The sequence below is a fragment of the Rattus norvegicus genome, chromosome 16, assembly GCF_021556685.1.
Source record: "Rattus norvegicus strain SHRSP/BbbUtx chromosome 16, alternate assembly SHRSP_T2T, whole genome shotgun sequence".
In the NCBI taxonomy this organism is placed as follows: domain Eukaryota; kingdom Metazoa; phylum Chordata; class Mammalia; order Rodentia; family Muridae; genus Rattus; species Rattus norvegicus.
Genome location: NC_141549.1, coordinates 23,907,801 through 23,979,889, shown reverse-complemented (window position 1 = coordinate 23,979,889; position 72,089 = coordinate 23,907,801). Strand labels below are relative to the sequence as shown.

At 40.8% G+C, this 72,089-nt stretch overlaps 1 protein-coding gene across 1 annotated transcript; it reads right to left on the bottom strand.

Annotated features, from left to right (window-relative positions):
- Window positions 1-56,634: 56,634 nt before the first annotated feature.
- On the bottom strand, window positions 56,635-69,493 carry LOC148000476 (uncharacterized). Its single transcript, XM_087589589.1, is given in 8 exon segments — window positions 56,635-57,456; window positions 57,559-58,235; window positions 62,965-63,093; window positions 64,134-64,176; window positions 64,669-64,702; window positions 66,863-66,924; window positions 69,052-69,088; window positions 69,469-69,493. Coding segments are annotated over 8 exon segments (1,335 nt in total). The 3' UTR covers window positions 56,635-57,128.
- Between the last annotated feature and the right edge of the window lie 2,596 nt (window positions 69,494-72,089).

The following is a 72,089-nucleotide window of genomic DNA, read 5'->3' as shown; positions in this document are numbered from 1 at the left end:
AATATGAGTAGTTTTTCAGAGTAGGATTAAAGAGAGATTGTAGGGCGCCCTCCTGTGGTGAACAACGGTACTGCGCATGCGCAGGTTTTGCACCTGGGGTCAGTTGGCCGGGACGGTACCATGCTAGTGAGGTGATTCATTCTCCGCCAATCCCTGAAGGACAATTAGCCACAGCCTGTTGTGTATATAAGGCGAGTGCTTTGCCGCTCGAGGTCCCCGTATCAGCAAAGAGGTGGTCCTGCAATAAAGGTTGTTGAGAAGAATCCGACCCTGTTGCGTCTTCCTTGCTGGCCGAGGCAGGCAAGACAATTGGTGGCCTGTGCGGTGACCCGAGGACAATCTCGTGGATTCAGAACTCTTCAATTTCAGGACGGTGACGTCGGTAAATTCCCGGATAAGGGACCATAAGGTTCTCTGGAGGTAAGCAGAGAAGATGAAAGCCTTGCTATAGAAACCGAAAGGTTTGTAAACTATGGCAATGTTGTTTCCAATGGATCCTTTGTGGATAGGGCTTGTACCTCTTTTTGTTTCCTTTTTTCTTTGTGTGGGATAGAGAAGCCACAGAGGGCAAGCTTAAGCCCTGACCAAAACCTCTTTGGCGAATGGTCCGTGCCTGCTTAGAGGATAAACGACGTGAGGAAGCCGTTAGAGCCATTAGGACAGGTCAGAGGGTCCTTGCAGAGCAACAAGAAAGTATGTCGGAGGGAGAAAAGTTCTCGAAAGAAAAAAAGAAAAGAAAAGGAGATAAAAGGAACAGAGAGAAGGTAGAGATAAAAAAAAGAGGATAATCAGAACCAGGAAACAAATAAGATATATTCTTCTTTAAAAGCCTTGACCTTAGAAATGTCAGATGATTCAGAGCTTAGTGAGGATGATGAGGCTGATCTCGAGGAAGAGGCTGCTCAGTGTGAGAGGGAGAGATATGATCCAGACTGGCCACACGCTAGTGCCACATGGCAACAAGGCGGACAATTAGACAAGAAAGCGGTTATACCAACAGCACCTCCGTATAACCCTCAATATAAAATCATGGTGAAGCCTACAAAAGCTACTTCCTTTTGCCCAGAGGTGTGGAAAGAGATGGGATTAAGTTTTCCAGTGTTTCTGGATGCTAATGGGCATTGATATCATGAATGTGTTGACTTTAAGACTATAAAGAAATTGGCAGAATCGGTCAGAACCTATGGGGTGAGTGCAGCTTTTGTTGTGGCTCAAGTTGAGGCTATTGCTAGGTATTGCCTCACCTCTTGGGATTGGGGGAGTCTGGCTAAAGCCTGACTCTCCTCAGGTCAATACTTAGATTGGAAATCTTATCTTTTTGAATATGCTAATACTCAGGCCACCATTAATCTAGCCTCAGGAGTAGACCCTCAGAGACATTGGGATGCTGACATTGCTATTGGGTCTAGGGAGATTCACTCTGCACCAGACTGGTTATCCAGAACAAGTCTATAGTCAAATTAATGAAATAACCATCAAGGCATGGAAAGCACTGCCTAATAGGGGTGCAGTCTTCGGGAACCTTACCAAGGTTCTGCAAGGACCCACAGAGCTGTTTTCAGACTTTGTAGCCTGCATGGTAGAGGCTGCTACCAAGATCTTCGGAGACCCTGATACAGCCATGCCTCTCATTAAGCAGCTAGTGTATGAGCAATGTACAAAAGAATGTAGGACTGCTATAAACCCATACTAACACAAAGGTTTAGAAATTTGGATGAAAGTCTGCAGGGAACTGGGAGGACCATTGACTAATGCTGGCCTAGCGGCAGCTGTGATACAGTTAGGAAAAACTGCCACCACGGATACCTGTTTCAAATGTGGCCATAAAGGGCATTATCGAAGACAGTGTCCTGAAAGGAATAAGGGGAGAATTAGTGATAGACCTAAGCAGCCTGGACTATGTCCACAGTGTAAGAAGGGAAGTCATTGAGCAAATGAGTGTAGATCTGTGAAGGACTTGGATGGCCAACCCCTAGCGACAGGATGTGGTGGTGCACGGCCAAAAAACAGACAACGGGGCCCACGTCCCCAGGGCCCTCAAATATATGGGGCTCTGCAGGGCGACAGACAGGGACAGGACAATCAGAGGCCTTGGCCTTTCCTTCGCCACCCAAAGGACCGAGGAGAGCCACTAAAGGCTCCACAGGACTGGACATTCACTCCACCACCAGACTCGTACTAACCCCCCAAATGGGAGTGCAGCCTGTAGACACAGATTTTAGAGGACCCCTCCCTAAAGATACAGTTGGGCTATTGTTGGGATGCTCCTCCTCTGCCCTGAAGGGTTTACAGATTGTGCCCGGAGTAATTGACCCTGATTATTTAGGCACAGTAAAAGTCCTGGTAGCCTCCCCCTAGGGAATTACTGCAATTTCCCCTGGAGACAGAATCGCTCAAATGCTGCTTCCGCCTAGCTTGCATAAGTGCTTTCCTGCTGAAAATAGAATCAGAGGGGACAGGGGCTTAGGATCTACAGGCTCCCGATTTGCCTTTATCTCATTGGAACTGGGTGATCATCCAATGTTAACATTGACTGTAGAGAGACAATCATTCCTTGGCCTGTTGGACACTGGAGCAGATCATAGTATTATCTCTGCTCATGACTGGCCACCTAGGTGGCCTATGCAAACATCATCTCAGGCCCTACGTGGTCTAGGGTATGAAATGGCTCCTTTTATAAGCTCCAAAGAATTGACATGGAAGGATACAGAAGGGAGATCAGGAAAGATTACTCCCTATGTTATAGACATTCCCGTGACACTGTGGGGCAGAGATGTTTTGATAAGTCTAGACATGAGACTGACTAATGCTTACTCCCTGCAAGTTAAGGATATAATGGTGAAAATGGGCTACATGCCTAGAAAAGGTCTGGGAAAAAATTACAAGGACGAGTTGACCCAGTACTGTCAAAACAAAAACAAAACAGGACGGGTCTGGGTTTTTCCTAGGGGCCATTGAGGGAGGAATACCCATTACGTGGAAAACAGAGGAGCCTGTATGTGTTCCTCAATGGCCTCTATCCTCTGAAAAATTAATTGCTGCTGCCGAATTAGTATTTGAACAATTGCAATTAGGACATATTAAACCATCCAGATCACCTTGGAATACACCCATATTTGTTATTAAGAAAAAGTCAGGAAAATGGCGATTATTGCAGGATTTAAGAGCTATCAATTCTCAGATGCAAACAATGGGTCCCATACAGAGAGGTTTGCCATTACTCTCCAGCATCCCTGCCGATTGGCCTATTATTATTATTGATATTAAAGATTGTTTTTTTCCATCCCTCTTGCTCCACAAGATAGCCTGCTATTTGCCTGCTGAGTCTGGAAAAGGGCTGCTGATTCCACAGATAGGCAACAGCTTTAAGAACAGCTCCCACTCCATGTTTGGGGCCCATAATGAAGACTGAGCTACATATCTGCAGCATATGTGTGGGGGCCTAGGACTACTTCATGTATGATCTTAGGTAGGTAGTTCAGTCTCTGAGAGGTTCAGTTTACTTGATTCCTGGTATTCCTGTGTAGTTGCTATCCTCTTCTGGCCCTCAGTCATTCTGCCAAGTGTCCCATAAGAGCCTCTGAACACAATATTTGGCTGTAGGTTTCTAAATCTGCTTCAGTCAGTGCTTGGTGGAACCTATCAGAGGAAAGTTAAGCTATTCTCCTGTCTCCAAGCATAACAAATTATCGTTAATGGTGTCAGAGACTTGTACTTGCCTGTGAGATGGGTCTAAAGTTGGGCCTCTTGTTGGATGCCCATTCTCTCAGTCTCTGTTCCATCTTGTCCCTGCCTTTCTTGAGGGAAGGATAAATTTGGGGTCACAAATTTGTGTCCTCTTGTGTGTTGGTGTCCTTATTCTTCTACTGGAGTTTCTACCTGACTATAGAAGTCAGCTTCTTCATCTTCCATATCCCCACTGCTATGAGTATCAGGTAATGTCACCACTGTTTGTCCTGAGAACTTTTCCACCCCAGGTGTCTGATACATCCTCAGGAGGACCTCATTCAGCAAACACACACACACACAGACACACACACACAGGCGCACACACACGCACACACACAGGCGCACACACAGAGACATACAAACAGATACACACAAGCACACACACAGAGACATATAAACAGATACACACACAAACACACCATGTCTGCTGTAGATTTCCATTTATTCTCTGGGCTCTGTGACCCTGTTTTATGTTTCACCTCATATGTGATACTGAATCCCTTCCCCATTCCTTTTTCTATACTTCTCTTACACAGTGCCCTCCCTCCATCTTTCTCCTATTACTCTTTTACTCCCCCTCCTTGTGAAAAGCATGCATTCTCTCTTGAGCCTTCCTTGTTGTTTAGCATCTCTGGGTCTATAGAATGCACTGAGAGTGTTTTGTATTTTATTGCTAATATCCACTTATAAATAAGTACATACACTGCATGTCTTTTTAGGTGTGGTTACCTAATTGAGGATGACATCAATTTCCATCCATTAGTTTTTCATACCTGAATAGTATTCTACTGTGTAGATATAACGCATTTTCTTTATCTATTGTTTGTTTGAGGAGCATCTGGGTTATCTCCAGTATCTGGCTATTATGAAGAAAGCTGCTATGAACATAGTTGAGCAAGTGTCTCTGTTGTGTACTAGGTTATCTTTTGGGAATGTACCCTAGGTATTTTTTTTACTAATTATTTATTTATTTATTTTTTGGTTCTTTTTTTTCGGAGCTGGGGACCGAACCCAGGGCCTTGCGCTTCCTAGGCAAGCGCTCTACCACTGAGCTAAATCCCCAGCCCCACTAATTATTTATTTTTTATCATTCCATATTTATTCACCTCTTGGTCCTCAACCTCCCAGTGTTCCATATTGCATACCTCCCTCCCCTTGCAATCACCCTCCCTTAACTTCTCTACAAGAACATTCCCATTCCATGCACTCCACCCCACCCGTAAAGTTCCTGGGAATTCTAGTCTTTGAGGATTAGGTGCATCCTCTCTGACTGAACACAGACCTGGGAGTCCTCTGCTGTATGTGTGTTGGAGGCCTCATCTCAGCTGCTGTATACTACCTGGTTGGTGATCCAGTGTCTAAGCAATCTCAGGGGGGCTAGGTAATTGAGACTGCTGGTCCTCCTCCAGGCTTACCCACCTCCTTCGCTTCCTCCAGCTTTTCTCCAATTCAACCAGAGGAGTCAGCAGCTTCTGTTCACTGGTTGGGTGCATATAACTGCATCTGACTCTTTCAGCTGCTTGTTGGGTCTTTTGAGGAGCAACCATGATACATCCCTTTTTGTGAAAGCTCCATAGCTTCAGTAATGGTTTCAGGTCTTGGCGCCTCCCCTTGAGCTGGATCTCACTTTGGGCCTTTTGCTTGACCTCCTTTTCCTCAGCTCCTCTCCATTTCCATTCCTGCATTTCCTTCAGACAGGAAGAAATATGGGTCAGAGCTTTGGCTGTGGGATAGCTACTCCATCCCTCACTTGATTCCCTGTCTTCCTGGGGAAAAGACAGGTGGACTCAAAAAGTTCAGTCTTTTCACAGTAGGGCCTTTCATCTAGGGTACCCCATTTGAGACCAGAGAGTCGTTCACTTCCCAGGTCTCTGGTATATTCTAGAGGGTCTTCTCAACCTCTGTCCTCCCAAGTTCATCTGTTTCAATGTTTTCTGCTGTACCTCAGGGCTTCAGATCATGATACCAGATCATGGCCCTCCCAACCTCATTCCCTCCCAGTACCTCCCTCCCTCCCCCTTGTGATTGCTTTCTGTTCCCTCCAAAGTGGAACTGAGGCTTCCTCACTTGAGCCCTTAGTTTGTTGACCTTTTTGAGTCATGTGGACTCTATGGGTATTCTGTACTTTTTTATTTTGGCTAATATCCACTTATTAGTGAGGACATATTGTGCATGTCCTTTTGGGTCTGAGTTACTTCACTCAGGATGACATTTTCTAGTTCCATCCACGTGCCCGAAAAATGCAGAATGTCCTCATTTTTAATAGCTGGTTAGTATTCCATTGTGTAAATGAACCACATTTTCTTTATCTATTCTTCTCTCTTGGAACATCTGCGTTGTTTCCAGGTTTCAGCCATCACAAGTGAAGCAATTATGCACATAGTGGAATATGTGTCCCTGTGGCAGGCTGGAGAATCTTGGGTATATTCCCAAGAGTAGTATTTCTGCATCTTTAGGTATGTCTATTTCCAATTTACTGAGCAACCTCCAAATTGATTTCCAGAGTGGTTGTACCAGTGTGCAATCCCACCAGGAATAAAGGAGAGTTCCTCTTTCACCACATCCTCACAAACATCTGTTGTTAATTGAGGTTTAGATCTTAGATATGCTGACTATTGTAAGGTGGAATCTCAGGGTCACTTTGATTTGCATTTCTCTGATCAATAATGAATTTGAACATTATTTAGGTGTTTCTCAGCCATTCGAGGTGGTACAAATTTTCCTTTTAGCACTGCTTTCATTGTGTGCCATAGGTTTGGGTATGATGTGTTCATATTTTCATTAAATTCCAGAAAGTGGTGGTTTTTTCATCCCAGACCAAATGATCATTAAGTAGAGAGTTGTTCATTTTCCACATGTATGTGGGTTTTCTCTTGCCTTTGCTCTTATTAAAGACCAGCCTCAGGCTATTGTGGCCTGAAAGGGTGCATGGGATTATTTCAATCTTCTTGTATTGTTAAGAACAGTTTTGTATCCAATTATATGTTTCATTTTGGAGAAGATACCATGAGGTACTGAAAAGAAGGTGTATTCTTTCTTTAGGGTGAAATGTTCTGGATATATCTGTTAAATACTTTTGGTTCATAACCTCTATTAGTTTCACTGTGTCTCTGCTTAGTTTCTCTACCAAAGACCTCTCCATTGATGAGACAGGGGTGTTGAAGTCTACCACGATTATTGTGTGGGTTTCAATGTGTCTTTTGAGCTTTACTAAAGGTTTGTTTTTTGTTTTGTTTTGTTTTGTTTTGTTTTGTTTTGTTTTTGTAAACCCAGCAGGTTAACATTTATTTGAAACTGCTATGAGTGTTTTACATTTTCTTAGTAGTTCAACATAGTAAAGACAATGTGGAAAACAGAATACATGGTTTTGTTTGTTTGTTTGTTTTCATCTTTATTAAAATGGGTATTTTTTTATTTATATTTTAAATGTTATTCCCTTTCCCGGTTTCCATGCCAACATCACCATAACCCCTCCCCTTCCCATTCTATATGGATGTTCCCCTCCCAACCCTCCCCCAACTATACCCTTCTTAGGCATATACCCAAAAATGTTCCCACATATAACAATGACACATGCTGCACTATGTTCATAGCAGCCTTATACATAATAGCCAGAAACTGGAAAGAACCCAGATGCCCTTCAACAGAGGAATGGATACAGAAAATGTGGTACATCTACACAATGGAATATTACTCAGCTATCAAAAACAATGACTTTATGAAATTCGTAGGCAAATGGATGGAATTGGAAAATATCATCCTGAGTGAGGTAACCCAATCACAGAAAAACACACATGGTATGCACTCATTGAAAAGTGGCTATTAGCCCTAATGTTTGAATTGCCCTAGATGCACAGAACACATGAAACTCAAGAGGGGTGACCAAAATGCAAATGCTTCACTCCTTCTTTAAAAGGGGAACAAGAATACCCTTGGCAAGGAATAGGGAGGCAAAGTTTAAAACAGAGGCAGAAGGAACACCCATTCAGAGCCTGCCCCACATGTGGCCCATACACATACAGCCAACCATTTAGATAAGATGGATGAAGGAAAGAAGTGCAGGCCGACAGGAACAGGATGTAGATCTTTCCTGAGAGACACAGCCAGAATACAGCAAATACATAGGCGAATGCCAGCAGCAAACCACTGAACTGAGAACAGGACCTCCGTTGAAGGAATCAGAGAAAGGACTGGAAGAGCTTGAAGGGGCTCGAGACCCCATATGAGCAATAATGTCAACCAATCAGAGCTTCCAGGGAGTAAGCCACTACCCAAAGACTATACATTGACTGACCCTGGGCTCCAACCTCATAGGTAGCAATGAATATCCTAGTTAGATCACCAGTGGAAGGGGACTCCCTTGGTCCTGTCAAGACTGAACCCCCAGTGAACGTGATTCTTGGGGGGAGGGTAGTAATGGGGGGAGGATGGGGAGGGGAACTCCCATATAGAAGAGGAGGGGGACAGGTTATGGGTCCAGAAACCGGAAAGGGAATAACAATCAAAATGTAAATAAGAAATACTCAAGTTAGTAAAGATAAAAAGTAAAAATCAAAATTGAACAGTGGGAAAAAAACAATAACTTTATGAAAATCATAGGCAAATGGATGGAACTGGAAAATATCATCCTGAGTAAGGTTTTTATTTTTAATGGGAATGCCCTTGCATTCAGGTCATAGATATTCAGAATTCTTAATTTTCTCTTGGGGGATTTTCCCTTTAATGAAATATGAGTGTCTTTGTTCATCATACTTATAACTTTCAGTTGAAAGTCTATTTTATTGTATTTTAGGATGGCAACTCCAGGTTGTTTTTTGAGCCCATTCCCTCGGTAGAACTGTTGCCATCCTTTTATTCTGAAATAGTGTCTGTCTACGTTAATGAGGTGTGCTTCTTATATGCAGCAAAATGCGTGATATTGTTTGTGTAGCCCATCACACAGCTTATGTTGTTTTATAGGGGAGTTGAGTTCATTAATATTGAGAGACATTAAAACCAGATGACTGTTGGTTCCTGTTATATTTGCTATTGTAAGTATTTTTTATGTGTTTGGGGTTTTCTCCTTTAGGCTTTACTGTGAGATGTTTAATATGTTGTCTTTTCTTTGTTATAGGTATCTTCCTTATATTAAACTTTTCCTTACAGGATTCTCTGTTGTCCTGGATTAGTAGATAGATACTGTTTGAATTTAGTTCTCTCCTGGAATATTCTAGTTTCTCCACCTATATTGATTAAGAGTTTTGCTGGGTACAGTAGCCTGGGCTGGCATTTGTGTTCTCTTAGAGTCTGCATGACCTCTAACCAGGCTCTTCAGGCTTTCATAGTCTCTGTTGAGAAGTCTGGTGTAATTCTGACAGGTCTGCCTTTTTATGTTATGTGGCCCTTTTCCCTTGCAGCTTTTAATATTCTTTCTCTGTTCTTTGCATTTAGTGTGTTGAGGATTATGTGACAAGAAGAATTTATGTGAAGAGAGGGAGGTAAGACCGGTCGAATAAGTGTCGTCCCATCGCCGTGGGGAAGGTACTTTCTAAGGAGGCTTGTTTCATAGGAGAGATCAAGCACTCACTCAGGGAGAGAGGATTAAGAGTGAAGAAAAAGTAATTAATCAAATTCTTTTTTTTTTAATTAACTTGAGTATTTCTTGTATACATTTCCAGTGTTATTCCCTTTCCCGGTTTCCGGGCAAACATCCCCCTCCCACTCCCCTTCTTTATGGGCAATCCCCTCCCCATCCTCCCCACCTTGTCGCCCTCCCCCCAACAATATAGTTCACTGGGGGTTCAGTCTTAGCAGGACCTAAGGCTTCCCCTTCCACTGGTGCTCTTACTAGGATATTTATTGCTACCTATGAGGTCAGAGTCCAGGGTCAGTCCATGTATAGTCTTTAGGTAGTGGCTTAGTCCCTGGAAGCTCTGGTTGCTTGGCATTGTTGTACATATGGGGTCTCGAGCCCCTTCAAGCTCTTCCAGTTCTTTCTCTGATTCCTTCAACGGGGGTCCTATTCTCAATTCAGTGGTTTGCTGCTGGCATGCGCCTTTGTGTTTGCTGTATTCTGGCTGTGTCTCTCACGAGAGATCTACATCCGACTCCTGTCGGCCTGCACTTCTTTACTTCATCCATCTTGTCTAACTAGATGGCTGTATATGTGTGGGCCACATGTGGGGCAGGCTCTGAATGGGTGTTCCTTTTGTCTCTGTTTTAAACTTTGCCTCTCTATTCCCTGCCAAGGATATTCTTGTTCCCCTTTTAAAGAAGGAGTGAAGCATTCACATTTTGATCATCCGTCTTGAGTTTCATTTGTTCTAGGCATCTAGGGTAATTCAAGCATTTGGTCTAATAGCCACTTATCAATGAGTGCATGCCATGTGTGTTTTTCTGTGATTGTGTTACCTCACTCAGGATGATATTTTCCAATTCCATCCATTTGCCTACGAATGTCATAAAGTCATTGTTTTTGATAGGTGAGTAATATTCCATTGTGTAGATGTACCACATTTTCTGTATCCATTCCTCTGTTGAAGGGCATCTGGGTTCTTTCCAGCTTCTGGCTATTATACATAAGGCTACGATGAACATAGTGGAGCACATGTCTTTTTTATATGTTGGGGCATCTTGTGGGTATATGCCCAAGAGAGGTATAGCTGGATCCTCAGGCAGTTCAATGTCCAATTTTCTGAGGAACCTCCAAACTGATTTCCAGAATGGTTGTACCAGTCTGCAATCCCACCAACAATGGAGGAGTGTTCCCCCTCCACATCCTCGCCAGCATTTCCTGTCACCTGAGTTTTTGATATTAGCCATTCTGACTAGTGTGAGGTGAAATCACAGGGTTGTTTTGATTTGCATTTTCCTTATGACTAAAGATGTTGAACATTTCTTTAGTTGTTTCTCAGCCATTCGGCATTCCTCAGCTGTGAATTCTTTGTTTAGCTCTGAACCCCATTTTTTAATAGGGTTATTTGTCTCCCTGCAGTCTAACTTCTTGAGTTCTTTGTCTATTTTGGATATAAGGCCTCTATCTGTTGTAGGATTGGTAAAGATCTTTTCCCAATCTCTTGGTTGCCATTTTGCCCTAACCACAGTGTCCTTTGCCTTACAGAAGCTTTGCAGTTTTATGAGATCCCATTTGTCCATTCTTGATCTTAGAGCATAAGCCATTGGTGTTTTGTTCAGGAAATTTTTTCCAGTGCCCATGTGTTCCAGATGCTTCCCTAGTTTTTCTTCTATTAGTTTGAGTGTGTCTGGTTTGATGTGGAGGTCCTTGATCCACTTGGACTTAAACTTTGTACATGGTGATAAGCATGGATCGATCTGCATTCTCCTACATGTTGACCTCCAGTTGAACCACCACCATTTGCTGAAAATGCTATCTTTTTTCCATTGGATGGTTTTGGCTCCTTTGTCAAAAATCAAGTGCCCATAGGTGTGTGGGTTCATTTCTGGGTCTTCAATTCTGTTCCATTGGTCTATCTGTCTGTCTCTGTACCAATACCATGCAGTTTTTAATCACTATTTCTCTGTAATACTGCTTGAGTTCAGGGATAGTGATTCCCCCTGATGTCCTTTTATTGTTGAGGATAGTTTTAGCTATCCTGGGTTTTTTGTTATTCCAGATGAATTTGTAAATTGTTCTGTCTAACTCTTTGAAGAATTGGATTGGTATTTTGATGGGGATTGCATTGAATCTGTAGATCGCTTTTGGTAAAATGGCCATTTTCACTATACTAATCCTGCCAATCCATGAGCATGGGAGATCTTTCCATCTTCTGAGGTCTTCTTCAATTTCTTTCTTCAGTGTCTTGAAGTTCTTATTGTACAAATCTTTTCCTTGCTTGGTTAAAGTCACACCGAGGTACTTTATATTATTTGGGTCTATTATGAAGGGTGTCATTTCCCTAATTTCTTTCTCGTCTTGTTTCTCTTTTGTGTAGAGGAAGGCTACTGATTTATTTGAGTTAATTTTATACCCAGCCACATTGCTGAAGTTGTTTATCAGCTTTAGTAGTTCTCTGGTGGAATTTTGGGATCACTTAAATATACTATCATATCATCTGCAAATAGTGATATTTTGACTTCTTCTTTTCCCATCTGTATCCACTTGACCTCCTTTTGTTGTCTGATTGCTCTGGCTAGAACTTCAAGAACTATATTGAATAAGTAGGGAGAGAATGGCAGCCTTGTCTAGTCCCTGATTTTAGTGGGATTGCTTTAAATTTCTCTCCATTTAATTTAATGTTAACAACTGGTTTGCTGTATATGGCTTTTACTATTTTTAGGTATAGGCCTTGAATTCCTATTCTTTCCCAGACTTTTATCCTGAAGGGGTGTTGAATTTTGTCAAATGCTTTCTCAGCATCTAATGAAATGATCATGTTGTTTTGTTCTTTCAGTTTGTTTATATAATGGATCACATTGATGGTTTTCCGTATATTAAACCATCCCTGCATGCCTGGGATGAAGCCTACTTGATCATGGTGGATTATTGTTTTGATGTGCTCTTGGATTCCGTTTGCCAGAATTTTATTGAGTATTTTTGTGTCTATATTCATAAGGGAAATTGGTCTGAAGTTCTCTTTCTTTGTTGGGTCTTTGTGTGGTTTAGGTGTAAGAGTAATTGTGGCTTCAAAGAAGGAATTTGGTAGTGCTCCATCTGTTTCAATTTTGTGGAATAGTTTGGATAATATTGGTACGAGGTCTTCTATGAAGGTCTGATAGAATTCTGGACTAAACCCATCTGGACCTGGTCTCTTTTTCGTTGGGAGACCTTTAATGACTGCTTCTAGTTTCTTAGGAGTTATGGGGTTGTTTAACTGCTTTATCTGTTCCTGATTTAACTTTGGTACCTGGTATATGTCTAGGAAATTGTCCATTTCCTGCAGATTTTCAAGTTTTGTTGAATATAGGCTTTTTTAGTAAGATCTGATGATTTTTTGAATTTCCTCTGAATCTGTAGTTATGTCTCCCTTTTCATTTCTGATTTTGTTAATTTGGATACACTCTCTGTGTCCTCTCATTAGTCTGGCTAAGGGTTTATCTATCTTGTTGGTTTTCTCAAAGAACCAACTTCTGGTTCTGTTGATTCTTTCTATGGTCCTTTTTGTTTCTACCTGGTTGATTTCAGCTCTCAGTTTGATTATTTCCTGGCTTCTACTCCTCCTGGGTGTGTTTGCTTCTTTTTGTTCTAGACCTTTTAGGTGTGCTGTCAAGCTGCTGACATATACTCTTTCCTGTTTCTTTCTGCAGGCACTCAGCGTTATGAGTTTTCCTCTTAGCACAGCTTTCATTGTGTCCCATAAGTTTGGGTATGTTGTACCTTCATTTTCAGTAAATTCTCAGAAGTCTTTAATTTCTTTCTTTATTTCTTCCTTTACCAGGTTATCATTGAGTAGAGCATTGTTCAATTTTCACGTATATGTGGGCATTCTTCCCTTATTTTTATTGAAGACCAGTTTTAGGCCATGGTGGTCCGATAGCACGCATGGGATTATTTCTATCTTTCTGTACCTGTTGAGTCCCGTTTTTTGACCAATTGTATGGTCAATTTTGGAGAAAGTACCATGAGGGGCTGAGAAGAAGGTATATCCTTTTGCTTTAGGGTAGAATGTTCTATAAATATCTGTTAAGTCCATTTGGCTCATGACTTCTCTTAGTCTTTCTACGTCTCTGTTTAATTTCTGTTTCCATGATCTGTCCATTGATGACAGTGGGGTGTCCTACTATTATTGTGTGAGGTGCAATGTGTGTTTTGAGCTTTAGTAATGTTTCTTTTACGTATGTAGGTGCCCTGGTATTTGGGGCATAGATATTTAGGATTGATAGTTCATCTTGGTGGATTTTTCCTTTGATGAATATGAAGTGTCCTTCCTTATCTTTTTTGATGAATTTTAGTTGAAAATTGATTTTATTTGATATTAGAATGGCTACTCCAGCTTGCTTCTTCTGACCATTTGCTTAGAAAGTTGTTTTCCAGCCTTTCACTCTGAGGTAGTGTCTGTCTTTGTCTCTGAGGTGTGTTTCCTGTAGGCAGCAGAATGCAGGGTCCTCATTGCATATCCAGTTTATTAATCTATGTCTTTTTATTGGGGATTTGAGGCCATTTATGTTGAGAGATATTAAGGAATAGTGATTATTGCTTCCTGTTATATTCATATTTGGATGTGAGGTTATGTTTGTGTGCTTTTCTTCTCTTTGTTTTCTTGCCAAGACTATTAGTTTCTTGCTTCTTCTAGGGTATAGCTTGCTTCCTTATGTTGGGCTTTACCATTTATTATCCTTTGTAGTGCTGGATTTGTAGAAAGATATTGTGTAAATTTGGTTTTGTCATGGATTATCTTGGTTTCTCCATCTATGTTAATTGAGAGTTTTGCAGGATACAGTAACCTGAGCTGGCATTTGTGTTCTCTTAGGGTCTGTATGACATCTGTCCAGGATCTTCTGGCTTTCATAGTTTCTGGCGGAAAGTCTGGTGTAATTCTGATAGGTCTGCCTTTATATGTTACTTGACCTTTTCCCCTTACTGCTTTTAATATTCTTTCTTTATTTTGTGCATTTGGTGTTTTGACTATTATGTGACGGGAGGTGTTTCGTTTCTGGTCCAATCTATTTGGAGTTCTGTAGGCTTCTTGTGTGCCTAAAGGTATCGCTTTATTTAGGTTAGGGAAGTTTTTGTCTATGATTTTGTTGAAGATATTTACTGGTCCTTTGAGCTGGCAGTCTTCACTCTCTGCTACACCTATTATCCTTAGGTGTGATCTTCTCATTGAGTCCTGGATTTCCTGTATGTTTTGTGACCAGTAGCTTTTTCCACTTTACATTATCTTTGACAGTTGAGTCAATGATTTCTATGGAATCTTCTGCTCCTGAGATTCTCTCTTCCATCTCTTGTATTCTGTTGGTGAAGCTTGTATCTACAGCTCCTTGTCTCTTCTTTTGGTTTTCTATATCCAGGGTTGTTTCCATGTGTTCTTTCTTGATTGCTTCTATTTCCATTTTTAATTCCTTCAACTGTTTGTGTTTTCCTGGAATTCTTTCAGGGATTTTTGTGACTCCTCTCTATGGGCTTCTACTTGTTTATTTATGATTTCCTAGAATTCTTTCAGGGATTTTTGTGACTCCTCTCTATGGGCTTCTACTTGTTTATTTATGATTTCCTGGAATTCTTTCAGGGATTTTTGCGATTCCTGTCTGTAGGCTTCTACTTGTTCTCTAAGGGAGTTCTTCACGTCTTTCTTGAAGTCCTCCAGCATCATGATCAAATATGATTTTGAAACTAGATCTTGCTTTTCTGGTGTGTTTGGATAATCCATGTTTATTTTGGTGGGAGAATTGGGCTCCGATGATGCCATGTAGTCTTGGTTTCTGTTGCTTGGGTTCCTGCGCTTGCCTCTCGCCATCAGATTATCTCTAGTGTTACTTTGTTCTGCTATTTTTGACAGTGGCTGGACTGTCCTATAAGCCTGTGTGTCAGGAGTGCTGTAGACCTCTTTTCCTGTTTTCTTTCAGCCAGTTATGGGGACAGAGTGTTCTGCTTTCAGGCGTGTAGTTTTACCTATCTACAGGCCTTCAACTGTTCCTGTGGGCCTGTGTCTGGAGTTCAACAGGCAGGTCACTTGCAGCAGAAAAGTTGGTCTTACCTGTGGTCCCGAGGCTCAAGTTTGCTTGTGGGGTGCTGCCTACGAGCTCTCCGCGGTGGCAGCAACCAGGAACATCTGCGCCGCCGTTTCCGGGAGCCTCAGTGCACCAGGGCTCCTGATGGCATTTGGTGTTTTCCTCTGGCGCCAGAGATGTGTGCAGAGTGCAGTCTCTTCTGATTTCCCAGGCTTGTCTGCCTCTCTGAAGGTTTAGCTCTCCCTCCCACGGGATTTGGGTGCAGAGAACTGTTTATCCGCTCTGTCCTAAATTCTTTTGTTTTATTGATGAAAAATGTCCCTGGTTAATTTTAAGCAGTGTGGGGCTGAGGGTGACAAGTGTGCAGGCCTGCTAACAAGCAAGCTGCAGGCTGTGCGTGGGCAACAGCACAGCTCAGGCCAAGTCAGCATAAGAAGAGTTTCAAGGTGAGGAAGCCAGCGCAGAAACAGGGATATATTGGGGTAAGATGGGCTAGAAAAGGCCTCGATGATTTGGACTAGCTTGAGTAAAACTTGTAATAAAAAAGGGACAAGGTAATGGTAAATTGTTTTTATGTATGCGTTCTTTTAGAGTTATGTTTTAGTCTTTGGACCTGATTAGAGATAGTTTACACCCTAGACATGAGAGAGAATGGGTTTGGGAAAAAGAGTCCTCCCAGACTCTCCATGGATGCTTTGGAGAAAGAGAAAAACTTACAGAGCTCTCCTAGTAACAGAAGAAAGGCAGGAGATGTCCTGCCTCTCTGCTGGCTCCTATTGGAGAAATGCTTCTTTCTGGTTCTGGGTTCCATAGGTAGGATATCTGAGTCCCTTCGGTGGGACACCATCTAGTTTTTCCCCTCTATGTCTATTGTCTGGTGCACCAAGCTGTCCATGTCTGTCAGTTTATGTCTGTGGTTTTTGTTTCTTGTTGTTTAAATGTTTTATGTTTCATGTTCAAAAGAAAAAATGGTAAAAACTTTATCTGCCTGTCATTCACACCTTGATTTGGTTTTAACTCGTTTCAAAAAAAGGGAACAAATGAATAAAAAACAGTTTCAATGGGCCTTTGGAGCCCTGTACCTGTAGCTAGGAGCCTAGGTCAGCTGGAGAAGCTGCCTGGGGGCAGAGCGTCTACAGGAGCTGATCTTAAAGGCGCCAACAGCCCCTCAGCTTCTATGGTATGGGAGCTGATGGCTGTTTCTCTTAGAAAAATCCCTGACTTATTATTAGACTTAGCAGGTGACAAGGTGCTTCTCTTAAAATCACAGCTAGAAAAGTAAAAATGGTGCTTGGTCTAAATATTAAAGACATGTGAAGCCACTTCAATCTTGTTTCTGACTGGTTTTAAATGTATAAATATGCTCTACATGCCTTGGTCATAGATTATTGACTTTTAGGTTATTGGAGATGGTTATAAAATTATAACGTTGGTAACAGAAAGTTGACATAAAACTGGTAATTTGGATACAGTTATTCTAGACAACATGTGGCATGAGCCAACCTAGGGAAACAGGTCTAAATTGAGATAATATTTTTATGGAACTCTTATCCTAGAAACCAGGCTTCTAAAAGAATTTAGGGCAATGTCTCTTTGTTGAGGTATTGGAGACCACACCATCGTGCGTTCATATGTAGGAATTGGCAGTCAAACTTTGTAGCATGAGGGATAGACTCTGTGTCTTGGAGACTAGATCGTTTGTTGGAGGTTGAGTTTTGCTTTCCAAAGTTGTGGTTTGCCCTGAAGTTACCTGTATTTTGATGCTAATTCTACTGCCCCAAGGGAAGCTTCCTAGTCTTACTCAGAACTTAGATGACTTCCAAAGTTGTGCTTGTGCTCTGGTGTTACAAGGAGAACTTAAGGATTGTGATTTAGGATTGCCAGTGTTACATTGACTAACTCAAACTTATTTATAATTTAAAAAAATGGCTAATACCCTTATTATGTAATTTCATCACTTCTTCAATGTAAGAAGTTAAAACTTTAAATCTTTCAGTGTATCTGGAAATTTTTACTACAAACCTTTGCTCTCAAAATGAGCTTTAACATTTGGGGAATAGCTGTTACACTACTCAAGAACATTTAAGAACTCAAACTGGATTGCCTAGACTCCTTAACAAGGGAGGACAATGATACCAGGCAGATTATAGGCCTTACATAGGAACAATTATTCAAAAAATATTATTCTTTATTATCCAAAACAATAATGCTAGAGACAGTAATTTGATATACAAGTCTATTTATAAATACAAGTGCTCAGTGTCCTCAATTTAATCCTAGAGGACTTGTCTTAATAAATAATATATTAACAATGTCTTAATAAATAAACAGGGGGAATTATATCCCTGTATGCTATGCAATTATTTAAAAATACTCCTTTTATATTAATTATAAATTTGGATGCCAAGGAACACTCTGAGTTTATGGCACCCTACAACTAGGCATACTTCTGCCTAGGTGAAATAGAAAGATCCACATATTGGCATGAACATGTCCAGGTATTTTTATGTGGAAGAGGGAATCTTTGTGTTTTTTTCTACAGGATGCTACAGAAGTGTGCCAGCTGCCTGCGTGTCTGGTGAGACATGCTGATCCTGGGAGCATGAAGATTCAGCTCTCCTGGTTCGGGACCGTGGAGTCATTCCTGAGCCCTTGAAAGAAGATGGAGACTTTTTAGGATTTACCCTCACCGAGGTATCTGGGGTGGAAAGTTATATTTTGGGAGAACATATGTTCCATCCTCACCAGCTGTTAGAAATATACAACCATACCTTGGTTGTTAATAAACATCATGAGTACCTGCTCGCCCCAAACCATACTTATCTGGCATGTTCATCAGGGCTGACTACCTATGTAATAATATCTGAGTTCCTGCAGCAGCACGATTATTGTGTATGAGTACAATTACTCCCCAGAATCAGCATACATGAGCCAGAGACTTTTCTTAAATCCTAGGAAAAGGGCTTTCCCCACAAAGTAAAAAGAGAACCAGTAACTGCCATCACTCTCGCGGTTCTCCTAGGACTAGGGGCTGCGGGTGCAGGCACTGGCATCACTTCCCTAGTTACCTCCCATCAATACTATAACCAGCTTAGTGAAGCCATAGATAAGGATATTGCTGAATTAAGAGATGGATTAGCTAACTTAAAAGATTCAGTTGCCTCGTTGTCTGAAGTAGTCTTACAAAATAGAAGAGGCCTAGACTTAATCTTCCTACAACAAGGAGGACTTTGTGCAGCCTTAAAATAGGAATGCTGTGCTTATGTAGATAAGACTGGACTTGTAGTAGACAGTCTAAAAAAGGTGAGAGTTAGCCTAGAAATTATGAAGGAGAGAGAGAGCAACAAGAGTCTTGCTACAAAAACTGGTTTTCTACATCCCCATGGCTCTCTACCCTGTTGCCCTCAATTTTGGGACCCCTTGTGGGCCTACTTTTGTAGATTTCCTTTGGTCCTTGGGCCTTTCAGCGACTTATATGCTTTATTAAATCACAAATAGATTCTGCTTTGCCTAGAAATTCTGATTCAGTACCTTATCATTGCTTGGAGACCAGAATAGCTGAGGAGAACCAGAGAGACAATGAACAAGATGAGGTGCCTACAACATATCAGGAGAGGCTCGATTTCCACAATCTCTTATATTATTGCCATCTGGCCCCTATTCTTTCGCCCCTGGGCTCAAATAAGAGGAATGAGTAGATGACCCAATGTAGCCATCATCAACGACGGGCAACTTCCTCTGACCCTTGACCAATCTAAGACATGGAGCCTTGAGGGCAACAAGGTGATCCTATGACAGATAAGGCTGGGGTTCGAGAGGTAGATCCTAAGACAGAGGTGGCTACACCCTTTTTAAACGTATGGGTTGGTCAAATGCTCCTCGGCCCAGTTTCTCCCCCAATAAACACACACGTATAGCCCAGTACGGTGTGTTACAGCATAAGTTCATTCCTAGCCATTGGGGTGCAGTCCTAACTGCAAGAGTGGCTCGCCATGGCCGAGCTGGACACTCTGTGAGGCATGTCTAATCTCTCTTAGGCCACTACTTCCAGCTAATGGTCTTTCATAAAGAAAAATGGGGGAAATGTAGGGAGCCATATTGGATTTGGGCCTGGCCACTTTTTGACTCCATGGCGCAAAGTGGCTAGGTGACTCTGGGCTGTTTGGCCACAGATATTCACCCCTAAGATGACTGCCATGAAGTCTTGAGATTGTTGGACAAAAGCCTCTCCCATGAATTTACAGCACAGGAAGATAACATTCAAGGGATGCCTCAGCTTGAGCAGATACCAGTTATCTCCTGAGTCAACACCCGGTGTCTCCACCGCATGACCTCATCGTCTACCGCCTGACCTCTTTGCCTCCTGCTATCACTGACTATATCCTCATCCCTCCATCCTTTGTGTTTCACAAACGACAGTCCCCCTACCTGAAAGCCTTAAAAGCTGGAACGTTCACCCCAATAAATGAGACCTTGACAATAGAATCTTGCTTGGTCTCCTTCTCCTCTCGCCCCCCATAGGCCTATGAGTAAGCATACATATAAGACTACAACCAGCTGAGTCATTTGTTGATGTTGTTGCTGTTGTTATTGTTGTTATTGATTGTGTGTATATAATTTCAGGTGTGATCACAATGCATTAAATTGCCAATTAGGGGGTTTATTCTTCCAGTAGGCTGATTCTCTGACTTGCAAATGAATGAAAGGACAGTAGGGGAATAACCCTTCTAATGACCTAGCAGCTTTGGAGAGGAAATATATATATATATATATATATATATATATATATATATATATATATATATATATATATATATATATAAAAAACCTTGGGATGGAAAACACATGAGCAGCTGAGAACACTGTAGATTTTTTGAGAGCATCCAGGTTTCATTTCCAGCAACATAAGAGTAGCTCACATCTACCTCTAATTCCAGTTTTAGAGGTTCAGAGAAAAGCTGTTCACCTCCCTAGTCAGGCAAAAATTTACCAGGCAGGAATGGGGAAAAGTCACATAAACAGGAAAAAAAAAACCCATATACATGAAATACAAGTGAAATTCTATTTTGGTGCCCATAATCATTTTCAGTAACGAACATTGCCAAGAACAGTAGCACAAATGTTAATGCAAGCACTTGGAGGCTAAGACAGTCTGATTTCCATGAGTTACAGTGCATTTTAATCTACTTAGTCACTCACATTATCAGACTAACCTCACGAATACCCCCGATTTTTTTAAAGTAAATGTAATTTTCATTTGATTCATTGGTTGACAGTAGATGTCACAAGAACTTTGACTTTGATTTACTTCGTATACTATAATCATAATACATATTGAATCTTTAACAAATTCTCATATACATTTAATCTCAGTGCCTGTGAATTATCATTGCTAGCTTTCCAATCTTCTATAAAAGAGAGAGCTAATGAATAAATTAACATTGCTAACTCTGTTAAGGAGTAGATGAGAATGTTCCTTATGTGGTTGTTCATGGCAGTCTACACTCGTCATCTTCGGATCTCTTCTACCCTCAAGGTCATGGTATTCATGCTACCTGCTCTAGAGCTACAGTTAAAACACACCCCTTCCTGGTTTCCTGTACCTGGATGGAGAGACATCAGTATTCTGATCTTCCACAGAACACTTTCATACAGTTACCCTTCTACTGCTGTGATAAAACATAACATGGCCAAGGCAGGTTTTTTTTTTTTAAAGATTTATTCATTTATTATATATAAGTACACTGTAGCTGTCTTCAGACACACCAGAAGAGGGCATCGGATCCCATTACAGATGGCTGTGAGCCACCATGTGGTTGCTGGGATTTGAACTCAGGACCTCTGGAAGAGCAGTCAGTGCTCTTAACCGCTGAGCCATCTCTCCAGCCCGGCCAAGGCAGGTTTTAAAAGAAAGCAGTAAATTGGGCTTACAAATCCACAGTTAGAGATGGTGCTGGCACAATAAACACAGGGCAGCAGGAAGCACTGAGAGCTTACATCTGGAACCTCAGGTTGAAAGTAGAAAATACACTGGGCATGGCTATAGGAATCCACATCCAAGACTATTAACATGATGCCCCTCCTTTAAAAGGCCACACCTCTCATCTCTCGCAAAGAGTTAAGGCAGCTGGTTAACAATTATTCAAACAGAAAAGAGTATGGGAGCCATTTTCATTTAACCAACACAGTTTTCTGAAATTCTTAGTTAGTGCCAACTTAAATGGCACTGATATGTTTTCAACATACAGTGCCATAAAATATTAACTGCATTCTCTATGACCGTTATATTTTTGTTCTATTGTATGCAATTACCTTCTATTTAACCTAAGGAAAATAGTTTAAGCATCCTATCTATAGCCACCCTGCACTTCTGAAACTACTTTAGAAGTTTTACAACAGGCTCAAGTTTTTCCTTGCTTCATTTCCATATATGCTTTTGAATCATAATCAATAATGTCTCCAGTCCCATTTATATAAAGTTGTTACCTGCTCCTAGTTCATTATCTTTACCTAAAACTGTATGTCATCAACTTAATATATCTTCTCATCTCTTTGTGGGTGACTGACTTTCTGTCTCCATGGCCTAACAAGTCCCTTCTAACAGTTGCCACATTCACAGGCAAAGCACAAGGAAAGGAAGGAAAAGCACAAGAAAGCAGTAAGGAAATATATTTTAGTCACTCAAAGACTTAGCCTTGTATGCCAGGATTCACTATGCAAACTATGTTTCAAAAGGGGATGTTGGAGATGTCCCATGAATTAATGTCCTGGTTATCTTTACTCTGTAAACCAAACACAGAAAAGAGTTTCATCCTCATTCCCATTGAGCTGATTAAGTAACCTGACCCAACGTGAAATACATGGGAAAACAGTCATTTGTATCAAAGTTCTAAATGACAGCTCATCATATACAAGGCTACAAATGCTGAAAAATAGAGTCTAATCACATCTCATTCATAGTCAAATCCAAAAAATATTAAACACATACTTGCTTTCCTCTTTCCTGCTTTCTTCACTCATTGACAAGTCATGGCTCAGCCTATTGTCCAGACATATCCAGAGTGGGCTTGGTATTTCATATCAATGAACTGTCACACAGTTTAACACCCATATGCAAACAGGACAACCTGGTCAACTGTCAGACATTTTCCAAGTATATTTGCTTGTGTCAAGTTGACAGTTGAAATTCCACAACTTTTAACTTGAATAACACCCTTCACAAGCTTGCCTGTCCATCCCTATTAACCAAGGAGTCCTGTTTTTCCTAACAAAAAACACTTCTAAATTCTTAAATCCCATGGATTAAATAGGGTTCTAGAGTCCCAGAACTTATGAGTAATCTCTATATAGTAAGAGACTTTGTTTATGACTTATAGTCTGTACTCCAAGTCCCAACAATGGTCAGAAGCAGCTGTGAATAAAAGTCCAAAGATCTAGCTTTGGCTCAGTCCCACAAGGCAGTAGAGAGAAAAAGAGAGATTCTTCCTTCTTCCATTGCCCTTATGTAGGTCTCCAGCAGAAGGTGTGTCCCAGATTAAAGGTGTGTACCACCATGCCTAGATCTGGGACTTGCTTTGCTCCAGGTGACCTTGAACTCAGAGATCTCCTTGCCTTGGTCTCCTGGGATTCATAGCCACTGTGCCTCAAGATCTCATATCCCAAGATCCATGTCAGAAAACTTGTATCTCCCATCTTCAAGATCAGGATCAGAGGTGAACCCTCCAATGCTGTATTGTAATTTACTCAAGATATATTCAAGTTGACAACCTGGAATAGCCATGATACCCATAGTCTTTAAAAATACCAACATTTAAAAAAAACTGAAACCCTAAGTTCCCTGTGTAGATTCCTTGAAATTAACAACAACAAATGATTAGTATCCCAATATTTCAAAGTGGAAAAAGGAGAGTAGTGTAATCAATTCTACTTAAAGAGAGCAAAACCGAATAGCTTCTGTTACCACAATGTGCAAATTCGATGAAACATAATGATACTCTGGACTCAAAAAGACGTGGGAAACTCCGTGTTTCAAGCTTGGCCTGTAATACTCACAGCCTCCCTCACATGCCAAATCCATTCCATACCTGCTCTTCTCCTATGTTCTAGATTATATCATATCTTCAGGTGTCCACTGCAAATAGTGTCCTCTCCAGGGCTCTCTAATGAGACTTCACATATGCCTGAAGGACATTGGCTCTCTTTCATATTCTCAAATATTAGTACCACACAGATGATAATTACTCTTCCTTACTTAACTCATGAAATGGCCTCGTTTCTTTAGATCACACAGTTGCATGAGCTTTTGAGGTAAAACAGAAGATGTCAATTGTGGACTGATACACCAAGTTATTTTTCAGTGACACTGTCCTGTGATAGAAGACCAAGAGACCAAAAGATCAGGCAGATAGTGTTGTTTGGTATTACAATGTCTTATACAAGCTATGTCTTATGCCAAGAGTGATGACTCATAAGTAGAATATTTATTTTTAATAAAAGGATGGGATGAGGTAAGCAGAAATTACCATACAATGCGATGCAGACACCAGGAAGCTAATGAAGCAAGATTGCACAAAGCAACAAAGGATACTTCTGGATCATTATAGACATAGTACCCAGCAGCCTTGGGGCTGGTGACTATAACCTAGTATGAGAAGAAACAGTAGGTTCTTCTGATCCTAAGCCAATGATCCACAAAATTGTTGGCCTTGTTCTACAGGCACTGCTAAGCATGCTCCTTGTTATAGAGAAGGAACTTAGTATTTCGCATATAATATACATAAGAGCCTCAGAAAAGGGATGCAAAGACATGCACACACAAATGTTAATGGAACTAACATGTATGTTGATGAAACAACTTTTCTTCTCCATACATTGTAGCCTCAGGGAAAAGCCTGGGAGGACCCCAGACCTCAAGACAAATCTGTAGTGCTGCTCTCTTTCATACTTCCTCCACAGCACCAACAGATTTAGCACACATGAATTGAGTGAAAATACTACAGAAGCCCAGAACAGATAGATGTGTCTGCCCCTTTCCAAACCGTAGAGCCTACATGTTTCCCTGAATATCTGCCATCACCAGGGACACAGGGATGATCCCTATCCCAGTACACATGCCAGCTGGGATCACCACAGAGCCCAGCACAGGAGACTACTCACCTCTTTGATCAAGTCCCGTCTTCTTTCTGATCTACACTTCCAACCAGAGCAGATTAGACTGCCTGACCTGCTACCACACCCTACATCCTGAGCACCTCCCAGGAGATCTGCCACAAGCTTTTCAGGAGGTCTCCCTTAACCAGGGACACAGGTGAATGGCTCCAATGAGAGACAAACAATCCAGTTAACATTACAGTTAATGAGATAATAAGAGAAAAGCACAAGAATATAAGCAAGAGAAGCCAAGGTAATATGGCACCATGAGAAAACAGTTCTGCTACAACAGCAGGCCCTGGATACCCTAACACACCTGGAAACTAGATTCTGACCTGACATTCCAACTCATAAAGATGAAAGAAGCCTTTAAAAAGGATATAAATAATTCCCTTAAAGAAATACAGGAAAACACAGGCAAACATGTAGAATCCATTAGAGAGAAAACAAGTCAATTCCTTAAAGATATACAGGAAAACATGACCAAGCAGGTAAAGGAATTGAACAAAAATGTTCAAGACACAAAAAATTGAAACAGAAAAAGGAAATCACAAATGGAGGCAACAACCTTGAAGATGGCAACCCTAGGAAACAGTTCAGGAACTACATCACCAGCAGAAGACAAGGGAGGGAAGAGAGAATCACAAGTATAGTATATGAAGATATTACCACATTGGTCAGAAAATACAATATACAAAACGTCCTCATCCAAAACATCCAGAAAATGTGGGATACAATGAGAAGAACAAACCTAAGAATAATAGGAATAGAAGAGGGCAAAGAGTCCCAGGTCAGAGAGCCAGAGAATGTCTTCAACAACATTTAAGAAGAAACTTTCCTAATCTGAAGGAGGAGATGGCAAAAACATACAAGAAGCCTACAGAACACCAAAAACTTTGGACTAGGAAATAAAATCCTCTTGTCACACAAAAATCAGAACACAAAATGCACAGAACTAAGAAAGAATATTAGAAGCTGTAAAGAGAAAAGGTCAAGTAACATATGAAGGTAGAACTGTGAGAATTACACCACACTCCTCAAAAGAGACACTAAACCGTGAAAATCCAGGACACATGTCATGCAGTCCATAGGAGACCAGAAGTGCCAGCCCAGGCTCCAATACCCAGCACAAATCTCAATCATCATAGATGTAGAAACAAAGATATTTCATGATCAAACCAAATTTAAACAGTATTTTTCTAATATAAAGCACTACAAAGGACACTAGACCCAATACTCCTACACTAGGTATGTAACTACACAAAAGAAAACAAGAAATTAATCAACTCACAATAAACCTAACATAAGACACACACACACACACACACACACACACACACACACACACACACACACTACCATGTCCAACCAAAAAACAATAACAATCTTTGCTCTTTAATATTTATAAAAATCAGTGGACTCAAATTCAAAATAAAGACACAAGCTAACAGACTGGATTTGCAAACAGGATTCAGCTTTTCTCTGCATGCAAGAATAATACCTCACTGACAAATACAGAAAGAATTCTGAGTAAAGGTCTAGAAAAAAGTTTTCCAAGCAAATGATCCCAAGAAACAAGCTGTAGTAGCCATTCTAATACCCAATAAAATAGACTTTCAACCAAAAATAACCAACGGAGATGGGGAAGGACACTTCATATTCATCAAAGGAAAAGTCCACCAATATGAACTCTCAATTTTGAATATCTAAGTCCCAATGAAAGGACACCAGCATTCTTAAAAAAAAAGCAAAAACATTATTAAAGCTCAAAAAACATATTGAAACTTACACAGTAATAGTGGCAGACTTCAATGGCCCACTCTCACCCATGAACAAGTTATTGAAACAGAAACTAAACAGACACACAGAAAAGCTAGCAGAAGTTATGAACTAAAAGGATTTAACAGATATCCACAAAACATGTCACCATAATACAAAAGAACAAAATTTCTCAGGATCTCATGAAATCTTCTCCAAAATTGACCAGTTAATTGGACACAAAACAAGCATCAACAGATACAAGAAGATTGAAATAATCTCATACATTCTATTGGATCACCAGGGTCTAATAATGAACATCCATACCGAAAAAGAAAAAGAAAAAGAAAGAAAGAAAGAAAGAAAGAAAGAAAGAAAGGAAGAAAGAAAGAAGGAAGGAAAGAAAGAAAGAAAGAAAGAAAGAGAGAAAGAGAGAAAGAGAGAGAGAAAGAGAGAAAGAAAGCAAGCAACAGAAAGCACACAGATACTTGGAAACAAAAGAAATGTCTAATCAATGACAACTTGATCAGGGAGGAAATAAAGAAAAAAATAAAAAATTCCCAGAATTCAATGAAAATAAAAGCACAGCATATTCAAAATCAGAGGACACAATGAAAGTAATGTTAAGAGGAAAGTTCATACCACTAAACGACTTTACAAAGAAATTGGAGAGATCTTATACTGAAAACTTAACAGAAAACCTGAAAGCTATAGAAGCAAAAGAAGCAAACATCCCTAAGAGGAATAGACAGCCAGAAATTGTCAAGCACATGACTAAAATCAACCATTTACAAAGAGAACAATACAAAGAATCAAAAAAACCAACAGCTGATTCTTAAAGAAAATTAACAAGGCAGATAAACTGTTAACCAATCTAACTAAAAATTATGGATACAGTATCCAAATTAAACTATTATTTAGCACCATAATATGGAATAAATGAGGAAACATGAATAAATAACCCACACAAACGTCGTTTTATATCGATATGAAAACCATTCTCTTTGTACAATAACCAAAACACCACTCTGTCAGTCAGAGCAATCTAACATAAAGGCCCAATTTTCCCACACCTCGCTACAGAACAGTTAAGAACAGGAAAAGTGTACCCTACAGTACAAGGACAGTCTGATCAGTGAAGAACAAAGTTACTACAGAGGAAATATTCATACGGCTTTCCTATTTCTATTAGGATACTGCATTCTGTATACCCACTTCATGATTCAAAAACCATAAATAGCTAAAACAGACAGTGAAATGCTAACTGACTCATATAACAACTGACCTGATAGAGATTATTTACATTATCAGTTTCAAAGTTGTAAAGTTTATAATATTTGATTGTGACAACATATTCAGTCCTTTAAAAACTTACTACTTTCCCTCTACTTTAACTACAACTATGATTTTATTTCTTCCAAGTATTACTCTGAACACCCTTAGTAGTCTGCTAATATGATGCCTGTTGTTTTAACATGACACCTAATTATGAAAAGATAATCCAACTGTTAATACATTGAATTAAAAAATATTTTGCTTTGAAATGCCGAAAGAAAATCATCACAATAAATGAAATCTCAGCATATCCATTAATATGAATATTTTTCTGGAAAAGAGTAAATGAATTATCTTAAGAATGTTAAAAATGTTTTATCTGTAACAGAGGAAACTATTCAGGAAATGTTAAAATAAAGAAAAGTGTCACTTCACAGCATGCCTGGCATGGGCTCAATTCTTAGTGGGTTGCATCCTTGACAAACACAGTGAATGGCCACACTCAGTAGACTCTACTCAAGGCAGTCTCCTCAAAGTTCTCCTCACACTTAACTTTCAATGAATCCGTACATAATCATTAAACTGAAGGAGCCTCCCTTCACAAACGAGTAAGCCAGTCTGTCAGGAGATGTTAAATGCTATTCCGAAGGAAGAGTGTCAACAGGGAGGGTATTATAGAACTGATGTAATTCCAGTTATTAAGCCAAATGTAGGTAATTACTGCTTTTTCTTTCTCATTTTATGCTCTTCAACTTGAAGCTCCATTTATATCTTAAAACACTGGTATTTTTAAGAGAGCAAAGTGCATAGCGGAGGAAAAGAGGAAATAAGAAGGAGGCTGCAGAGAGCGGGAGGAATGGGCAGGCTTCTCAGGGCCATGGGACAGGTTTTTTCCCATCTTCATTAACTTGGGTATTCCTTATTTACATTTCAATTGTTATTCCCCTTTCCGGTTTCCAGGCCAACATCCCCCTAAACCCTCCCCTTCTATGTGGGTGTTCCCCTCCCCATCCTCCCCCCATTACTGCCCTCCCCTGCAACAATCCATTCACTGGGGGTTCAGTCTTGGCAGGACCAAGGGCTTCCCCTTCCACTGGTGCCCTTCCTAGGCTATTCATTGCTACCTATGAGGTCAGAGTCCAGGATCAGTCCATGTATAGTCTTTAGGTAGTGGCTTAGTCCCTGGAAGCTCTGGTTGCTTGGCATTGTTGTTCATATGGGGTCTCGAGCCCCTTCAGCTCTTTCAGTCCTTTCTCTGATTCCTTTAACGGGGGTCCCGTTCTCCGTTCAGTGGTTTGCTGCTGACATTCGCCTATGTATTTGCTGTATTCTGGCTGTGTCTCTCAGCAGACATCTACATCTGGTTCCTGTCAGCCTGCACCTCTTTGCTTCATCCATCTTATCTAGTTTGGTGGCTGTATATGTATGGGCCACATGTGGGGCAGGCTCTAAATGGGCGTTCCTTCAGCCTCTGTTCTAAACTTAGCCTCCCTATTCCCTGCCAAGGGTATTCTTATTCCCCTTTGAAAGAAGGAGTGAAGCATTTGCATTTTCTTCATCCTTCTTGAGTTTCATGTGTACTGTGTATCTGGAATAATTCGAGCATTTGGGCTAATAGTCACTTATCAATGAGTGCATACCATGTGTGTTTTTCTGTGATTGGGTTACCTCACTCAGGATATTTTCATCCAGTTACCTATGAATTTCATGAAGTCATTGTTTTCGTAGCTGAGTAGTATTCCATTGTGTAGATTTACCACATTTTCTGTATCCATTCCTCTGTTGAAGGGCATCTAGGTTCTTTCCAGCTTCTGGGTATTATAAATAAGGCAAGGCAGCTTATCCTTATTAAAGAGAAGAAAGCTTTCTTCTTACATCTGGGTTTAATTCATTTAGCATTAAAAGGGTTGAACCTTTTCCTTTCTTTATGCAATAAAGATTGGAGCTCATTAAAAAAAAAAAAACACTGGTATTTTAAACCATGTTTAAAATATGCCATCTGATAGCATGAAAGGTAAATTAAGCTTTTGAAAAACCTTTGAACAACTTATTCTGACGTAAACTGAGTACTGTAACTTAAGGCCCAGTATGGTATTGACCAACTTAAAAAATGAATAAATGAAAAGAAAAAATTAATTTTAAATAGGAGCTAACAAAATCAGGAGCTAATAAAATGGCTGGCCACACTGATTAGGCACTCACTGTAAAACACAGCAGAATTGATATTTTCTGCTCATCACCACAGCACTGTAGTTTCACTAGCGTAATCAAATATTCATTTTTACATAGAAAACAACCCACTTCAGTGTCTAGTAATTCCTTTTAATGCAACTACCTTTCAAAATGTTGCTGGGACAGGTGTTCAGTCGGTGCGTGAGAGCTCTCAGTAAATCCTGTGGATTTACCTGCTTGAGTCTTTCATCAGTGAGTTTGTCCTGGTTGCCTACTTGGACTTTCTGCAGTAAAGAGCAGTGAGGCATGACCACTATGAGAGAGGTGTCAGGAAGCTGCTTACACCTATATGTTGTATACCTAAGAAGTCCAGGACACTTAAATGCTAGAACACACATCAGACATACTGAGACAACCAGAAATGCTGATCTCAAATATATTCTGAATTCTGGAAGCAATTTTTTTCCAATAATCATCAGTAATCTGCTGATGACTAGTAAGATCCAGCAGCTTCCAAACCTGGAAATCTAAACAAGTCAGCCCAGGACTTGCAAACCAATGATGCAGAAAGGTAATATTATTCAGGGACAAATTCAAAACTATCTTATGGACTGTGGCAGTTGGGTGATAGCTGGGATTTGGGGGAGGCTCTCTGTGACAGAAACAGGAGTTTTTAGGGATGGGCTCCTGAGAGTAAGTTTGGCTACTTTAAGGCTGCTCCTGGGCAGATGAGGGCAGGTGCACCTGGCTCTGACTGCATGCCCCCTCAGCCCCTCCCCCACAATTGCCTCAATCCTTGCACACTCTGTGGCTGGAGAGGCTGGTGCCAGGTAGAGAGGCAGTAAGGGCTGCACAGGGCCTCATAGCAGCTGGTGTTGGGCAGCCACGGAAGTGAGGCACCTCTCTTGCCCCTGCTGCCCTGGCACTTCAGAGGGTCTTTTCCAGCTCTCTGCTTCATACTACCTCAACTGCATTGAAGTTTTTCCTCTAAAGGCTTGCGTCTCAGACATTTTCAGAGCAGTTGGTCACTTGGTCCACCATTTCAGACTGTTCAAATCATCTGTTCAAATCAAAGCTTCATTTATACCTGCACTTTCTCAGCACACAAACCCTGGACAATACATGCTACAGCTATCCAGTTTCCTTTTTTATTAATCATTTTATTCACTTGCATTCCAAATGATATCTCCTTTCCGGATTACCCCACACAAACCCCCCATCCCATCTCCTTCTCCCCCCTCCTATTTACCTCTATGAGGGGGCTCCTCCACACACTCAACCACTCACTCTTCACTTCCCTACTCTAGCATCTCCCTATTTTGGGGCATCAAGCCTCCAGAGGACCAAGGGCCTCCCCTTCAAATGAGGCCAGGTAAGGCCATCCTCTGGTATATATGTATGTGGAGCCATGGATTCCCTTCATGTATACTCTTTGGTTGGTGGTCTAGTCCTTGGAATCTCCTAGTGTGTAATTACTTGGTATCTTTCTTCCTATGGTGTTGCAGTTCCCTTCAGCTCCTTCAGTCCTTCCCCTAATTCTTCCATGGGGCCCCCATGTCCAGTCTGATGGTTGGCTTTGGGCACCTGAATTTGAATTGGTCAGGTTCGGGCACAGCCTGTCAGGGGAGAGTTATGCCAGGCTCCTATCAGCAAATGTTTCTTGGCATCAGCAATAGTGTCTGTGTTTGGTGTCTGCAGATGGCATGGATCCCCAGGTGGAGTGGTCCCTGGATGGTGTTTCAGTCTTTGCTCCACTCTTTGTCTATATTTCCTTTAGACATGAACAATTCTGGGTTAATATTTTGAAATGGTGGGTGGCCACATCCCTCAGCTGGGGCCATGCTATCAACAGGATATAGTCTCTACTGGTTCTCTCTCCTCTTTGTTATTTTGCCTAATGTCATTCTGATTGGGTCCTGGGAAACTCTTGCTTCCATGGCATCTGGGACTATCTAGTAGTTGTCACCAGTACCCATACCCCACTACTGCACACCTCTGTTCATTTTCCTGACCCTTAGTACATCTCCCCTTCTCCTCCCAGACCTCTTCCTGCCACCATTTTTCCCTGTGCCTGCTATCTCCCTCCCAGGTTCCTCCCTCTTCTACCTCCCATAATTATTTTGTTCCCCCCTCCAAGTAGGAATGAAACATCTACATTTTGCTCTTCATTCTTGGGCTTCATATGATCTGTGAATTATATGTGAGTATTGTGAAATTTGGGCTAATATCCACTTATCAGTGAGATAAGTGATATGTGACCATATGATCAGTGACCCTATGTGACCTTTTTGTGTCTGGGTTACCTTACACAGGAAGATCTTTTCTAGTTCCATCCATTTGTCTGCAAATTTCACATAGACATTTTTTTACAGCTGAAAATTACTTTATTATGCAAATATACCACATTTTCTGTATCCATCACTCTATTGAGGGAGATCTGGTTTGTCTGCAGCTTCTGGCTACTACAAATAAGGCTGCTGGTGAACTAATACCATCCCACAGTTCCCTGCACCCAAATCCCGTGGGAAAGAGGGCAGACCACCCAGGCGCGCAGACATCCCGAGGCCCCAGAACAGACTGCCACCTCTGAACACCTCAGCCTACATTCCTGGTCCAAGGGGAAACTACACAATGCCTCTGGACAGAGGGATATAAGAACAGACAACTGCCAGTACCTGCAGTTCTGGTCTGCGCCCTGGACGGAACTGATCCCCCAAACAGCTCCCTGAAGCCAAATCCCATGGGGGAGAGAGCTGGAATCTCAGAAGTGTGGATACTCCTGAGAAGTCAGTGGAGAATACCCTCTGCCCACAGTCCAGACCCAAGAGGGAATTGAATAGTGCCAAGTGTGCCCGCTGGGTGCAAGGACCTACATGAGCAATCAGGGGCAGGACCCTTTGATACCTGCCCATGCCTAGAGCTGGAATACAGTCTCCAGGAGTGCTGCCACAGCTGAGAGCAAGCACCTGTTCTCAGGAAAGGCTGAAAGAAAACAGGAAAACAGTTCTACAGGAGTGGGGCCACACAGGTCTCTCACAGGGACAAGACACTCCCAGATATGGCAAGACAAGCAAACACCAGAGACAACCCAATGGCTAGAGGCAAACGCAGGAACATAATAAACAGTAACCAAGACTACTTTGAATCAACAGAGCCCAGTTCTCCAACCAAAGAAAATATTGTATATCCAAACACACCAGAAAAGCAAGATTTGGATTTGAAATTACATTTTTTGATAATGATGGAGGATTTTAAGAAAGACATAAAGAACTCCCTTAGAGAAATGCAGGAATGCACAAGTAAACAAGTAGAAGCCCTTAGAGAGGAAACACAAAAATCACTGAAAGAATTACAGGAAAACACAATGAAACAAAACAGGTGAAAGAGTTGAAAATGAAAATAGAGACAATAAAGAAAGCACCAAGTGAGACAACTCTGGATAAAGAAAACCAAAGGAAGAGACAAGGAGTCGTAGACACAAGCATCACCAATAGAATGCAAGAGATAGAAGAGAGAATCTCAGGGGCAGAAGATACTGTAGAAAACATCGACACAACTGTCAAAGATAATGTAAAACGCAAAAATCTCCTAGCCCAAAACATACAGGAAATCCAGGACACAATGAGAAGATCAAACCTAAGGATAATAGGTATAGAAGAAAGTGAAGACTCACAACTTAAAGGGCCAGTAAATTATTCAACAAACTTATAGAAGAAAACTTCCCTAACCTAAAGAAAGAGATGCCCATAAACATACAAGAAGCCTACAGACCTCCAAATAGATTGGACTAAAAGAGAAATTCCTCCCGTCACATAATAGTTAAAACAGCAAATGCACAAAACAAAGAGAGAATATTAAAAGCAGTAAGGGAAAAAGGTCAAGTGACATACAAAGGCAGACCTATAAGAATTACACCAGACTTCTCACCAGAGACTAGGAAAGATATAAAATCCAGGACAGATGTCATACAGACCCTAAGAGAACACAACTGCCAGCCCTAGTTACTGTATCCAGTAAAACTTTCAATTAACATAGACGGAGAAACCAAGCTATTCCATGACTAAACCAAATTTACACAATATCTTTCTACAAATCCAGGCCTACAAAGGATAAGAGATAGAAAACTCCAAGACAGGGAGAGGAACTACACCATACAGAAAGCAAGAATATAATTTCCTTGCATTGAAACCAAAAGAGAGACAAACAAACATAATTTCACCTCTAACAATGAAAATAACAGGAAGCTACAATCACTATCCCTTAATACCTCTCAACATCAACAGACTCGATTCCCCAATAAAAAGACATAGGCTAACAGACTGAATACATAAAGAGGACCCAGCATTTTGCAACATGCAGGAAACACACGTCAGAGACAAAGACAGACACTACCTCAGAGTAAATGGCTGGAAAAAATTTTCCAAGCAAATGGCCAAAAAAACAAGCTGGAGTTGCCATTCTAATACCAAATAAAATTGAATTTCAACCAAGAGTCATTAAAAAAGATAAGGAAGGACACTTTATATTCATCAAAGAAAAAATCCACCAAGATGAACTCTCAATCCTAAATATCTATGCTCCTAATGCAAGGTCAACTACATTCATAAAAGAAACCTTACTAAAGCTCAAAGCACACATTGTAACTTACACAATAATACTAGGAGACTTCAACCCCTCACTCTCATCACTGGACAGATCATGGAAACAGAAATTAAACAGAGACATACAAAAACTAACAGAAGTTATGAACCAATTTGATTTAACAGATATTTACAGAACATTCCATCCTAAAACAAAAGGATATACTTTCTTTTCAGCACCTCATGGAACCTTCTCCAAAACTGACCATATAATCAGTCACAAAACAGGCCTCAACAGATACAGGAAGATAGAAATGATCCCATGCGTCCTATCAGATCACCATGAGCTAAGACTGGTCTTCAGTAACAACAATAATGACAGAAAGCCCACATATACATGGAAGTTGAACAATGCTCTACTCAAGGACAATGTGGTCAAGGGAGAAATAAAGAAAGAAATTAAGACTTCTTAGAATTTAATGAAAATGAAGATGAAACATTCCCTAGCTTATGGGACACAATGAAAGCGGTACTAAGAGGAAAACTCATAGCTCTGAGTACCTACAAATAGAAACAGGAGAGAGCATATGTCAGCAGCTTGACATCACATCTTAAAGCTCTAGAACAAAAGGAAATAAATAAACCCAAGAGGAGTAGAAGGCAGGAAAAAATCAAACTCAGAGCTGAAATCAACCAAGTAGAAATGGAATGGACTATACAAAGAATCAACAAAATCAGGAGCTGGTTCTTTGAGAAAATCAACAAGATAGATAAAACCTTAGCCAGACTAACCAGTAGTCACAGACAGTGTATCCAAATTAACAAAATCAGAAATGAAAAGGGAGACATAACAAAATCTGAGTAAATTTTAAAAAATCATCATATCCTACTGCAAAAGCCTATATTAAATAAAACTGGAAAATCTGGAGGAAATGGACAATTTTCTAGGCATATACCAGGTACCAAAGTTAAATCAAGAACAAATAAATCATCTAAACAACCCCGTAACTCTATAGAAATAAAAGCAGTTATTAGAAGTCTCCCAACCAAACAGAGCCCAGGTCCAGATGGGTTCAGTGCAGAATTCTATCATACCTTCATAGAAGATCTCAAACCAATACTGTCCAAACTATTCCACAAAATTAAAACAGACGGAGCACTACCGAATTCCTTCTATGAAGCCACAATTACTCTTATACCTAAACCACACAAAGACCCAACAAAGAAAGAGAACTTTAGAACAATTTCCCTTAAGAATATCAATGCAAAAATACTCAATAAAATTCTTGCAAACTGAATCTAAGAACACATCAAAACGATCATCCATCATGATCAAGTAGGCTTCATCCCAGGGATGCAGGGATGGTTTAATGTATGAAAATCCATCAATGTAATCCACTACGTAAACAACTCAAAGATAAGAAGCACATGGTCATTTCATTAGATGCTGAGAAAGCATTTGACAAAATTCCACACCCCTTCATGATAAAAGTCCTGAAAAGATCAGGAATTCAAGGCCTATATCTAAACATTCTAAAAGCAATATACAGCAAACCAGTAGCTGACATCAAACTAAATGGAGAGAAACTTGAAGCAATCCCACTAAAATCAGGGACTAGACAAGGCTGCCCACGCTCTCCCTACTTATTCAATATAGTTCTTGAAGTTCTAGCCAGAGCAATCAGACAGCGAAAGGAGGTCAAAGGGATACAAATTGGAAGGGAAGAAATCAAAATATCACTATTTGCAGATGATATGATAGTGTACTTAAGCGAACACAAACGATCCACCAGAGAACTACTTAACCTGATAAACAACTTCAGCAAAGTTCCGGGGCATAAAATTAACTCAAACAAATCAGTAGCCTTACTCTACCCAAAGGATAAACCGGCTGAGAGAGAAATTAGGGAATGACACCCTTAAAAATAGTCCCAAATAACAGAAAATATCTTGATGTGAGAGATCTGTATGACAAGAACTTCAAATCTCTGAAGAAATTGAAGAAGATCTCAGAAGATGACAAGATCTTCCATGGTCATGGATTGGCAGGATTAATATAGTAAAGATGGCCATTTTGCCAAAATCAATCTATAGGTCAATGCAATTCCCATCAAATTTCCTACTCAATTCTTTATAGAGATAGAAAGAGCAATTTGCAAATTCATTTGGAATAACAAAAAACCCAGAATAGCGAAAACTATACTCAACAGTAAAAGAAATTCTGGGGGAATCACCATCCCTGACTTCAAGCAGTATTACAGAGCAATAGTCTTCAAAACTGTATGGTATTGCTACAGAGACAGGCAGGTAGATCAGTGCAACAGAATTGAAGACCCAGCAATGAAACACATACCTATAGCCTCTTGATCTTTGACAAAGGAGCTAAAACCTTCCAATGGAAAAAAGATAACATTTTCAACAAATGGTGCTGGTTCAACTGGAGGTCAGCTATAGAAAAAGGCAAATCGATCCATGCTTATCACCCTGTACAAAGAAGTGGATCAAAGACCTCCACATCAAACCAGATACACACAAATTAAAAGAAGAAAAAGTGGGGAAGCATCTCAAACACATGGGCACTGGAGAAAATTTCCTGAACAAAACAATGTCTTATGCTCTAAGATCAAGAATCAACAAATGGGACCTCATAAGACTGCAAAGCTTTTGTAAAGCAAAAGACAATGTCATTAGGACAAAATGGCAACCAACAGATTGGGAAAAGATCTTTACCAATCCTACATCTGACAGAGAGCTAATATTAATCCAAAATATACAAAGAACTCAAGGAGATGGACTCCAGAGAGCCAAATCACCCTATCAAAAAATAGGGTACAGAGCTAAAGAAAACATTCTCAGCTGAGGATTATCAAATGGCCAAAAAGCATCTAAAGAAATGTTCAACATCCTTAGTCATCAGGTAAATGCAAATCAAAGCAGCCCTGAGATAAAAAAAGCTCAGATGACAGCAGACGCTGGTGAGGATGTGGAGAAAGAGGAACACTCCTCCATTGTTGGTGGGATTGCAAACTTCTACAACCTCTCTGGAAATCAGTCTGGAGGTTCCTCAGAAAATTGGGCATTACACTACCTCAGAACCCAGCTCTACCACCCTTGGGCATACACCCAAAGATGCTCCAACATACAATAAAGACACATGCTCCACTATGTTCATAGCAGCCTTATTTATAATAGCCAGAAGCTGGAAAAAACCCAGGTGCCCTTCAAAGGAGGAATGGATACAGAAAATGTGGTACATTTACACAATGGAGTACTACTCAGGTATCAAAAACAATGACTTCATGAGATTCATAGGCAAATGGAATGAACTAGAAAATATCATCCTGAGGGAGGTAACCCACCACAGAAAACACACATGGCACGCACTCATCGATAAGTGGATATTAGCCCAAAACCTCGAATTACCCAAGATGCAATCCACAGACCACTTGAAGCTCAAGAAAAAGATTGAATAAAATACAGATGCTTCCACTACTTATTATAATGGGATAACAGAAATATCCATAGGAAGGGATATAGAGGCAAAGTTTAGAGCAGAGACTGAAGGAACAGCCATTCAGAGCCTGGCCCACATGTGGCCCATACATATACAGCCACCAAAACTAGATTAGACTGATGAAGCTAAGAAGTGCGTCATGTCCGGAACTGGATATAGATATCTCCTGAGAGACACAACCAGAGCATGTCAAATACAGAGGTTAACACTAGCAGCAAATTACTGAACTGAGAACAGGACGCCCTTTCAGGGATTAGAGAAAGGATTGAAAGAGCTGAAGGGGCTTGCAACCCCATAAGAATAACAATGCCAAAGATTCCAGGGACTAAACCACTACCCAAAGACTATATATGGACCCAGGGCTCCAGCTGTATATGTAGCAGAGAATACACTTGTTGGTCACCAGTGGAAGGGGAAGCCCTTGATCCTACCCTGGTTGGACCCCCAGTGCAGGGGAATGTAGGGGTGGATTGTAAGGGGGTTGGATTCGGGGAGGGACACCCTTACAGGGAAGGGGGAGGGCATAGGGGTTTAAGGACAGGAAACTGGGAAAGGCAATAACATTTGAAATGTAAATAAAGAAACATATCCAATTAAAAAAAGAAGAAAAATCCCCCGTTGAAGGAATCAGAGAAAGAACTGGAAGAGCTTGAAGGGGCTTGAGACCCCAAAAGTACAACAATGCCAAGCGACCAGAGCTTCCAGGGACTAAGCTACTACCTAAATACTATACATGGACTGACCCTGGACTCTGACCTCATAGGTAGCAATGAATATCCTAGTAAGAGCACCAGTGGAAGGGGAAGCCCTGGGTCCTGCTAAGACTGAACCCCCAGTGAACTAGACTATGGGGGGAGGGCGGCAATGGGGGGAGGGTTGGGAGGGAAACACCCATAAGGAAGGGGAGGGGGGAGGGGGATGTTTGCCTGGAAACCGGGAAAGGGAATAACACTTGAAATGTATATAAGAAATACTCAAATTAATAAAAAAAATAAAAAAAAGAAGAAGAAAAATAAGTAGAGGAGGAGGAGGACAAGGAGGAGGAGGAGGAGAAGGACGAGGACAAGGAGGTGGAGGAGAAGTATGAGGACCAGGACGACGAGGAGGAGGAGGAGGAGGACCAAGAGGATGACAAGGTGGAGGAGGAGAAGGACGAGGAGGGGGAGGAGGAGGACGAGGAGGACGAGGAGGAGGAGGAGGGGGAGGAGAAGGAGGATGAGGAGGAGGATGAGGAGGAAGACGAGGACGAGGAGGACGAGGACGAGGAGGACAAGGACGAGGAGGACGAGGACGAGGAGGAGGAGGGCGAGGAGGAGGAGGAGGACGAGGACGAGGAGGAGGAGGAGGGGTGGAGGAGGACGAGGACGAGGACAAGGAGCAGCAGCAGCAACAGAAGCAGCAGCAGCAGCAGCAGCAGCAGCAGCAGCAACAGAAGCAGCACCGGAAGCCGCAGCCCAAGCTCCAACAGAAGCAGCCAAAGCCAAAGCAGCTGAAGCCAAAACAGCGGAAGCCTAAGCCACCTAATCCGCTGAAACCCCCGAAGCCACCGAAGCCGCCAAAGCCTCCAAAGCCTCCATAGCCACGGAAGCCGCCGAAGCAGCTAAAGCCGATGCTGAAACCGCCAAGCCGAAGCCTAAGCAGAAGCCAAAGAAGAAGCAGAAGGCGAAGCCGAAGCAGAAGAAGCTGGCGAAGCATAAGAAGCCAACAAAGCCAAAGAAGCCAATGAGGACAAGGAAGAAGACAGAGGAGGAGGGGGAGGGGGAGGTGAAGCAAAGGGGAGAAGGCGGGGAAGGAGGAGATGATGACAACCACAAAGATGACTAGGACGAGAAGAAGAAGAAGCCGAAGAAAAGGAAGAAGATGAAGGAGAAGAAGGTGAAGGAGAAGAAGAAGAAGGAGAAGAAGGAGAAGGAGAAGGAGAAGAAGGAGAAGGAGAAGGAGAAGAAGAAGGAGGAGAATTAGCCGGAGTAGAAGGAGAAGCAGGAATAGAAGGAGAAGCCAGAGAATCTGTATCTATATCTATATCTGATAGAGGGCTAATATGCAATATATACAAAGAAATCCAGAAGTTTAGACTGCAGAGAATCAAATAACTCTAGCACAAAATGAGGTGCAGAGCTAGACAAAGAATTCTAAGCTGAGGAATATCAAATGGCCCTGAAGCACCTAAGGAACTATTAAACATCCTTAATCATCAGCAAAAATCAAACCAAGAAAATGTTGAGATTTGACCTCACACCACTCAGAATGACTAAGAAAAAAGTCTAAAGTGACAACAAATGTTGACGAGGATGAGGAGAAAGAGAAACATTCCTCCACTGTAGGTGGGATTGCAAGCTCTTACAGTAACTCTGGAAATTAGTTTGTAAGTTCCTCAGAATTCGGACATAGTACTACCTGAGGACCTAGCTATACACCCTCCTGGGCATATACCCAAAAGGGGCGCCAACATGTGGCAAGGAAACATGCTCCATTATGTTCATAGAACCCTTATTTGTAATTGCCAGGAGCTGGAAAGAACCCAGATGTCCCGCCATCTACAGAGTACACTGACAGACCCATGTCTTAGGTGCACATGTAGCAGAGGACGGCCTTGTGGGGAACCAATGGGAGGAGAAGCCCTTGGTCTTGCCAAGGCTCTACCTCCACAGTGTAAAGGAATGCTGAGACAGGGAGGGAGGTGGGAAGGGGTGAGTGGATAGGTGGGGGAACAGCCTCCTAGAAGAGGGAAAGGGAAGATGGGATGGGCGTTCATGGGTGGGAAACCAGGAAAGGGGATAACATTTGAAATGGAAATAAAAAAAATCAAATACTCCTCCCCAAAAAAGGATGAGGGGAAGGGGTGGTTGGTAAACCTCACTTGGTAAAACTCTTGCCTTGAAAACCCAACTGCAGATGTGGGGACAAGGGGATCCCCAAAGCTACTTGCCTGCAAGTGTGAATATCAGTGCGCTCCAAGATAGTAAATCAATCACACCAGGGACGTGGGTGAGTGAGGTTTGTCTCCAGAACAGAGGGACCAGGGGTGGAACCCACAGGGCGGCCTGATGGCCTGAGTTCAGTCCTCAGAAGCCACAATGTGGCAGAACAGAACGGTCAGTTGACCCTGCCTTCTGGCCACTACACACTTAGCTCCACATGTGTGGGGCACTGGAAAGTGAGAGTTGAGCAGGTGACCCTGGTTATCTTTTTGGTATATGCCTAGGAGTGGTATACCTGGGTCTTGAGGTAAAACAATTTTTAGTTTTCTGAGAAACCTCCAAATTAATTTTCCAAATTCATTGTACAAGTTTCCACTCCAGCAACACTGGGAAACTCTTTCCTGTGCTCTACATCCTTACCAGCATGTGCTATCCCTTGAATTTTTGGACTTAGCCATTCTAACAGTGGATATGGAATCTCAGGGTCATTTTGATACTCATTTCCAAGATGGCTAAGTACTTTGAAGATTTCTTGGCCATTTGAGGTTCCGTTGTTGAGGATTCCCTGCTTATCTTTGTATGCCATTTTAAATTGATAAACCCAGGGACCAGAAATCCTGACCTGGCAGGGCTTAAGAAGTAGTTCTATCGTAATGAGCTCCAATTGCCAAAATGAAAGCCAAAGATGATTGCACTGTGACATAGGAAGAACCTATATGGGGGTTGCAGGGATGGCTCAGTATTGATAAGGGCCTGGTGCATTTGCCAAAAATCTATGTTCTATTCTCAGAACTTATCCAGTGGCTCAAGAGTACCTGACCTTATCTTCTGGATGCTCTAGATATGACATAGGTGGCAAACACAGACGCACATGACAAGCGTTTATTATTTTGATGTTTGACCTGTATAGATATTTTGTCTGCATGTATTTCTGTGCACCGAATGAATGTAGTGCCTGAAGCATTCAGAAATGGGTGCCACTGCCAGATCTCCTTCAAACTGTAGTTACAGACAGCTGATGGCCACCATGTACAGCTAGATATTAGGCTCATGTCTCCTAGAAGAGCAGTTAGCCAGTGCGTTTAACCACTGGGCCACATCTCCTAAAAATATTCTAAATGATAAAATACTATAGAATCAATTTTAAAAGTGCTCAGAAAATCTCAGAGTTGCATAAGAGTATAGGGGGTTGCGATTATTGCAACCAAAGAAACAACAAACTAGTTCTAGACTCATAAACAGGGAATTTAATGAGAGAACCACTTTCTTGATCACTAAGCATGGAAGTGTAGGAATCAAGTGGACCTCACTCTCCTACAGGATTGAGAAAGGTGACAGTCAGGGAAAGAGATTAACCTTAAGAATGCAGAAGACAGCGGAAGGGGCGGCACAGGACTTCCTGGTTGCTGCCGCTGCAGAGAGCCCGTGGGCAGCACCCCACGAGCGAACTTGAGCCTCGGGACCACAGGTAAGACCAACTTTTCTGCTGCAAGAAAGCTGCCTGGTGAGCTTGGGACACAGGGAAGCAGAATTCCTCTAGGACCGGGCACGTTCTCTGTTTACCGGAAGTCCCACACCCTCGGATCCCGGCCCGCAGCAGCTCTCTGCTCCCAGACACTGTGAGAGAGAGACCCAACCGCCTGGTCAGGTGGGCACTCCTGAGGCTGCAGAGCGGAAGAGACCACCAACACTGCTCACCCCTGCCCACATCCCTGGCCTAAGAGGAAACCTTATAAGGCCTCTGGGCTCCCGTGGGGGAGGGCCCAGGAGCGGCAGGACCCCTGCCAGAGAAACCGCCGGACCCTGAAGGAAACAGACCGGATAAACAGTTCTCTGCACCCAAATCCCGTGGGAGGGAGAGCTAAACCTTCAGAGAGGCAGACAAGCCTGGGAAACCAGAAGAGTCTGATCTCTGAACATACATCTCGGATGCCAGAGGAAAACACCAAAGGCCATCTGGAACCCTGGTGGACTGAAGCTCCCGGAAGAGGCGGCACAGGTATTCCTGGTTGCTGCCGCCGCAGAGAGCCCCTGGGCAGCACCCCACGAGCGAACTTGAGCCTCGGGACCACAGGTAAGACCAACTTTTCTGCTGCAAGAAAGCTGCCTGGTGAACTCAAGACACAGGCCCACAGGAACAGCTGAAGACCTGTAGAGAGGAAAAACTACACACCCGAAAGCAGAACACTCTGTTCCCATAACTGGCTGAAAGAAAACAGGAAAACAGGTCTACAGCACTCCTGACACACAGGCTTATAGGACAGTCTAGCCACTGTCAGAAATAGCAGAACAAAGTAACACTAGAGATAATCTGATGGCGAGAGGCAAGCGCAGGAACCCAAGCAACAGAAACCAAGACTACTTGGCATCATCGGAGCCCAATTCTCCCACCAAAACAAACATGGAATATCCAAACACACCAGAAAAGCAAGATCTAGTTTCAAAATCATATTTGATCATGATGCTGGAGGACTTCAAGAAAGATGTGAAGAACTCCCTTAGGGAAACACAGGAAAACATTAATAAACAAGTAGAAGCCTACAGAGAGGAATCGCAAAAATCCCTGAAAGAATTCCAGGAAAACACAATCAAACAGTTGAAGGAATTAAAAATGGAAATAGAAGCAATCAAGAAAGAACACATGGAAACAACCCTGGATATAGAAAACCAAAAGAAGAGACAAGGAGCTGTAGATACAAGCTTCACCAACAGAATACAAGAGATGGAAGAGAGAATCTCAGGAGCAGAAGATTCCATAGAAATCATTGACTCAACTGTCAAAGATAATGTAAAGCGGAAAAAGATACTGGTCCAAAACATACAGGAAATCCAGGACTCAATGAGAAGATCAAACCTAAGGATAATAGGTATAGAAGAGAGTGAAGACTCCCAGCTCAAAGGACCAGTAAATATCTTCAACAAAATTATAGAAGAAAACTTCCCTAATCTAAAAAAAGAGATACCCATAGGCATACAAGAAGCCTACAGAACTCCAAATAGATTGGACCAGAAAAGAAACACCTCCCGTCACATAATAGTCAAAACACCACACGCACAAAATAAAGAAAGAATATTAAAAGCAGTAAGGGAAAAAGGTCAAGTAACATATAAAGGCAGACCTATCAGAATCACACCAGACTTCTCGCCAGAAACTATGAAGGCCAGAAGATCCTGGACTGATGTCATACAGACCCTAAGAGAACACAAATGCCAGCCCAGGTTACTGTATCCTGCAAAACTCTCAATTAACATAGATGGAGAAACCAAGATATTCCATGTCAAAACAAAATTTACACAATATCTTTCTACAAATCCAGCACTACAAAGGATAATAAAGGGTAAAGCCCAACATAAGGAGGCAAGCTATAACCTAGAAAAAGCAAGAAACTAATCGTCTTGGCAACAAAACAAAGAGAATGAAAGCACACAAACATAACCTCACATCCAAATATGAATATAACGGGAAACAATAATCACTATTCCTTAATATCTCTCAACATCAATGGCCTCAACTCCCCAATAAAAAGACATAAATTAACAAACTGGATACGCAAGGAGGACTCTGCATTCTGCTGCCTACAGGAAACACACCTCAGAGACAAAGACAGACATTACCTCAGAGTGAAAGGCTGGAAAACATTTTTCCAAGCAAATGGTCAGAAGAAGCAAGCTGGAGTAGCAATACTAATATCAAATAAAATCTATTTTCAAATAAAAGTCATCAAAAAAGATAAGGAAGGACACTTCATATTCATCAAAGGAAAAATCCACCAAGATGAACTCTCAATCCTAAATATCTATGCCCCAAATACAAGGGCACCTACATACATAAAAGAAACCTTACTAAAGCTCAAAACACACATTGCACCTCACAAAATAATAGTGGGAGATTTCAACACCCCACTCTCATCAATGGACAGATCATGGAAACAGAAATTGAACAGAGATGTAGACAGACTAAGAGAAGTCATGAGCCAAATGGACGTAACGGATATTTATAGAACATTCTATCCTAAAGCAAAAGGATATACCTTCTTCTCAGCTCCTCATGGTACTTTCTCCAAAATTGACCATATAATTGGTCAAAAAACGGGCCTCAACAGGTACAGAAAAATAGAAATAATCCCATGCGTGCTATCGGACCACCGCGGCCTAAAACTGGTCTTCAATAACAATCAAGGAAGAATGTCCACATATAGTTGGAAATTGAACAATGCTCTACTCAATGATAACCTGGTCAAGGAAGAAATAAAGAAAGAAATTAAAAACTTTTTAGAATTTAATGAAAATGAAGGTACAACATACCCAAACTTATGGGACACAATGAAAGCTGTGCTAAGAGGAAAACTCATAGCGCTGAGTGCCTGCAGAAAGAAACAGGAAAGAGCATATATCAGCAGCTTGACAGCACACGTAAAAGCTCTAGAACAAAAAGAAGCAAATACACCCCGGAGGAGTAGAAGGCAGGAAATAATCAAACTCAGAGCGGAAATAAACCAAGTAGAAACAAAAAGGACCATAGAAAGAATCAACAGAACCAAAAGTTGGTTCTTTGAGAAAATCAACAAGATAGATAAACCCTTAGCCAGACTAACGAGAGGACACAAAGAGTGCGTCCAAATTAACAAAATCAGAAATGAAAAGGGAGACATAACAACAGATTCAGAGGAAATTCAAAAAATCATCAGATCTTACTATAAAAACCTATATTCAACAAAACTTGAAAATCTTCAGGAAATGGACAATTTCCTAGACAGATACCAGGTACCGAAGTTAAATCAGGAACAGATAAACCAGTTAAACAACCCCATAACTCCTAAGGAAATAGAAGCAGTCATTAAAGGTCTCCCAACCAAAAAGAGCCCAGGTCCAGACAGGTTTAGTGCAGAATTCTACCAAACCTTCATAGAAGACCTCATACCAATATTATCCAAACTATTCCACAAAATTGAAACAGATGGATCACTACCGAATACCTTCTAAAAAGCCACAATTACTCTTATACCTAAACCACACAAAGACCCAACAAAGAAAGAGAACTTCAGACCAATTTCCCTTATGAATATCGATGCAAAAATACTCAACAGAATTCTGGCAAACCGAATCCAAGAGCACATCAAAACAATCATCCACCATGACCAAGTAGGCTTCATCCCAGGCATGCAGGGATGGTTTAATATACGGAAAACCATCAACGTGATCCATTATATAAACAAACTGAAAGAACAGAACCACATGATCATTTCATTAGACGCTGAGAAAGCATTTGACAAAATTCAACACCCCTTCATGATAAAAGTCCTGGAGAGAATAGGAATTCAAGGCCCATACCTGAACATAGTAAAAGCCATATACAGCAAACCAGTTGCTAACATTAAACTAAATGGAGAGAAACTCAAAGCAATCCCACTAAAATCAGGGACTAGACAAGGCTGCCCACTCTCTCCCTACTTATTAAATATAGTTCTTGAAGTTCTAGCCAGAGCAATCAGACAACAAAAGGAGATCAAGGGGATACAGATCGGAAAAGAAGAAGTCAAAATATCACTGTTTGCAGATGATATGATAGTGTATTTAAGTGATCCCAAAAGTTCCACCAGAGAACTACTAAAGCTGATAAACAACTTCAGCAAAGTGGCTGGGTATAAAATTAACTCAAATAAATCAGTAGCCTTCCTCTACACAAAAGAGAAACAAGCCGAGAATGAAATTAGGGAAACGACACCCTTCATAATAGACCCAAATAATAGAAAGTACCTCGGTGTGACTTTAACCAAGCAAGTAAAAGATCTTTACAATAAGAACTACAAGACACTGAAGAAGGAAATTGAAGAAGACCTCAGAAGATGGAAAGATCTCCCATGCTCATGGATTGGCAGGATTAATATAGTAAAAATGGCCATTTTACCAAAAGCAATCTACAGATTCAATGCAATCCCCATCAAAATACCAATCCAATTCTTCAAAGAGTTAGACAGAACAATTTGCAAATTCATCTGGAATAACAAAAAACCCAGGATAGCTAAAGCTATCCTCAACAATAAAAGGACTTCAGGGGGAATCACCATCCCTGAACTCAAGCAGTATTACAGAGCAATAGTGATAAAAACTGCATGGTATTGGTACAGAGACAGACAGATAGACCAATGGAATAGAATTGAAGACCCAGAAATGAACCCACAGACCTATGGGCACTTGATTTTTGACAAAGGAGCCAAAACCATCAAATGGAAAAAAGATAGCATTTTCAGCAAATGGTGCTGGTTCAACTGGAGGTCAACATGTAGAAGAATGCAGATCGATCCATGCTTATCACCCTGTACAAAGCTTAAGTCCAAGTGGATCAAGGACCTCCACATCAAACCAGACACACTCAAACTAATAGAAGAAAAACTAGGGAAGCATCTGGAACACATGGGCACTCGAAAAAATTTCCTGAACAAAACACCAATGGCTTATGCTCTAAGATCAAGAATCGACAAATGGGATCTCATAAAACTACAAAGCTTCTGTAAGGCAAAGGACACGGTGGTTAGGACAAAACGGCAACCAACAGATTGGGAAAAGATCTTTACCAATCCAACAACAGATAGAGGACTTATGTCCAAAATATACAAAGAACTCAAGAAGTTAGACCGCAGGGAAACAAATAACCCTATTAAAATATGGGTTCAGAGGTAAACAAAGAATTCACAGCTGAGGAATGCCGAATGGCTGAGAAACACCTAATGAAATGTTCAACATCTTTAGTCATAAGGGAAATGCAAATCAAAACAACCCTGAGATTTCACCTCACACCAGTGAGAATGGCTAAGATCAAAAACTCAGGGGACAACAGATGCTGGCGAGGATGTGGAGGAAGAGGAACACTCCTCCATTGTTGGTGGGATTGCAAACTGGTACAACCATTCCGGAAATCAGTCTGGAGAATCCTCAGAAAATTGGACATTGAACTGCCCGAGGATCCAGCTATACCTCTCTTGGGCATATACCCAAAAGATGCCCCAACATATAAAAAAGACACGTGCTCCACTATGTTCATTGCAGCCTTATTTATAATAGCCAGAAGCTTGAAAGAACCCAGATGCCCTTCACAGAGGAATGGATACAGAAAACGTGGTACATCTACACAATGGAATATTACTCAGCTATCAAAAACAACGACTTTATGAAATTAATAGGCAAATGGTTGGAACTGGAAATCATCATCCTGAGTGAGCTAACCCAATCACAGAAAGACATACATGGTATGCACTCACTGAGAAGTGGCTATTAGACCAAATGCTTGAATTACACTAGATGCCTAGAACAAATGAAACTCAAGACGGATGATCAAAATGTGAATGCTTCACTCCTTCTTTAAAAGGGGAACAAGAATACCCTTGGCAGGGAAGAGAGAGGCAAAGATTAAAACAGAGACTGAAGGAACACCCATTCAGAGTCTGCCCCACATGTGGCCCATACATATACAGCCACCCAATTAGACAAGTTGGATGAAGCAAAGAAGTGCAGACCGACAGGAGCCGGATGTAGATCGCTCCTAAGAGACAAAGCCAGAATACAGCAAATACAGAGGCGAATGCCAGCAGCAAACCACTGAACTGAGAATAGGACCCCCGTTGAAGGAATCAGAGAAAGAACTGGAAGAGCTTGAAGGGGCTCGAGACTCCATATGTACAACAATGCCAAGCAACCAGAGCTTCCAGGGACTAAGCCCCTACCCAAAGACTATACATGGACTGACACTGGACTCTGACCTCATAGGTAGCAATGCATATCCTAGTAAGAGCACCAGTGGAAGGGGAAGCCCTGGGTCCTGCTAAGACTGAACCCCCAGTGAACTAGACTGGTGGGGGGAGGGCGGCAATGGGTGGAGGGTCGGGAGGGGAACACCCATAAGGAAGGGGAGGGGGGAGGGGGATGTTTGCCCGGATACCGGGAAAGGGAATAACACTTGAAATGTATATAAGAAATACTCAAGTTAATAAAAAATAAATAAATAAATAAATAAATAAATAAATAAATAAAAGAATGCAGAAGACAAATTTGTGTTCAACATACAAAATGAAATGTTTTGAAGTCTCTTGACATCGTCTAAAATTGCCACAGCCATGTACTTCTTTAAACTACTCTTAGCGAATGATTTAGCTCCCTTGAATTTAAGTTTTTATAGGAATAGCCCTCCACTGTTTTTTATTGCTTTTATTAGATAATTGCTTTATTTACATTTCAAATGTTATCCTGCTTCTCTGCTTCCAGTCCAGAAAACCGCTACTCCATCCCATCTCCTCAACCCCTGCCTCCATGAGGGTGAACTCCCACACACCCACACACTCCCTCCTGCCTCCCTGCCCTGGCATTCCCCTATACTTGTCATTGAGCCTTCACAGGACCACGGGTCTCTCCTCCCATTGATGCCCAACAAGGCCCATCTTCTGCTACACATGCTGCTGGAGCCAGGGCTCGTTCCAAGTGTACTCTTTACTTGGTGCTTTAGTCCCTGGAAGCTCTGCGGTATCTGGTTGGTTGATACTGTAGTTCTTCCTATGGGGTTGCACATCCCCTCAATTACCTCAGTCCTTTCACTAACTCCCCCATTGAGGTCCCAGTTCTCAATCCAATGGCTTGCTGAGAGCATCTGCCTCTGATTTGTCAGGCTCTGGCATATTCTCTCAGGAGGCAGCTGTATCAGGCTCCTGTCAGCATGTACCTCTTGTCACCCCAATAGTGAATGGGTTTGGTGACTGCATGTGGGATGGATCCACATATGTGTTACTCTCTGGATGGCCTTTCCTTCAGTCTCTGCTCCATACTTTGTCTTCGTATTTCCTCCTGTGACTATTTTGTACCCCCTTCTAAGAAGTACTGAAGCATCAGATTTTTGTCGTTCTTCTTCTTGAGCTACAAATAGTCTCTAAATTATATGGTCAGTATGCTGAAATTTTGGGATAATATCCACCACCCACTGTATGTTTAGATTCACCAAACATGATGCGGTTTAGGCAAATTAGGGAATTTTAGGATGTGGACATCAGTGGGACTGCTCCGTTATCCACCAGAAAACTCAGGTTTCCTTAGCTATTAACTAAAGATTTAGTGAGTATTATCAAGGAATAAAAACATTAAGATTATGAAGAATCAAGTTAAAAAATCTATTATAATTACAGCCACGATAAATATCCCAGAAAGTTTTATAAAGAAAAGCTTACCAGACAGCCTGAAGTCCGTGGCTTTCATATGAGAGGAATAGAGTAGATCCACAAATTAATATTTGAAGAAGTAACATTTCTAAGAAGAACTTAAAGGAAATTGTGTGAATGAGGAAATAGAGACAGAGTAGCAGGATCCACCCCAAGAACATCAAAACCTAGGGTAGGAAAATGAGTGCTGCCCATTCAAACGAACTGCAATAAGAAAGGTGTGCCTGGCAAAGAGCCAGGGAAAAACTGCAGAAAGAACACTGTCTCCTAATGTGATCCCGATTTTCCCCCTGAAAATACTTCAGGAAGCACATTCAACTTACATCCATTGTTATAAAGAATTATTTTGCACCTAGTCTCTGTGATTCTCTCTGAAATATCTACACACAAAACCTTGAATGTTTCACTCTCTGACTGTCTTAAATGGCATCTTGTTTCAGCATTTAGTAAGTAAAAACTCGGAATTATTGGCAGAAGGTGAATTAACCATGTGGAGATTAGGCAATGGCCTATCTACGGTACTGATCAAGATATATCAAAACATAAAACCTTTGTGTGTGTGTGTGTCTGTGTGTGTGTGTGCGTGTGTGTGTCTGTGTGTGTGTCTGTGTGTCGGTGTGTGTGTGTGCATGTCTGTGTGTGTGTGTCTGTGTGTCGGTGTGTGTGTGTGCCTTTCATACAGGAACGTAAACCATTAAAGCAGGTTACAAACCTGTCAATGTGATTTACTCATAAAATATTAATTCTACGCTCACACTGTTAAAAACATTGGTGTTTGTGTGTCCATGGTAACCTGTGATCATTCAGAATGAGGAGTTTCCTTTATTTTTTCTGAACTTTTCACTATTGTCAATATAATCAAAATAATATGAGGATGGACTCTTGAATGGACACAAACTTGCTGCCTTGTTTTCCTATTATACAATCTTCTGCTTTATCAGGAGCTCTGAAGAATTAGCTACCTGTATGCAGAAAAAGTGTTCTAAATCCTTCTGAAAATGTGCTGTCAACAGAAACAAAATCCTGCGCTTCCTTCACTACATTATTTTTTATAAAGAATAAATACATGATGTTGATCATCACAAACATCTCCCCATTTGATTTCAAGCAGGCATGGTAACAGGATCGGCTCTGCATGGCAAACCTGAGGCCTGAATGATGTAGGAGGAGGAGCCTGAGGCAGAGATGAATCTTTGCTCTCGGCATGATTTATTGTGTGCTGTCTCCCAGGTTTATCACGTCCCTATTTATGATATCAGTGTGTGAGGGTTGTGGGTTTTTGAAATTTTTCTGTTTAATCTTAATTGAATACTGTTGCTGTTTACTTTGGATAATTGAAAGACTGTGTGAATTTTCTCTTGATAACAGACAGACTGTTGGAGATTCCTATGCATGATTTACTGGTTGTGTTCATTTCCTTTGTATGCATGACAGGCACTTAGCTTTTCCTATGGATGACTCTCACGCAATGTATGTGATCTGTGGATGACTGACAGACTGTGCGTGTTTCTAATAGATGACAGGATATGGTCATTTCTTATAAATGATTCTAAGGCTGTAGGGAATTCTTATGGATGATTGATAGGACGTAGGTTCTTCCTCCAGATGATTGCCAGCTTGGGGGTGTGCCATGTGTATTGATGACTAACAAGCTGTAGTTATTTCCTATAAATGATTGACAGGCTGTGGGCATTCCCTATGAATGCCTGACAGGATGTGGGTACTTCCTATGGATGATTTGCAGGTAGCACTCAGTTAATATGGATGACTGACTAGAAGACTGTACATGTTTACTGTGCATATTGAACAATTGTAGATATGTACTATGTATGGTTGACAGGCATTGGGTGTTTTTTTTTTTAATTAACTTGAGTATTTCTTATATACATTTTGAGTGTTATTCCCTTTCCCGGTTTCCAGGCAAACATCCCCCTCCCCCTCCCCTTTCTTATCGGTGTTCCCCTCCCCATCCTCCCCCCATTGCCGCCCTCACCCCATAGACTAGTTCACTGGGGATTCAGTCTTAGCAGGACCCAGGGCTTCCCCTTCCACTGCTGCTCTTACTAGGATATTCATTGCTACCCATGAGGTCAGAGTCCAGGGTCAGTCCATGTATAGTCTTTAGGTAGTGGCTTAGTCCCTGGAAGCTCTGGTTGCTTGACATTGTTGTACATAAGGGGTCTCGAGCCCCTTCAAGCTCTTCCAGTTCTTTCTCTGATTCCTTCAATGGGAGTCCTATTCTCAGTTCAGTGGTTTGCTGCTGGCATTCGCCTCTGTATTTGCTGTATTCTGACTGTGTCTCTCAGGAGAGATCTACATCCGGCCCCTGTTGGCCTGCACTTCTTTGCTTCATCCATCTTGTCTAATTGGGTGGCTGTATATGTGTGGGCCACATGTGGGGCAGGATCTGAATGGGTGTTACTTCAGTCTCTGTTTTAATCTTTGCCTCTCTATTCCCTGCCAAGGGTATTCTTGTTCCCCTTTTAAAGAAGGAGTGAAGCATTCACATTTTGATCATCCGTCTTGAGTTTCATTTGTTCTAGGCATCTAGGGTAATTCAAGCATTTGGGCTAATAGCCACTTATCAATGAATGCATACCATGTGTGTTTTTCTGTGATTGGGTTACCTCACTCAGGATGATATTTTCCAGTTCCAACCATTTGCCTATGAATTTCATAAAGTCTTTGTTTTTGATAGCTGAGTAATATTCCATTGTGTAGATGTACCACATTTTCTGTATCCATTCCTCTGTTGAAGGGCATCTGGGTTCTTTCCAGCTTCTGGCTATTATAAATAAAACTGCTATGAACATAGTGGAGCACGTGTCTTTTTTATAAGTTGGGGCATCTTTTGGGTATATGTTTAAGAGAGGTATAGCTGGGTCCTCAGGCAGTTCAATGTCCAATTTTCTGAGGAACCTCCAGACTGATTTCCAGAATGGTTGTACCAGTCTGCAATCCCACCAACAATGGAGGAGTGTTCCTCTTTCTCCACATCCTCGCCAGCATCTGCTGTCACCTGAGTTTTTGATCTTAGCCATTCTCACTGGTGTGAGGTGAAATATCAGGGTTGTTTTGATTTGCATTTCCCTTATGACTAAAGATGTTGAACATTTCTTTAGGTGTTTCTCAGCCATTCGGCATTCCTCAGCTGTGAATTCTTTGTTTCGCTCTGAACCCCATTTTTAATAGGGTTATTTGTCTCCCTGCGGTCTAACTTCTTGAGTTCTTTGTCTATTTTGGATATAAGGCCTCTATCTGTTGTAGGATTGGTAAAGATCTTTTCCCAATCTGTTGGTTGCCGTTTTGTCCTAACCACAGTGTCCTTTGCCTTACAGAAGCTTTGCAGTTTTATGAGATCCCATTTGTCGATTCTTGATCTTAGAGCATAAGCCATTGGTGTTTTGTTCAGGAAATTTTTTCCAGTGCCCATGTGTTCCAGATGCTGCTCTAGTTTTTCTTCTATTAGCTTGAGTGTATCTGGTTTGATGTGGAGGTCCTTGATCCACTTGGACTTAAGCTTTGTACAGGGTGATAAGCATGGATCGATCTGCATTCTTCTACATGTTGACCTCCAGTTGAACCAGCACCATTTGCTGAAAATGCTATCTTTTTTCCATTTGATGGTTTTGGCTCCTTTGTCAAAAATCAAGTGCCCATAGGTCTGTGGGTTCATTTCTGGGTCTTCAATTCTGTTCCATTGGTCTATCTGTCTGTCTCTGTACCAATACCATGCAGTTTTTATCACTATTGCTCTGTAATACTGCTTGAGTTCAGGGATAGTGATTCGCGTTGGGTGTTTCTTATGAATGATGGTCAGGGTGTAGTCATTTCTTATGAATGACTGACAGACTGTAGGCTTGTCCTTTAGAGAAGTGACAGAGTTGGTATGTGTTTCTTGGGGTTGATTCACAGGCTGTTGACATTACCTATGAATGATTTACAGGCTCTGAGACTGGGCACAGAAACAAAAGGTTAAGAATGGGACGATTTTGAGAGATAGTAGAATGTGTATTGTACTCAGTACACATCTAAGTTACATGTGGGGAGTAAATGGACTGACAGAATGAAAAACTACAGTAGGACAAGTCAGTGTATTTAAAGAAAATATTCAATAAACAGGAAGTTCTTGGAATTCTAATTCAGAATTTATTATTTATATGAAACTGTAACTTAAAGACTAAAGGCCTTTAGATCTACAAAATTATCAAGAAGCATGTGGATTATGGAATATCTACTACTGTGCTATGGTTCTCCTTCATAACCTAGTACAGCCTAACAATAGGAAATAAGGATTAGAGCCTGAGGTGTTTGGTAAAACACGTTTCCTGAAAACCTCACTGCAGATGTGGAAATAAGGGGATCCCCAAAACTTGCTTTCATGCAAGGATGAAGATCAGTGTGCTCCAAGACACTAGGATTTGAGTGAATGAACATGTCCCAGAACTGAGGGACCAGGGGTGGAACCCATACAGAGGGATGATGGCCTGAGTTCAGTCCCTAGAACCCACAATGTGGCGGAACAGAACTGTAGAGTGGCATTGTCCTTTGACCCACACAATTACACATGTGAGTGGGGTACAGGAAATAGAGAGGAAGACAATATCAGTCTCTATCCTTCACATGTGGATCAATGCACACACAAGATGTACACAAGGTTTATACTGGGGTTCAGGGTTATAGATCCAATTCAAAATGTCTTTGTTTGACCCATCTGCAAGCACAAGTCATATTGGTGTAAATATCTCTTGGTGAAAATTTTTGCACTATACTAGAAAATTTATTGAAGTTTCATGATAAAAATTTATCTTATGGTGAAATTTACCATGTTGTATAATATTAACATACATATACATATACATATACATACACACACACACACACACACACACACACATACACACATATGGCCTAGAGAGATGGAGACGCAGTTAAGAGTTCTAGTTTTGTTTGTAGAGCACTCAGTTTTAATTGCTAGCACATCGCTGGCCACTCAAAACCAACCATCTGTAAATCCAGTTCCAGGGGAACCAGCACTGGGTTCTATCACACATACTGCATAGAAAACGCACAGCAGTAAAAACTCCTACATATAAATCTAATCAATTTAATGATAGACAAAGAAAATAAAATGTATTAACTTCTTGACCTAAAACATGTGCCCAATAACGGGCTCTTAAAGAGACCATGGAAAAGAATTGATAAACTAACTCAATGTTTCTGTTTTCTGTACAGAAGGCCTATGAGCTGCTGTCTTCAGGTACGCAGCTCTCATATGCCTAGGAGCCTAAAGTAGGTATGCAATCCAGTGGGGCTCAGTGAAAAGGAAGCTAAGCATGACCTCTCCCCTCTCAGTAAGGAGCCTATAAAATAAAGGATGCCCAGTGCTACACTCCACAGAGCCAAGAAGACTGAACAAAAGAAGGGCACAAGAAAGGATAATTGAGAATATGGAAGGGTCATGGAAGGCATATGGATGAAGGGAAGCAGTTGGGAAAGGAGAAAGGAAGGAATAGGGTCACTGAGGGTCCAGTGTGGGGAGGGGGAGGGAACTATGATAATGAATGGAAATCTGCAACAGATAGGGGTGGTGAGTGAGGAGGCGACCTCAGAGAGAGACAGACACTGAGGTAGGGGAGGCAACAAGAATCACTGGAGCTTGTGACTCACTGCACTGGGGATACAGAGCATGGGGATCCTGGCTCTTCTAGCTATGCAGGAAGCCCAGTGGAGCAACTGGAACATCGACCCAACCACAAAACTTTAAATCCAAATTTTTTCCTGTCTACAGGAAATGAAGGAATAGGGCTGGAGGGGAGACTGAGGGAACAGCCAACCAATAACCCACCCAACTTGAAACTGATCCCTTGAACAAGCGACAGTCCCTGACTCTGAATGATACCCTGTTATGCTAGCAGACAGAGTCTAGCAGAGGCTGTCTGGAGAGGTTGCACCCAGCAGCTGACTTAGATGTACACACCCACAGCTAAAATTGGATGGATCTTGAAGACTCTTATGGAAGAAAAAGTAGAAGGATTGCAGTCCCTCAGAGGATAAGAACGCAACAGGAAGACTAACAAAATCGATTGACCTGGACTCTTAGGGCTCTTAGAGACTGATCCACCAACCAAAGAATATACAGAGGCTGGTCCTAAGCCTCCACACACATAGGTAGCACATATGGAGCTCGATCTTCGTGTGAGTCCCAAAAAAAACTGCAGCAGGGACTATCCTTAAAGCTGTTGCCCGTATGCGGGATATGTCCTTCTATCTAGACGGCCTTGTCTGGACTCAGTGGGAGAGGAAGGGCATAGTCTCACAGAGACTTCATGTTCCAGGGTGGGAAGATAACCAAGTGGCCCCTACCCTCTCAGAGGAGAAGGAGGCGGGGCGCAAGGGAAGGATTGTGGGAGAGGCTGACAGGGAGGGGGCAGTGAGCAGGATGTAAAGTAAACAAGTAAAAAATAAAATTGAAAATAATTGAACATTTTTTCTAGGAAGCATCACATGGCACAACTGAGTCTCCAGTGAAACAATAAATTTTTACTTCAGTCTACTATCACATTATACCTTTAACTCTACAATTTATATATATGATCAATTCTCCCACACAGACTGCTGTGGCATTCCAATCGATCCTGGAGGAACATCAAGGGTCTAGGGATCAGGAGCTGCAGCCACTAGAAGAAAAACAAGAATTATCAACAGTATCATCAGGCACATCACTGGTGATATTGTCATGCCCAGCATCAACAACATCAGTATCATTATCATCGGGATCAATGTAGTGAGAAACAGTGAGAAGGTGGATGCTTCTCTTGTTATTTTTAATCTCAGAAGTTGCTTCTTTTGGAATGTTGCGGTCAAAGGCTATGCTAACCTCAGAAGTCAGAGTTCAGAATGACAGCATTAAATAGACAATAACATTTAACAGGAAGTTACCCCTGCTTAGTCATTCAGGAAACACAAGGTCTTCACTGGGAGTGACCATAATCTCCTCATTCTAGACTAGAAAACAACCAATCAGAAAACAGTTTTACATGTCACTTGTATTTGTCCAAACTGGATTTATCATGTTACTAAAAATATATAAATTGAAAAAAAGTTTCAGGTTCTAGGTTATTCATGAATAGCCCTATAGAAGCATGAAATTTATTAACAAAACAGACCTAGGTTTCAAGGGAAAAAAATTCATCTATTTTAAGCTACTATTTTTGTCTAACTAATCTGATCCAACTTTTTTGTCAGTGGGAGCTCCTTGGCCATTTTCTTCATGCCATGCATGTTGAATTTGGATTTTCATCCATGTTATGACAGAGAAAAGTGAGGATACAAGCCATAAAAAAGGCAAAAAGGGGATGTGTGCTATCGCTGGTGCCCAAAGATATCCACCCACCCTGAGAGGGTTCATGCTGTGGTTTATTGGTTCAGCTGACGCAGAAGCATCAAAATTATCAACAGGTGCCTGAGTAGCAGGCAGACCTTCTTCTATGTCAGGAATAAAAGAAGATTCCTCATCTGAAGAAGCAGTATAAAATATTTCTTCTTCACTAAGGGATATCAAAAGAGTCAGGTTAGTCATTTGAATGGAGTCAAGGGAATAACAAGTGCAGGAACCAGGAGTGGGCTCTGGGTCAGCATGGGGTTTGTACCTTGTACTCTCCTTGTAAAGAGGTAAATCAACTACATAATCCAATCCAATGTGACTAGCTGGTCCTGAGTCACCTGACACAGTACTGTCATCAGCATTTGTATGGGACAGCTCGGGCTCATCTGCAGTCAGACTGTCAGCGGAATTGGTGGACTTAGTCGGCGCAAGCTCAGCTGCAGTCAGACTGGCAGCGGCAGTGGTGGACTTAGTCGGCACAGGCTCAACTGCAGTCAGACTGTCAGCGGCATTGGTGGACTTAGTCGGCACAGGCTCAACTGCAGTCAGACTGTCAGCGGCAGTGGTGGACTTAGTCGGCGCAGGCTCAGCTGCAGTCAGACTGGCAGCATCCTTGGTGGACTTAGTCAGTGCAGGCTCAGCTGCAGTCAGACTGGCAGCCTCCTTGGGGGACTTAGTCTGCGCAGGCTCAACTGCAGTCAGACTGTCAGTGGCAATGGTGGACTTAGTTGGCGCAGGCTCAACTGCAGTCAGACTGTCAGCGGCAATGGTGGACTTAGTTGGCTCAGGCTCAACTGCAGTCAGACTGGCAGCCTCTTTGGTGGACTCATTCTGCGCAGGCTCAGCAGCATCCAGGCTGTCAGCAGTAGAAGTGGAAGGTCCAACATCAGCAGCAGCCTCAGAAGGCACGGAATGGAAATTTTCCATTTTAGTTTTTTCATCCTATAAGGAAAATTATCATTGTTATTTTTGATTTAAAATTCACTGATTTTATTCATTTCATCACCCTTCTGATAAAGTCAGGACCTTGATTTATAGTCCCCAAACTATTTCTGTATTCCGTCGATATTTAGCACTACATTCAATGATATTCAGTAACGTCTGCTTCCTTTCAGGATGAGTAAACGGCCCAGAGTCTTTAAAAATCTTCAATGTGGACATTCTTAGGTTTAAACTTACCACTATTCTGCTCTTTGGGATCTAAACTCATGGTACCCTTTAAGATGGAAATATATAAAAAGAAGTGACAAAATGTGTTTCTTGGCCTCTGATGTTTTGCTCTGCTTCTCCTCTAAATAACGATTTTGTAATATTCTCTCTCCTTCATATTCTATGGTTCATCCCAAAAGTTCCACCAGAGAACTACTACACCTGATAAAAAACTTCAGCAAAGTGGCTGGGTATAAAATTAACTCAAATAAATCAGTAGCCTTCCTCTACACAAAAGAGAAACAAGCCGAGAAAGAAATTAGGGAAACGACACCCTTCATAATAGTCCCAAAGAATATAAAGTACCTCAGTGTGACTTTAACCAAGCAAGTAAAAGATCTGTACAATAAGAACTTCAAGTCTCTGAAGAAAGAAATTGAAGAAGACCTCAGAAGATGGAAAGATCTCCCATGCTCATGGATTGGCAGGATTAATATAGTAAAAATGGACATTTTACCAAAAGTGATCTACAGATTCAATGCAATCCCCATCAAAATACCAATCAAATTCTTCACAGAGTTAGAACAATTTGCAAATTCCTCTGGAATAACAAAAAACCCAGGATAGCTAAAACTATCCTCAACAATAAAAGGACTTCAGGGGGAATCACTATCTCTGAACTCAAGCAGTATTGCAGAGTAATAGTGATAAAAACTGCATGGTATTGGTACAGAGACAGACAGATAGACCAACAGACTAGAATTGAAGACCCAGAAATGAACCCACACACCTATGGGCACTTGATTTTTGACAAAGGAGCCAAAACCATCCAATAGAAAAAAAAATAGCATTTTCAGCAACTGCTGCAGTTCAACAGAAGGTCAACATGTAGAAGAATGCAAATCGATCCATGCTTATCACCTTGTACAAAGCTTAAGTCCAAGTGGATCAAGGACCTCCACATCAAACCAGATACACTCAAACAATAGAAGAAAAAGTGGGGAAGCATCTGGAACACATGGGCACTGGAGAAAATTTCCTGAACAAAACACCAATGGCTTATGCTCTAAGATCAAGAATGGACAAACAGGATCTCATAAAACTGGAAAGGTTCTGTAAGGCAAAGGACACTGTTGTTAGGACAAAACGGCAACCAACAGATTGGGAAAAGATCTTTACCAATCCTACAACAGATAGAGGGCTTATATCCAAAATAGACAAAGAACTCAAGAAGTTAGACCACAGGGAAACAAATAACCCTACTAAAAAATGGGGTTCAGAGCGAAACAAAGAATTCACAGCTGGGGAATGCTGAATGGCTGGGAAAAAACCTAAAGAAATGTTCAACATTTTTAGTCATAAGGGAAATGCAAATCAAAACAACCCTGTGATTTCATCTCACACCGGTAAGAATGGCTAAGATCAGAAACTCAGGTGACAGCAAATGCTGGCGAGGATGTGGTGGGATTGCAGACTGGTACAACCATTCTGGAAATCAGTCTGGAGGCTCCTCAGAAAATTGGACATTGAAATACCCGAGGACCCAGCTATACCTCTCTTGGGCATATACCCAAAAGATGCCCCAACTTATAAAAAAGACACGTGCTCCACTATGTTCATAGCAGTCTTATTTATAATAGCCAGAAGCTGGAAAGAACCCAGATGCCCTTCAACAGAGGAATGGATACAGAAAATGTGGTACATCTACACAATGGAATATTACTCAGCTATCAAAAACAATGACTTTATGAAATTCATAGGCAAATGGTTGGAACTGGAAAATATCATCCTGAGTGAGGTAACCCAATCACAGAAAAACACACATGGCATGCACTCATTGATAAGTGGCTATTAGCCCAAATGCTTGAATTACCCTAGATGCCTAGAACAAATGAAACGAAGATGGATGATCAAAATGTGAATGCTTCACTCCTTCTTTAAAAGGGGAACAAGAATATCCTTGGCAGGGAATAGAGTGGCAAAGTTTAAAACAGAGGCAGAAGGAACACCCATTCAGAGCCTGCCCCACATATGGCCCACACATATACAGCAGTCCAGTTAGACAAGATGGATGAAGTAAAGAAGTACAGGCCGACAGGGGCCGAATGTAGATCTCTCCTGAGAGACACAGCCAGAATACAGCAAATACATAGGCGAATGCCAGCATGAAACCACTGAACTGAGAACGAGACCCCCGTTGAAGGAATCAGAGAAAGGACTGGAAGAGCATGAAGGGGCTTGAGACCCCATATGAACAACAAGGCCAAGCAACCAGAGCTTCCAGGGACTAAGCCACTACCCAAAGACTATACATGGACTGACCCTGGGCTCCGACCTCATAGGTAGCAATGAATATCCTAGTAAGAGCACCAGTGGAAGGGGAAGCCCTTAGTCCTACTAAGACTGAACTCCCAGTGAACAAGATTGTTAGGGGGAGGGTGGTAATGGGAGGAGGATGGGGAGGGGAACAGGGGGGAGGGGCTAGGGGGACGTTGGCCTGGAAATCGGGAAAGGGAAATACAATCGAAATGTAAATAAGAAATACTCAAGTTAATAAAGAAAAAAAATAAAAATAAAAATAAAAAGTACCTGAGTTCCATGTCTTTGCTAAGTTCTTCCTAGAATAAAAATTACTCAGGTTCATCACCTGTAGTAGTTAATTGGAAACCAAATTGATCTAGGCATAAACGAAGAGCATTTGAGTTTGGTTTCTATAAATTTACAGTTTCTAATGATTCCATTATGTGTAATAATTATATCTGAACTTCCTCTTTCCTAATGATGAAATTAGAGGTCTAGAGGAAGGTAGTTAGCTACGTGTTGACAGTATGCAGTGGAGTAAGGAGTAAGTAGTGTGTGTAAGATCAGCAGACACACCCTTCTGCTTGCTTTGTAACTTCTGAAAGGGGATTTAAACAGGAAAGATGGCTGTTACTTTTGAATTTGTTTCTGTACTTTCTGTGACAAAATATCTGATGGGGAAAACCAGTCACTTATTTCAAGGAAGGAACAGGGAGGCCTGACTTTTGGCAGTACATTATTGGTTCTCACAGGCTGTTAGACCGGGAAGCAGATAACACAGTACTGGTACCACAAGTAGTCACAGCCATTAAAATCTACCACTGAAAACCTTCTGCTAGCGAGGCCAGACCCCAAAAGTTAAACAATCTCCCAAACAGTGGCCAAGTGTTCAAACACATGAACTCACATCTCTTTGTCTGATCCTCCCATGCACTGCTTAGCATTTGTGTTAATGTTAAATAACCCCGCCCCACACACACACATGCAGAGTTTATCTACTGTTTGTCTGTTAATGCTAACCAAAGTGTAAATCATGCTACAAATGTGATAAACCTACTTGGAAGCCTGACTGATAACTTGAATTTGATACCTGAGACTGGAAACAGAGGAAGGGAAAGATTGATTCATACAAGTTATCTTTTGATACCCACAATTCAACTTACATTCTCGTACTCCCCAAATAAATTAAGAACCGGACGTCCTTGAACTGACAGAGACCACCCTGCCTGCTTTATGAGTTCGTGAATTAACTGTGTACTCCAACATACCCAGCCACATGTTGTGGGCACCCTGCCTATAAGTACTTTGGACTTCAATGGGTAAAACCAGAATGCTGAGGTCCTGTCCAGGAAGTTAAGAAATATCAGAAGACTGACTTCTTATTTCCCCTGATGATAATTTTAATCTTTTTGCCTATCAAACATATTAAATCTGTGTGCTGGAAAAGGGGCTGAGGAGTTTAAAACATTCATTGCTCCTCCAGGACACCTGGCTTTGCTTTGTAAAACACATAATATTGGCTGACAAAGTTCTGGAACAACAAGAACAAAGGATGAAATGACCTCTTCTGATTTTTGTGGGAAGCACACGCACATGGTATACAGACAGAATACACGCAAAACATTCACACACATAAAGTCAGTCAATCCAAAGTAAATGAAACACAACTATGGTGGTCGCTTTCATGTTGACTGTACCTATTTCCAGGAGCATGTACTATTTGGTTTCTGTATTTTTATGAGTTCTCCTCAGTGAGTTAAAAACATGCTCATTTTCTGTTTTTTCTTCTGTTTCCATAGTCTAATTTACTATTATTACATTTTATGACAGTGCTTCTCAACCTGTCTGTCATACCCTATTGGAGGAGGGCATAGAACAGTCTCACACAGGTTGGCAAAGACCTTCTGAAAATACCAATACGACATTACAGTTGATGATATTATCAATCTGACACTGATGCAGTAGCAACAAAACAGTTGTATGGTTGGGAATCACCACAGCATGAGGAACTGTATTAAAGGTCACAGCATTAGGAAGGTTGAGAAGCACTGCCTAATGCAGTGACTGGCAAGGAGTGAGGATATGGAGAGTGTGAAGGGAATGCTCAAGGCTGATCTTTCTCTACTCGTTCACTACTTGCACTAGGAAGGCATAGGCACAAACACCCATCACTCCCCTTCACAAAAGGAAATAGGTTACTTCTCACATCAGTGGGGATTACTGTTGCAGATGTATTTTCTTCCCATACTTCAAGAATTGGGTCTACCCGAGAAGACACATAAACTCCAGATTTTCTAAAACTGTTCTGGCTCTTCTTAGGTTTTATGTGGATCTTTCTCCCTGATTCTCCCTGCAATGCAGAGGGGACAGTTAACTTTTTATTTGGTCCCGAAATTAACTCTTTTCTTTTATGATGCATGCTTTTAAATCAACTTTATTACTTAGGAATTACAGGATATTGACACATGAAAATTAAAATTCATTATTAAATATAAAATATCTTCTAATATGCCTACTTACAACTTAGCAGAGGAAGACGGTAATGGGGGGAGGATGGGGAGGGGAACACACATAGAGAAGGCGACAGGGAGGGGCTAGGGTTTGGGGAGGGTTTAGGGAGATGTTGGCCAGAAACCCGAAAACAGAATAAGAATCGAAATCTAAATAAGAAATACCCAAGTTAATAAAGATGAAAAAAATTGCATGCATTTTCCTGAGGGTCAAGTCACTTAGGAGATTCCTGGATTATAGAAATGTCTGGACTTACTAAGAAGTACTTATTATATATAAGTGCACTGTAGCTGTCTTCAGACACACCAGGAGAGATCATCAGATCTCATTATAGATGGTTGTGAGCCACCATGTGGTTGCTGGGAATTGGATTCATCAAGACCTCTGGAAGAGCAGTCAGTGCTCTTAACCACTGAGCCATCTCTCCAGCCCAGGAAAACCCGTATGGGAGAGGGTGAGGGGGAAGGGATGGGGGCTCATGGACAGGAAACCGGGAAGGGGAAAAACATTGGAAAAGTAAAGAAATATATCTAATAAAGAATTTTTAAAAAAGAAATATTATGGTCTAGTAACAGTCACATTTTAAAATCAGTCAAATGTGTACTCACCTCTGCAAACAATACTTGTCAAACATCAGACATCTTCTATTGTACAAGGACTGTGTTCAATCTTCCACTCACTATGTCTTTTGAGTCCATTCTCTTATTGGCCACCACTACCCACAAGGACTTACTGCTCACTTGCAGTTTGTAGAAATCTCCACATCTACAATGTAGACTCCCTTGAGCAATCTTTCCATATAAAACTGATCCCAGTTACACTATTGCTGAATTATAACAAAATTCATAAGAAAATTAATTTCACAATGAAGCATTTTACCTTCACAGAGGAGGTAGAGCTGACATTATCCACATTCACACACCTAGGAACAACAAAGGAGGGCTTGTCAGGGAGCCTTTAGAATAACAGCATGCAACATTCTTCCAACCTCAGTTTTGTGGCTCAATCCCTTCTTCGTGAATAAGAAACCCAGGCAAACTAGCCAGTAAACTTCAGGGGATTCTCTGTCACCACCTCCTGCCTCATCGTACGTGCCCCAGGATTCAGATGCACGTGAGATCATCAGACTTCATGTGGATTCTGAGAATCCAAACTTCCATTCTCACAGACTCATGGCAAGCACTTTATCCACTGAATCATCTCCCTACCTAAGGATGTTTGTCCATATCTCATGCTGTGTGGGAGATAGGTCTAGTAGTTTGAACATGGTTTGCTCTACAAATAATTGTTTAGCTTGTGATTATAGAAGAAATAAAGAAGCTGAAATCGTTGTACACAAAGGCAAAGACAGTGTCATGTTCTGAACTTTATACTTTTTACAGATTAATGTATTGTACAATGCACACATTCTCACCATGGTGATCTTCCTGTAAGTTGCATACCAGCTTCTAAATAGGGAAGCAAAATTTGTCACTAAACAACTATAGGAAACATGACAATAAGTGCAAAGGCTAATATTTGTGACCCTATATCTTTTGGCACCATTTATGAAAAGCCTTTAAAGTGAATAGTTATTTGTAAATAATAAATATATGCAAAAACCTTCCTTCCCATTTCCTAGTATATTTTAAAGACAAAGAGAAAATTTCATCAAAAGTTACTACTTATAAAAATTGTTGTGCAAATTACCTATGATCCTGATCACTATCAGACACAGAAATTACCATCTTAGCCTGAATTGTTGTCCCATAGTGAAGGGTTAAAAGGACAGCGTCATGTTGCCACTGCTGCTTTTTGCCTCTGGACTAGGGATGTTTGCAGCGCTCTAAGTGAGCATGCTCATCTGGTACAGCAGTGAAAGGGGCTGCTACAAAGGTCGACTTGAACTTCCTTCACTGTGGAGGAACATTCATTGCTACCACCGGGAAGCACAGTCTCTGGTGACTGTCATTGCAGGACAGTCAAGTATAGGAGACCCAAAGAACTTTACAAAACATTTCCAGCTGCAAGTGTGACAAAGCTCTTGAGAGATCAGTGTGTTACTGTAGTCGAGATCTTCTGAAGAAGATGTTAAGGGCCCTCAGATCTAGCATTGACCCCTAGCTCATTTCCAGCAAAAAGAAGTTCAACATCAACTTCCATTGCCGGCCATGGCAAGAGCAACTGGAAAGACTTCCTTAGTAGTTATGCAACATGAATTATTACTCCAGAGAGAGAAGCATGAAAGAAACTTGCAGATAGAGCAGCAATCTCACATAAAACATTTTTAAAATATATTTCCACATATAAACCATAGTGTGTCTCAAGTTTCACTCTCTGGATAAAGCCTGTCCTTGAAACATGCTTCAGAGAATGAACAACCCTAGTTCATTTCCTTTACAGTATGTAAAACTCCACTGCACACCCCTTGGCATTGCCCATGACCAGAGCAAGTTTTTGTCCTATCAACAAATGGGCTGAGAAAATGTCTCTATGGTGGACCATATGCTCAGCATGTGTGGGGCCTCTTTCAGTCCTCGACAACACAAACAAAACTCCAGTGCTGAAATACATTTTTAAAAAAGACACCCACATTATGATAATTCTGTTTCCCTCAGGGTTATGTGAAGAGGGTCATTTAGGTTCCTCTACACTATTCTCTGGCTGGCTCTCTCCAAAGGCACAGTAGGTATGAGAGATGCTGTGGTGTAGGTTGCTGAAAGGATAAATTCTGTGGTGCTTCTCCCACTGTTGGAATCTAATCTTATTCAGACTCAATCAAGGGATCATTCAGTGCTGTGTACTGGAGAATGATGTGGTTTTTCAACCTTCCATCTACTGTGTCAATGTTGTTTGTACTGGAAATTTTGTCTTGCAGCATATAAATCAAGTATCACTATATCTTTTGCTAATTAATAGGACTACAGGGAAAAGGTGCTGTCAGAGTAGCCCATATGGAGGCCGCTTTCATTGAATGCTAAGAATATCAGTTTTTATTCCCCAGCACTACCTACAAATCTCACACACTATTCACTTCTCCAAGGGTTCCTGAGTGAGCCAGATATTTATAATATCAAGATATTTACATCAAATGGAAGACATCTAAAAATAACTATAAGATAATCTATGAATTATCAAATAAGTATGATTGAAATATTATGAAGGGAAAAATTCCAGATTATGCTAAAAACATTTAGTCTCCAAAACATAATGAAAGTAATTGAATATTGTTTTGGTTTGTTTTTTAACCTTATCATATTTTACAGACACTAACACCTATAATACGTAGCATTAATCATATATATATTATATATAAAAAACTGAAATAAAAATGTATTTTATTACAAAGTCAACTTACTGCTATGTGTCTAGAGAAGACACAAATCATGGAATAGTGTATTTTTTGTATCATAAGACACTACACGCATGAGTAGTTCAATTTGAAGAAGCTAACACATCAGACGGTATAATTTGAATTTGACATTTCTTAGAAACAATACCTTAATAAATCTATAGTCTAAAAATTGTTGCCAGCAAGTGAACAAAGAATATAAATATATTTGTATTTGATTTCCTTATTCTTTTTATAGTAAGGGTAGAATCAGTAGAGGACTTACACTTAATCTTACCTGAATTATGCTGGATAGATGTTTTCAGAATGGATTTTAGCTGTCTTGGTGATCTTACTCAACTGTGGGGTATTTTAAGATTGTTATGTTAATATTCATATTAAACATTAATCCAATGCACTGAATTACTTCTTGTTTGATTTCCTAACTTATATTACATTACAAGTCTGGGAATACTTTCCTTTCAACTTTTCCCAATGTGGAAAAAAGGGAAGGAATTTAGCAACACAAATGAAACCATTACACAGTTACACTCACACACACACACACACACACACACACACACACACACACACACACACCTCTCCAGCTTTTGCTCTCATAGCTATACCAAGTGATATTTTTAATCTGTAGATGCAATGGAATTAGTCCCCTGACTACATTAATCATAACAGTCTCTGCCCCTGATGCAACAAAGCACCTTTTCCCATGATACTTTGTGAATATTTCACTATCTATGATGGTATCACCCAAGTGGTTTGCTTGTCGAACATCAAATAGATTTCTGTTGCTGCTAGAACTCTTCAAAACCCACCACTGCTTTTGTAATGTTCAAGCTGCTCCTTCTTAACTCATGCATGAATGAATCCTGAAGTCACAATATGCCTGTTTCTGTGCCATTTATGCGTTTTTATGAACATAAGAAGGTAATAACAGAAAAAAAGAACAATAAGACTAAGCGCATTGAGACTGTGAAACTGTTTGCACTTCCAAGTATAAGTTAAAATGCATATTTTGCAAGGAGTCTTTGAACAGTTTTAGTATGGAAAAGTTTGAATCTTGATTTTTGACATTAGCTTGTATGATTTAGGAAATTTTAAACATGGAGGGAATAAGTCATTTGATAGTATTTATAAAATGTTTTCCTGATGTAGAGCCCAAATAAAGAGAACAACATAATTGTCTTCTCTTGTGGAGGTAATTACTCTTAATGAGCACAGAATTAGCTTGAAATACACCTTTTAATTTTCTACCAAACCAGTGTCTAACCTAGCATCCTGGACAGGAATGGATGGGCCTTCACCTGTATGTTCATGTCCAACTGATGTGGAAGGCAAAAACCCCTTTTATACAGAGATAAATAATTGTCACATGGTCATTTAGTTCTATACATTCAGCTAACCTATTGAGATTCAAAGGATCTGTTACTGTGGAAAGCAGATCATATGAATGGATAATTGACGGGTGGAACTTTCAGGAAGACATGGGACTTGTGGAATAATTAAAAGGTGAATGATTCCCTCTAGTTCCCATGCCAGGTGGAATCACATGCTCTAGATGTTTCTCTGTCCTCCATTTTCACACACTGTCTCCATAAAGGGTTGTTCCCAACCTGAAACCCACATCACGTTCCGTGGGCCATGCTAGTGTGGCCAAATGTCAAGCTAGCCCCAAGCATTCTATAGCCTAGCACGGCTTCCTGTCACAGACTCTTCTCACACTCCCAACAACCCAGTGAAGTCATGACTCAACAAACTGTAACCCAGCAACCAGAGTCATATGTTAATTACTTAATGAACAATACATTCGCACAATTAACTCATAACTAACTTATAAGGACATAAACCGCCCACCAAGATAAGATATAGTTTGTTCATCTAGACACACAAAATCCTGTACATATCCATCCCTTCAGAATAACCATAACACCCAATAAATGTACAGAGAGAATTCTTAACATCCACCTTCAAATTCTCTCAGCCTGTCATTGGATGGACTGCAACTCATGGGTGTCTTCCAACATCTATGATATATGCTACACCTTTGCATTCATAGCTGGTGCCAAAGGAGGAAAGAAATTGTTGCCATCCTCTAGTAATGACTGACTGAGAATCATTCCAAATTATGTAACATGTCAGACAAGATGAATGACTGAAATGATAACTATGAGTGTGGGTCTTAGTGCACAAGTATTTAGTAAGGCTTTGAAAAGCCAAAGAATCTTAAGTAGACACTAACTTGCACAGTTAATCCTAGCAGGCTCTTTTTAAAAACTGTATAGTTTGTTCTTGGAAATGGTGGGTGAGTATAATTTTCATTTTCTTATGAAATACACTGAACAAGTTTTCAACCTAAAATTATATTCAGAATATTGTGGGACCTGTAAGACACAAGTCTCAAAGTATACCCAAAATAATTTACTTATTATCTTTGCATTTCTCTAGTATTAATGTATTGTTAAACCTTACCGGGACAAAGGCCTTTCATCGTTAAAAACAAATACTTCTGAAAATAAAAACAAAGAATGTATTATTACAAGTATAGAAGAATATTACGAATAATCAGACTCATTATTAGTATCAATGTCTATAAGAGCAATCTAGAGAGTATTCTAGAGTAAATATTCATTTGTAGCCAATTACTTCACTTAGAACCAATCCATTCCCTATATATTTCAAATCAAGGATGACAGCAATTTATCAAACATTAATGTCTAGAAATAAATAGCCGTAAACAATTGCGATGATCCTAACTGAACTCTCTCAGAATGACAGAAAGCCCAATCCTTACCAGTATGAATATAATCAACTGTGATTCTTTTTACTCTGGGCTAATGATTCTGGAAAGAATAACAGATTGGGTCTGGTGGTGCATAACATGAATACCAACACTGAGGAAGCAAAAACACATTGATCACTGTGATTCCTTAGACAAACAGAACTACAATTTAGTGAGACAATGTCTCAACTTCACCCGTAAAAAGAGAAAAACCCAGAGCCCACCTCAGGACACTGCACCTGAAAAACACCCAGGGATAAACAGTTGGTTGAGGGCCAGCATGAGAATACATTCAACAAGAGCCAAATCAACATGACACATCCTGAGCCCAGATATCCTACTACAGCAAGACCTGGATATCCTAACACAATCAAAGCACAATGAAATTACTTTGAAACCAATCTTATTGATATGATAGAGGAATTTAAAGGAGAAATTAATAAATCCCTTAAAATGTACAGGAAAATATAATCAAACAGGTGAAAAATGAATAAAACATGTCAATACCTGCAAATGATAAAAAAAGAAATAAAGGAAACAAACTGATGGAACCTTGGAGATGGAAAATCTACAAAAGAGAACAAGAACAGAAGCACAGCCAACACAATAAAAGAATTGGAAGAGATGATCTCAGGCATAGAATATATACTTTAAGAAATTAATACATCATCCAAAGAAAAGGTTACCTAAAAAAATGACTGACCCAAAATGTTCAGATAGTCTGAGACACTGTGAAATTTCCTACTAAGAATAATAGCCATGAGCAAAAGTGGAGAGTACGAGCTCCAAGGATGAGAACATATGTTCAGCAAAATCATAGAAGATAATTTATACAACGTAAAGAAAGAATGCTTATGAACATAAAAGAACCTCACAGAACACCAAATTGATTAGTGTTCCCAACACATAATAATCTCTTCACAAAACGAGAATGGTAGGAATTAACACTCATTGGCTATTAATATCTCTCAATATAAGTGAACTCATCTTCCCCACTAAAAAGACACAGCCTGACAAGCAGGATGTGAAATTAGGACCAAATCTATGAAAAATAGGAATGGAAGAAGTTTCCCAGAGTAAAGGCACAGAAAATATCCTCAACAACATCATAGAAGAAAACATCCCAAACTTCAAGAAAAAGATGCCTATCTACACACAAGAAGCTTAAAGTACAAATAATACTTTATTGTGCCAGAAAAGAAAATCCTCCAGCTACATAATACCAAAACAGTAAATCCACCAAAAAAGAGAGAAAATTAAAAAGCGGCAAGGAGAAAGAGGCAAGTAACATATTACATATAAAGGCAAACCAATCAGAAATATACCGAACTTCTCAACAGAGAATTAAAAGCCAGAAGTGCCAATGAGATGTCTTCTAGACCCTAAGAGACTACAACTGTCAGCCCAGACTACAACACTTAACAAAATTTTCAAACAACATACATGGAGTAAAAAGATATTTTGTGACAAAACCAAATACAAACTATATCTTTCTACTAATCCATACCTACCAGGGATGCTACAAGCAAAACTCCAAGACAAGTAGAGTAACTGAACTCAACAAAACAGAAGAAATTAATAATCACACAGCAAAACCAATAGAAGAGAAAGACATGCAAACCAACATCAAAATAATAAGTAAAAGCAATCGTTAGTCATTAATACCTCTGAACAGGAACAGATTCACTTGCCAAACAAAAAGACAGGGTCTAAGAGAGCAGATGTATAAACAGAATCTATCGTTCTGTTGCATATTGAAACGGAACTCAGCCACAAAGATAAAAACTACCACAAAATAAAGGGCTGAACCAAAGGACTGAAAAGCAAATGGACCCAAGACTCAAGCTGAAGCAGTCAATCTAATAACTGGTAAAATAGACCTTCGATCAGAAATAATCAAAAGAGATGGGAAAGGACACTGCATACGAATCAAAGGAAAATACACCAACATGATGTCTCAATTCTGAACAATGCCTGAGATGCAAGGGCATCCTGCTTCATAAAAGAAACATTTACTAATTTGGCTAAAGCTTAAACCACACCTCAAACCTCACAAATTAAGAGTAGGGGGCATCAACTACATATTATCACTATTATGACCAAAGGACATGTCACCAAAAGAGAAACTAAACTGAAAAATTATGCAACTCATAGATGGCATGTACCAAATGGACCTAACAGATATCTACAGAACCTTTCACACAAATAAAAAATATGTACCGTCTCAGCATCTCATGGAATGTTCTCCAAAATTGAACATATATAGATACAGATCTACATCAACAGATAAAAGAAAAGGGAAAAAAAGAACCAACAACAATCCCCCCAAAAAACTCTTGCATCTAATAAGGTCACCATGGACTAAAGCTGGACTACATCAACAAGAAAACAATAGAAAGCATACAATCTGATAGAAACTGAACAATGCTATGCTCGGTGACCACTGGTGCAAGAAGAAATCGAAGACTTTCTAGAATTCAATGAAAATGAAGGCACAAAACATCCCAACTTAGGGAACACAATAAAAGCAGTGCAAAAGGAAAGTTCATAGCACTATGTCCCTTCATAAAATGGAGCAATTTCATAAATCAGCTAAACATCAAATCTGAAATATTGAAAAAAGAAGCAAACAGGCTCAAGAGAAGATGGTATGAAAATAAACATAGAAACATGGCAAACAATACAGAGAACAAAACCAAGGGCTGCTTACTCAAACCCACTGACATGT